At 36.4% G+C, this 72,089-nt stretch overlaps 1 protein-coding gene and 4 pseudogenes across 1 annotated transcript; 2 read left to right on the plus strand and 3 right to left on the minus strand.

Annotated features, from left to right (window-relative positions):
• Nucleotides 1-2,963: 2,963 nt before the first annotated feature.
• LOC100730992 (olfactory receptor 51A4-like) lies at nt 2,964-3,787 on the minus strand (annotated as a pseudogene).
• A 21,483-nt stretch (nt 3,788-25,270) lies between these two features.
• Nucleotides 25,271-26,249, plus strand: LOC111755526 (olfactory receptor 52D1-like; annotated as a pseudogene).
• Nucleotides 26,250-38,966: 12,717 nt separating this feature from the next.
• Nucleotides 38,967-40,247, minus strand: LOC134477500 (olfactory receptor 52E1-like; annotated as a pseudogene).
• Nucleotides 40,248-43,935: 3,688 nt separating this feature from the next.
• On the plus strand, nt 43,936-44,653 carry LOC101787913 (dnaJ homolog subfamily B member 6-like; annotated as a pseudogene).
• Nucleotides 44,654-52,227: 7,574 nt separating this feature from the next.
• Nucleotides 52,228-52,926, minus strand: LOC111755525 (olfactory receptor 51G2-like). Its single transcript, XM_023563107.1, has one exon. The coding sequence runs from the start codon at nt 52,924-52,926 to the stop codon at nt 52,228-52,230; it is 699 nt and encodes a 232-aa protein (XP_023418875.1).
• Between the last annotated feature and the right edge of the window lie 19,163 nt (nt 52,927-72,089).

The raw sequence follows: 72,089 nt of genomic DNA on the forward strand, positions 1-72,089 counted from the left end.
TCAAAAAATGTAATGTATGCAAGAGACAGTTTTATTGTTCTACTTGTTGTAATGAAGTAACTTGATTCAAACAATTTATTTTTTCTCTCCCTCCACACTTATATTTGTTCTTAAGCTGAATTAATAATTTTATAATAGATAAAATATTAGCTTATGCAACAAGAAAATCAAGTAGAATAAGTACCAATTCACTGCCCATATTATACTCAATGAGGATAACTATGAAAATTTAGGAGTTTTTCTTATTAAATAATCACTATGAAATTAGCCTTATTAACCAAATAATTACATAAAGCATTTAAGTTAATTGCTATATTTTTGGCAACTTTGGAGATATCTAAATGAAAAATGCACTTAATGTTTCAGACCAGTTTGAACAGCATTTCTTTAAGTGATTTAATTTGAGAATAACATCCAGACGTTGAAAAATATCCCATCCACATAGCATACATATATACACGCATCAAAATATAAAGATAAATAACACATTTATAGCTTTTAATTAAACATTTTCAATTACGACTTAATAAAGCACAGTCATAAAACTGATTGCTGGGCAATCTTTATTCCATGTTATACTATTTTCTAAGTCATATTTATGACAAAAATGGGAAACACTGAGGAAACTAAATGATAAAATGATCATTCTTTGAAACCAATATTTAATGAAAAGAATCTTATTTTTTTGTACGTATATGTAATCATATGGAGGTTGGGACCACATTTCCGGTGAATGTCTGAGCGACATCAAGCATTCAAGTCTCCTACAAATCCTGATGAGTGAATGGGTGCTGCTCTCACAGGTATTTTAGTGAACTAGATTGGGTCCCCTGAAGTGAGGATGGGAAATCTGGCGGGCTGCAGAATGGACAGACCAGTTGGGTTTGAAGAGATGCATAGAGGAAGTGTTTAAGGAAACAGAAGGAATAACCACATATAAAGGTAGTGGAGGAGGGAGGAGCAAAGACCGTAGGAATGGATAATTTCCTAGAGCATTCATGGCAATACCAACATTCCCAAAGTGGTCACTGAATTGTCAGGTTATCCTTCCAAGAGTGTCAGTAAGAAGACAGCAGGCAAATTTGGTGGAACATATGGTCAAAAAAATTTCAAGAGGAGAACGATGGTGCACTGAGAAGGATTTACGGGGAGAAACCACTGAATAAAGAAATCAGAACATCCCCACAAAGACCTAGGGAAAAAAAAAACTTTCAGAGCAGGCGTCATAGAAGAAACACCCCACAAAACAAGGAGCCAGGTAGAAAGACTTCCAGTCCAGCAAGTGCACTTTTCAGAAAAGGAATCCTAGGCTCCTAAGTATTCCTTTTCATGTATAGGAGTCTAGTGCAATTACTAGCGTATAGTCAAAATCTATAGAAAATATGCCATTCTAACCATAATTAAACAGACTGTAATCCAGACAGTGCTTCTGGTGTCAACTCACCTATGGAACCCCAATCAGTTAGAGAAGAGCAAAGTTAAAGCTTTAAATGGTGACCATGTGCTCTGCTGCATCCAGTGACTGATCTAATTCTGACTTACAGAACCATAACTGGTAAAAGAATGATTACTTCTGACATTTGTTAAAGGACATTAAGGACAACTATTCATGAGATGCACAGAATAGGAACAGAAGGCAACTTCACTGATGCTTTCTCTTTTTTTAAATTTTATTTAAAAGGAAAAAGAGAAAAAAAAAACAAAACAAAGCAGTATAAGGGTACAAGTAATACAGAACTACAAAAACAAAACAAAACAAAAAATAGTAAGAAATCACCAGTTAATAGATTACCATTATCATCTTAGAGCTAGTTGCTCAAGTCACAGTATCAAAGCACACAAAGTGGACATTCAAACAGTGAGACTGCAAACAGTTGTGTTCAATGATCCAACCAAAAACATTAATATGATCATCTATTTAAGACCATAAACACACTTGCAGTTGTATCCTTTAGAGCACTTTTTTTTCCTCTCTTTGGTACAACAAAATTTACACATTTTGCTTCAACTACAAATAAATGAGAAAGGATGAACAAGAATTTTTAGACAGTGAGAAGATTTCATAGGATGATTTGTGAGCATAAAATTACTAAGAGGACTTGATGGGTAAAAAGAATTTTGGCTCAATGGACCTAGTGAGATTGCTGCAGAGGGTTGTTTAAAATGATCAAGTATCACCTGAGGAATGCCAGAGATGAGGAACTCTTTGAAGTATTTAGTGCAATAAAATACAGAAAATTGTGAGTTTCTTTGTAAAAACACTTAATATGTTTCTGACTAAAATTACACAACGTAGAGATTAATACAGAAGTCCAAAAGCTGAAGTTTCCATGAGAGGAGAAGTCAAAGCAGACTGATTAGTGTTTGGTTAATATTGTCTGTAGGAAGAACTCCCAAAAAATCCTAAAGACAAGAATCTAGCTGCATGGCATTGCTTGAAACATGATATTTCAACTTCAGAAAGGAAACATTGAAGTAAATGAAATAATGTTTATGAATCTAAACTTTCCAGTATATATATATATTTTGAGTGGTTGAATGTGGAAGGGTTCCATGACCATCTTAATTTCTTTTTCTGCGTGGTGGGAATTTATACAGGGCAAAATTGTGTGTTAAAGAGAAATGTTATTGTGGAGACAGTTTGCAGTGTCTGTTAGTCACCCAAGTGTCACATAAATGTACAATATCAACTTTCAAATAAAAACAGTGAATATTCCTTTAAGCACAAAGAAAATTGTTTTCACAATTTGATTAATGCTCATATTTTAGAAGAAAATATTTTCAGTATTTATGTTGGACTCTAATCCATATTCTATATCAAAAAACTTGTGGATCTGATTCTTTATTTAACATTTTAAGAGATTACATTGTGAAGGAGTTCAGAGACAGCATGGTTCCTATGGCTTTATTGTGTTTTTTCTGGTGTCCTTTACCTGCTATGCTTTGCGTGACTTAGCTTCTTGTCAACTTTGCTTCAGACACAGTCTCTCTAAGAGCAGATTTCTTATCTGCTGACTCTTCATACAGTATACAATGGGGTTCATGAGTGGAGGCACCAGCAGGAAAATATCACCATGAGGATCCTAAGTAACACAGAACTGTGTTTGGCAAACTGGTAGATGATTGTAAGCGAGAACACAGGCACATAGAAGATAAGCACAGCACAGATGTGGGAGACACGGGTGTTGAGAACCTTGAGCCTTTCCTTCTGTGATGCTATGTTCAACACTGCTTTCAGGATCAGCACATAGGACAAGAAAATCAAGGTTATGTCCACGATACCTGTGAGAGCCACAAATAAGCCATAGATGACACTGACTTTGTTGCTAGACCAGGCCTGCTTCATGACATCCTGATGGAGGCAGTAAGAATGAGAGAGGAGGTTCTTCTTACAGTATCTCGGACGCTTCAGAGTGAAAGGGAAAGGTAAAATCAACAGAACATTCTTGAGAGAAAAAGCAACTCCAATTTGAGTGACTCTGGCCATGGCAAGGATGGAGGTATATCTCAGAGGGTTATAAATGGCAACAAAATGATCAAAGGACATGATAAGAAGTCCATAGCTGGGAATTCATGAATGAAAAACTCTTGAGCAAAAGCATTAGGGGAAACCTCTGAAGCACTAAATAAGAAAATCCTTAGCATGGTAAGCATACAAGAAAGGGACCAGTCCCAAATCTGAGACAGCCAGCATGGAGAGGAAGTAATACATGGGTTCATGCAGAGAAGGCTCAGTTTTTATGAAAAAGAGGCTGGTGCAGTTTCCCAGAATAGCCACAATGTACATGAGACATATGGGAATTGAGATCCAAATGTTGGCAAACTCCATCCCTGGGATCCCAACCAAATAGAAAATAGAGATCTCAGTTTCAGAGGTGTTTGGGAAGGGATATGTCAGTATGTGAGGAAATAAGATGAATGGTTCATGAGAGGAGCCCTTTACTAGTACAAATTAACAGATTCAAACACCTGACTTTACCCTCTCAATTACAATGTGGGCTTGTCAAAAAGTGATACGGATCCAATTCTTGCAAATATTCTGAAGGGAGAGAAATAGATGGATAAATAATTTTAAAATCAAATAAAAGCAGAAACAGAGTAAATACAACAAATTCATGCTGAACTTTAATTTTGTGTAGGCACAAATAGTAATGTACACTTAATTTACATAAGGGCTATATATATATATATATATATATATATATATGCCTATTATTCAAGTTAAAATGGAGACTTCTTTTTATGTAAATATGATAATTTATATCCTCATAGGAATTTGCTCAAATTTTCTGTAAGTTTTCAGAAAATTAAGGGAAAGTAACATATAATAATATGATTTCAGGTGCTGTTAATAGGGAGTTAGTTATTTACAGCCAGTATCCTTGAATTCCAGATTGGTTCTTACATGTGAATCAACAGGACTATTTAATGGAAAACTGAAGATATGTGGCATTGTAACAGGACAGTGACAAAGTTTGTTGCTTGCTTTGCTCATGTGGTGGAATACAGTTATTAGAAGTTCTGTGCCTCCAGGAAAGAGTAGCCATAATGTATATAAAGTCAAAATTTATTGAGGTGAGTGAACTATTTGTGAATGTACTCATTTTGCTTGAATTTGTTCTTCCACTTGGCTCATCTAGTAAAACTCACCAAGCCAGGCTTCACATCCTCTGCTCCCCTATGGGTGACTCCCTGCTCTCCCAAGGGTAACTCCTGCAGACACATGGAGATGCTGTTCTTCTTTTGATTTCCTCCCAAATTTTGTATAATAATCTCTCCCCAAACTTCAGACTTTCTCCAAATAGTGACATTACTTTGGCATATAACAACCACTCTCATAGTTTTAATAAACTTTTAAGATTCAGACTGTCAATCTTCCCATACCAGGTAAAATTAATAACTACTAGTTTGTATCAACTCTCTTAATAGAATGAAAGATTACTTATTTACTAAAACAAAGATCAAGAAATTTAGGGTCACAGAATTTTCAACTGGTGTATTATTAGTCTTCATCATGTATCTTTTATCTATTAAATTACAAAAAAGAAAAATTTATTAGAAAATTTCATGTGTCTTAGAAAAAGAAAACTTATTTTTTGCAAGTGTCACTTTTATAGAATGTAGAGGAAAACTGAGATACTTCACCGAAGATTTTCTAATATTGGGTCTTTAGCTCAGAAGAAACTATTCAACTAAATTCTCCGGTTTGCAACAATGCTAAAACATTGAGTTTCAGAAACAAGTATAGAATAGACTTTAATAATGGAATTAGCACAAATTTTAGTTTTCATATTGAAGGTAAACATCAGATTGTTTATCATACTCTTTATATTAATAATACAGTGTTGTCTAACATTTCAGGAAGGCTGTTTCAGGTCTTGAGTAAATACTGATATGAAAAGAAGAATTAATGAGTAAAATCAGGATATTTTATACAATTTCTCTAATGCTCTTGGTAGATGACATTTACAATAGGAACATCAATTAAGTTTTTCAGGTACTTACCAAGTCTGCCACCGAGTCTACAGTTAAAGGTCAAAAAAAAAAAAAAAATGAACGGAGGATGAGAGCAGCGCTCGGAAAACAGTTTTCAAGCAGACATGTAGATTCTAGTCATTCTGTGCATTCATGGAGCCTTTTTAGTAGAAAGTGTATGTCTAGGGACCAAACTCTTCTATTCAAGTGAGTCCCTAAGTGAAAGTCATTCACATAGAGCTTAGCTAATTTCCCTTATTCATAAAAATTACAATTCACTGCTTCCTTTAACAGAACTGGTTTCTCTTTCCCTGAACTTTCATATTCTTCTAGAGAAATGGTCACGCTTTATTCCCCAATGTTATTATGTTTGTGATATAATAGATATTAGATTAATATTTTGATCTTGCTAACACATGTAATTTTCACCTTATAAACTGAGAGTTTTTTTTTTTAATTTAATGTTTATAGATCTTTAAATATGTTTTTTGGAGGCCAGTATGCACACGTGATTTACCCATTTTTAAATGCCAATAGTCTGTGACGGTACTTTTCAAATTAAGTAAGCTAGAATTAAATTGTGATGTGAGAAATTTTCCCTTAGTTTCACTTTTGTCTTTAACTAGTATGTTACCACTGGTTTCACTACCTTTGAACTAAACACTGTAGTGAGCATTTGTATGAAGAGGTTTGTTGAGAAAGATCTCTCTAGGTAGCAGAGAAGTTGAACTCTAGTAATTGTAACAAAGGTTACATTCAGCCCTGTGCTGATCTCTGGAACTAATAGTGTAGCAGAAAGTACACCCCAAGCCAGAATTCATCACTTTCAGTTGCCCAGTAAACTCTAGTTTACTTTAGTTCCTGTTACAGTTTCTGTTACTACCATTTGTTAGAAAAATCTGGTCACTATGATGCATAGCTGATCACTGTGATGCATATTGTAAGAAATAATCATAAATAGCCCAGTACTCTACCTCTGTACTTCCCCTTTACAACTCTATAAAATTATCCCTCCTTGATCATTTGATGCTTGAAATATTTTTAAAGATTGATTCCTTCGCCATGATCATCAACATAAATAAATCTACCTCTTAATCCTGAATGATTTTTCAGACTTTCTGTTTGCCATTGTATCTGGTACATCAGCCATGAAGGCAGACCATGCTGACATCTTAGGTCACTGATTATGACCTTCATGAATGGAGCAACAATGTCTCTAGGTCTCAGTGGAATGTCATTTCCTCAAGATTTCTTGAGTCCTCTTGGGGGTTTGGAGATGGATTCCCAGTTCTCCACTGAAGCAGCTCACATGAGATCCCAAAGGGAGGAGGATGCAATATGCCTGCTTGATTGTCTACCTGATTCCAGTAAGATGCCTGGTGGCACCCCAGTTAGTCCATCTGTCTCTCCTGCTCATTTTGAGCAGGGAAATCTGATAAATTGTCTTTATACAAGGTCACCATCAAGGGAAGGGCTTGAATTGTTTAATCTCTGAATGTCTATTAAATGACTATGTGATTATATTGGATGGTGAAAATTATTAAGCCATTCCATCTGTGCTCCATAGTGAGGAGTTGAACATTTGGCTCCAAACTATGGAGCTTGTTTTAAGACCCAACGTTTGATTCTGTGGGTGCATATAATAAGACAAAGCAGAGAACCTATAGATGCTTCTCCTTAGTCCAAATAGTCCCAATGTTGCCAAAAGGAAACAGTAAAACAAAAAAAAAAGCCACTCAGTTAAGCACTTTTCAAAGGCTTCAAAGAGTGGAATGGACAGCCCATCAGCACATCAAGAGTTTTACTACTGTTACAAATTCACTTCAGTTCCTGTTACAGTTCCTGTTACTTTCCTGTCTTACAAAAGTTTTGTTAGTCTCTGTGACTCATAGTTTATCACTATGATGCATATTGTAAGAACCAACCAAAGACAGCCAAGTACTCTTCCTCTGTACTTCCTCTTTGCAACACTAAAAATCCTCTCGTTCTGAGCTTCAGTGCCTGGCATTATGATAAGGACTGATTGCTTGTCAGTGCCCATCAATATAAATAAATCTGCCTCCAAATCCTATGTAATGTTTTGATATTTCGGTTTGCCATTACAGTATCACCCCTACTCTCATACCCTGTCTCAAAAATTTCCCAAATTGAAGGAAATATTGGAGACTTTAAACTTCTGTTGACAGTGGACTGGATGTTGTCTTCCCACAGGAAGGGTACATGACCTTATTTTGGTGGCCCTTCCTATTCAAAAGAAAAAAAATATTCAGAAGGACTTTAAGATCAGTGTTCTCTAACACTGGGGGAATCCTATTTCTGGCCTCTCAAAATGGAAAGATCTGGGTGACACGTTAATTGCCTTTTAACAACTATTATGTACTTAGAATGAAATGTTTCAGTGGGAGATTTTGGAAGCAGTTCCTCTAGGAGTCTTACTGAAAAGAGAATGATTTCTGTGATAATGCATACATACACCACTGCTCTCCTGAGCTCCTGCTACTGCTGCTCTCAATATTATATACCACCTCTCTCTTCCCTCAGTTTTAAATTTTGTCACTTCACCTAGCACTACATCATTGACTCTTATAAATTTTGCAAAATGTGACCTTTGCATTTGTCCATTTATTATTGAAACTTTCAAGAAGTGTCAAAATATGCCCAAGAACCATCTGAAACACTTGACTAAAGTGCCATCCTGAGTGCTAGTGGTTTTAAATCAGTTTATTTATTGCAGTTGATTATTTTCATCACTTGCCTGTACTTTAAAATGACAAAGCAAGATAAAAAATCAGCGAGTTAAAAATCAATCTACAGAATGGGAGAAAAAATTGTTATACTATTCCTCTGACAGGGGACTAAATTAATCCAGAAATCAAAACAGCTATATGTATATATATATACATATCCCTAACTAAAAGCCCTTTCAAAAATATATAATTGAAATGAATGGAAACTTCACCTAGAAGAAATACTGAGGACTAGTAAAGACAGTACAAATGCTCCACATCACTGGCCATTAGAGAAATGCTAGTTAGAACAACACTGAGAGTCCATCTTACCCAAGAGTATGGTCATCATCAAGAAATCAAGTAAAAATAAATAGTGGTTGATGGGAGTTCAATGCAGTACAAATATTATGTAAATTAATATGCAGATTACTCAAGGGTTAAAGCTACAAATTCACTTTGACCAAACTATTCTCCTTCTATGTAGCTTTCCAAAATAGAGAAAGACCTCCGTTACAGTGCTACATGCATACCCATGTTTATAACAGTATAATTCATAATAACTAACTCATGGAAGAAGACTATAAGTTCACCAACAAAAGAATAGATAAAGAAAATGTGATATTGATCCACAATGCACTGTTTCTTTTTCCATAAATAAGACAAATGAGTCATTTGTAGTAAAATAGATTCAACTGGAAACTGTAGTTTTAAGTGAAATAAAATAGACACAAAAGTTTAAATGTCACATGGTTTCTCCTATACAAGCAACCCAAATCAAAAATAAAGATCAAGATAAAAGACAGATACTAGGAGATAGAAAAGATGGGTTTTATTCAAATGGGAAGTTATCAAGAGATAGAGGGTTAGTAGGAGGGGAGGGAAAGGGTGATTAAAATATTAAGATGTGTTACATCCATGCATGGACTCCACACAAGGTATATAAACATTATATACTACAAACATGTACTACTAATAATAAAGATTTACAAATAAAAAGTAAACATGGAAAAGAGCCCCCTAAGGCAGTCATTCTCACTTAGCCAAAAGCAATTACAGATATAATCACTTTATTCCTTTTCATATTATTATACTTTGGTTATTAGTCAGGAAACAAGTGTTAAATTTCTCATCATCTAAACTTTTCTGATAGCACATTTGTGTCCAGAATATACTGCAAAGTCACACAAAACTATATGAATTAGAACTGAAAACAGAACATTTTTGTTTGTGAACAATTTGCTTTGCAAACAGGAGTGTTTGACAAAACTTCATTTTGATTCTGAACTCTGCATCAGGTGATCAACATGACTGTGGCCATTTTTCCTAAGCAAGCATGAATTCAGCTATCATTTCAAAAATCATAGAAAAATTTGAATCAAGTTCATTTACTAAAGCCCCACAATAATTGCAAAAGTTATCCTTTTATCCCCTGAGTTGTTATCACTTTCAAAAACATTAAGACATGCAAATATGCTTATCTAATCTAAGGATCCTCTTTTCTGAGCCCTATGCATGAAATGTGCCACATCATAAAGAAAAAATGAGTTCCAAATCAGAAAATAGAACACTGAACCCGTCAAAAAGATATTATTAAACCTCCCTGTTAAGGCCTTTAATAATAGATTAGGAGACCAAAAAACAGAAATGGACTTAATTCCACCTACTGACACCTGTGTTGCAGAACAATCAGAAACAGGGACAAACATCTACCAGTTTATGTCAGGACCTTCTGGAGCACATTTAAAATATACCACAGAGGGACATTGCGTCAAATTGTGCATAAAGCCTCAGTTTCCACCTGGGTTGGATCCAGCACCCAGTCTGAAGGAACACTGAAAATAGGTTAGTTCCTGGGCCTCTGGAGAAAGCCCAGCTCTTCCAACCACTAGACCATCTCAAGCCTGTTTGATCCCAATATACTGTGACTTGCTGCTGATAACTGACATGGTCAGAGTTTGAAAGCTTCCTGCATCTCGATCAGCAAGCAAAGTCCAGAGTTGGTTTGACTGATAACAGATGAAATCCCACCTGCTAATTTGTATATCTCTTGGCTTCATGGCCTTTCCCAGAAAAAAACAAGTCAATGCATTTGCACTGAAAAAACCTTCTTGCAGGGCCTACAGCAAAACCTCAGTGCAATTTTTTAATTAGTTAGATTTATTTGTGCATTTAATATGCATAATGGTCACATTCATCAAAGTGAATTTGTACCTCTTCTTGATATATCTCAATCTTTTTTCCCATTCTCCTACCTTGCTTTTAGCAGTTTTTCCCCTATTTTTCATAAAACCTGTTTTTCCATTTTTTCCTCAGTGATATCTTACAGAGTTTACTCAAGTTACAGGATCATGTAGACTCCATAGCAGTAGGGAAACTACAAAATCAAAGGTGCCTATATCTACTCATCATCAAAAACAAGAGGGCTTTGCATATTTCTGGGGTGGGTGGAGGATAACTGGTGTTTCTAAAGCAAGCTGTAAAGATTGGTGCAAGATCTTGCCTCCACAATCCTTGAGGATTGGACAGGAATATTAATAACATGGAATACTTGCCTTCAAGGTACACAATGGCTCTCCTGGAACCTGCCCATGTCAACACAAGACTAATAGCTCTACGAATGGAAAGTATTAGTGTTCATCCTTTTATGATGAAAGCACTAATGCTAAATCTCTCTTTGATCCCAGTGGTTGAGGGCCTGCCCAGTTTCCAAACACACTGGACAAGACTTAGGAGGTTTCTCAGGCTGTACTAGACCAAGTCCAGCAAACTTCCTTTAATCAGGGAATATGAGGGCATGCTAGGTGAGTTTCAGCGTGTTGGCATTAGCCCAGGGAGAACTTTAGACAATCACCCACAGTGGTTAGGAGCCTGCCACCCTGGGACACCTGCGAGGCACGAAGGTCCTGCAGGCCTCACTGGACCATACTCAGCAACCTCCATTCAGTCCCAGAAGCCAAGTGCATAGGAGGTGATTTTCAGCACACCCTGAGGAAGCTTTAGAACATCCCATGAAACATGGAAATATAGGAAAATGACAAGATGAAAGACCAAAATGCAATCTCAATCCTACAGCTCATCCCAGAAACCCTAGGAGCCATACATAGAAGAAAATATGTGCCATATACATGAAATACCTGAAATAATAGCAATTGATATAAGAAGCAACTCCCAGAAGCTATAAAGGAATTCAAATTATAAATTACCTGCCAGGTAAAAGAAGAAATGATTAAAGTAATAAAATAAATGTTGAACACAGTTAAAAAAAATTAGAGGAAGAAACAATTTAAAAATTAGAAGAACAATGCAAAACCATAGAATCCTTAGATGAACAATATAAGAAACAAACAGGATACATGAAGCAGATTCAAAGAGATATACAGGAAATCACAAATTCCATTGAAAGTAGTCAAAACTGCTCCTATTCAACATAGTACTGTAAATAGAAAAGAGAAATGAAAGGAGTAAAGATAGGAAAAGAGGAAGTTAAATGATTGTTATCTGCAAAAAACATGATGCCCTACATAGAAGATCCCCAATACTCTACCGAAAGACTCCTAAATATAACACATAAATTCAGAAATGTAGCTGGATACAAAGTCAACACTCAAAAATCAGTAGCATTCCTGTACACTAAAAACAAAATCACTGCGAGAGAAATAAGAGAAGCCACACTCTTTGCAATAGCATCCAAAAAATGAAATACTTAGGAATTAATCCCGCAAAAGAAGTAAAAGTTCTATGCAAGGAAAACTGTAATATGCTGCAAAAAATAAATTGAAGAGGATTTCAGAAAAAGGATAAACACACCTTGTTCATGGATAGGAAGAATAAATATTGTGAAAATGGCCATTTTCCCAAACTGTTATAAGGATTCAATGAAATTGCAAAGAAAATGCCTTCAACAAACCTCATAAATTTAGAGAAATGACTTCTAAAATTCATCTGGAACCAGAAAAGACCTAGAATAGCAAAGGCAATTCTAATCATCAATTCAAGGCAGGAGGCACCACAATCCCTGACTTGAAGTTATACTACAAAGCTACTGTAATAAAAACAACATGGTACTGGAATAAAAACAGATATTAAGATCAATGGAATAGATTAGAAGACACAGCTACAACTACAAACACACTCACTTTATCTTTGATAAAGGGGTCACATATGTTCACTGGAAGAATGATAGTCTCTTTAATAAATGTGCTGGAAAAACTGCCTCTCCATATGCCAAAAACTAAAACTAGACTCATGCCTATCACCATGTACTAAACTAAAATCTAAATGGATCAATGATCTGAATATTCAAACAAAAACACTAAATCTCTTGGCGGATATATTAGGTAAGAATCTTGAAGACACAAGCGTAGGTAGAGAATTCATGAATAGAAATCAAATAGCATGGGAAATACTTCCCAGAATCAATAACTGGGATCACATCTTATTAAAAAATTTCTGCATGTCAGAAGAAATCTCTAGTATAGTGAAAAGAAAACCCACAAACTGGGAAAATATCTTAGTGAACTGTCCCTCAGACAAAGGACTTCTGTATGAAACATATAAAGCATTAAAAAAATCAGACCCCCAAAATTCAAAGACCCAATCCAAAAATGGGCATCCGAGATGAATACACAGTTCTCATATGAAGAAATACAAATGGTAAATAAATACATGAAAAAATGTTCAGCATCATTGGTCATCAGAGAAATGCAAATTAAAACCACACTGAGATTTCATCTCACTCCAGAAAAAATGGCCAGGATCAAGAAAACTACAAAAAACAAATGCTGCAGAGGCTGTGGGGAAAAAGGAATGCTCCTGCACTGTTGGTGGGAGTGTAAACTGGTGTAATCACTGTGGAGGTCAGTCTGCAAATTCCTCAAAAACTAGGATTGGAAGTCCTATTTGACCCAGCTATTCCACTTTTAGGCATATTCCCAGAACAACTGAAAACATCATACCACAGTGCTGCATGTGCACCCATGTTTACAGCAGCACATTTTGTAATATCTAGATCTTGGAAACAACCTAAGTGTCTGTCAGCTGAGGAATGGATAAAAATGTTGTGATATTTTTATACAATGCAGTACTACTCAGCTTATAAAAAATGATCACATTGAGAGATTTATAAATAAATGGATGCAATTTGAGACCATATTCATAAGCAAAACAAATCAAGCTCACATGTATAAAAACTGTATAGTCTCCCTTGTGTAACAAATGGTATGAGTTCATAAGATTTCATGGTAATCATGATTCCCCATTATATTGCTTTGAAACATTATAATGTTTTCATTCAATATTTGGAATGATTTTATTCTGTTTTGTGATGGTATGAACAGCTATTCTGAAGAAAACAAGACATTATGGTAGCCATTGCTGATTTAATATCATCTTGCTTTGAAGTTCTATCATGCTTTTGTTGCTCTGTTTCCACTGGTTCTGTCATGTTGTATCTTATTAGATTTTAATATGCATGATAGTATGAACAATTTTTTATGGAAAATGAGACAATATCGTAGCCATTGCTCATATTCTGTTATTTGGTTTTGAATGGCCTTTCATTCTCTTGAATGATTTATACTATTTTGTTATTTTTGATACTATTGTATGTGAAGGCATGTGCAACTATTTCAAAGAAAGAGACATTATGGTAGCTACTGTTAATATCCAGTTTTCTTGTGGTAAAGTGCTGTGTTGGTTACATTGTTCTGTTCTGATATGCTCTCTTCTGTCTTCTTTTGTCTTAATCTCTTTAAATAAAATTTAATAAATTACAAAAAGAATTATCAGTGTCCCTTGGGAGACTGAAGAAGGAAGAGTCTTAAGCTGGCCTAGACTACATAGAAAGTTCAAGATCAGCTTGAACAACAGTGCAACCAAGTCTCAAGAAAAAAAAAAAAACAGGGAAAAAATTTAAATAGCAAAGCCATGGAAATGATAGGTAACTAAAATATTGTAAAGAAAATATGAAATAATGGTACTAAATACTAAAATTTAAATAAATTAAAACACAGTTATTAAAATAAGTTTTATGGAAGTATTTGAAAGAAGGAAAATATTTTATGAATGGTGAATAATATTTAAATTTTAACACTCAAACAACATATAATGATAAAGCAATTACCAAAAGGTATTTGTATTTCAATTCTCTTGGGCATAGTATGTAGCATTGTCTGTTAGACATTCCAGTACAGAGTACACAGATGAATGTAACTCTTTGGACATTAGAGGTAACATATATTGATATTGTCAATATAAAGAGAGTGTTTTTATGTGAGGTTTTTTTCCTTTGATTTGTTAGATATACAGAGCACCAATCTTCTTTTTTTATGTATTCATAATGTACATAAATGTACAGTCACTATTCCTGACTTCCAGGTGTTATCTCATACACTAAACTTCACTTCCCACTTACTCCCTTCCTTTTCCCTAATAATTCGCATTCTAGTTTCATGGCATCATTTTTTTCTTCAAGACATTAAATGAGAGAACTCATGTCATATGTGTATTTTTATTCTGGGTTTGTTCATGTAGGTTGACTGTCTACAGTTTCATCCATTTTTCCTGTAAATGTCATAATTTCCATTCTATTTCTGGGTAAATTATGTTCCACTGTGTATATATGCTACAATTTCTTTCCCAGTTCATAAGTTGAAATGCTCTGGGATGGTTTCCATAGCATTACTGGCTACTGAACTGTGAATAAGGAAAGAGAAAAGTGGGAAAATGAAAAGATAACAAAAACAGGAAAAACCACAATGTACTAATACTCACTGAAGTACATGTGTGCTAGACAAGACTGGGATCGAGAACATGCCAGAGGTAAAAGGCAACAGCGCATGCAAGGCTGGCATAAGGAAACAAGTGTTCAAGAAATTATCCTGGGAGATGAGAACACAAGAGGTAAGAGTGAGTTATGACTGTGTCTTAGCTGTGCTCCAAGTCCCAAGAATGTGATCCCTTTGAATACTGCACATTACTCATGAATCATAAGCTTAAAAAACTTTTAAAATTCAAGAGACCAATAAGAAGGCATGAACCTCCAATCAACTGACTACAATTTGAGGCCAGAGACTACAATATTATATTGTTTTCACTTACAGAGCACTGGTTGGTATAAACTGATCCCCTGCCTGTTCACATTTGGTATACAATGGTTAGTTACTTCTGGAGAAGAATGGAGAGGAAAGGACTGTGTATAGACAGACCTATGTACTTAAAGATTTTATTGTCCATAAGATAATTTCATTTACTTAGAACAGCAAAGGCACAATGCTACCAGTTTCTTCTTGGTGACCACAATAAAGCAGCTCTGGGCAGGATTTCACATTAACTCATTTGCTTTCTATGTTTATCTATGAGTCTGTAGTAGGCCTAAGCCCCTGGCCTAGCTAATTCCTAATAAGTGAACATCTGTGAATCGTTGGTCCTTGCTGAGGCTGACAGTGGCACCTGAGGCCAGTGATACCTCAAAGGGCAAGATAAGACCACAGCTGAGGACACTTTAGCTCCAGCACTAATTAAGAAAATAGAGACGGGATCTGCAGGAATCTCGGTCCTGCAGTCACATTCTTGCCATGAATGTCCTCCTGGAGATAAGATGGTTTCCTAAATTGGCATACCTTACTGCTTGGAGAAGTCTTTGAAGTGACTCCCAGGTCCTGTTCATTGCCTGCTGCCTTAGTTTCCCTGCTCTTTGTTTGGACCTAGGAAATATGTGCAGTCCAGAAAAGTCTTCGTCTTAGCCCTCGGATTCTTGAACTCGGCTAAAGATTTTGATCTTTCTAGAGTTCCAAAATCATACCACTTGTCTCATTTTATTTAAACCTTCACTGTACACCTGTTTGGGAGATGGAGGATCTAGATCAGGACTCAATCATTTCTCTAAGTGGTTATCATGTAAATTTTGCCTCTTGGAGGTAACTGAAAGTTTAACCTCAACACTGAGCATCAATAAATAGAATCAGAAGACTGAATATAATCCATTGAGTTTAAGAATAAGAAATGAACTGGGGTGAACACAGAAGGAGTAACTGAAAGAAAAGCAAAGAAGTCAATGAAGTTGAAAGCAGAAATCACCTAATGTGGTGGTCCAGGATAATGATGACTCAGCTCCATCAACCATTTTATGCTCTTGCAGAGCCAGGTGACAGAAAGTTCACAGAGACCTGAATGGTCACCATGAAAACTCACTTTCCTCCACTTCCTTTTCTTTCAAGAAGTGGTCTCTTTTGATTCATGCCCTGAATAACAACTAGAATTCCACAAAGACTTCATGTTCTCAAAACAAAAGTCCCAGTTGGACTTTATAATGAATGTCTCTCCCAGGCAAAAAGTGATGACATCTTAAAAACAGAATAAATTGAAACAAAACAGAGGTTAGACTCTCATCTTGGTGCTCAGCCTGGTGTGTTCCCTTCTCTCAGTTCACAGATACACAGAAGGAAAGAGGGCAAGAGGAGAAGGTAGGAGACAAGTGATATATTTTGGGGGAAAAAAAGCAAGATTGAAAGTTTGGTGAACAGCATCATGTAACCATGATGCTACACAAAATCCACAGACTACAAAATCTTAATAGCAGCATTTGGATGCTAGCATGAATCTAGTTGGTGAACCACTTAAAATTTTTTACTCAATAGCTAATGAAGGATGGATAACATGATATTTGAAATATGATTCAAAGAACTTTGGAAGTATCCATTATAGAAGTAAAAACAGATTTAAATTTCTGTCTTCTAGATTAAGATATTGAGTTGTGAAAACACTAAAGTGTTTGTATTAGGTTACAGAGCAAATAAAGAATGTTTGTTGTTTCCCTTCATCCAGATTGAATGAGCATTTAAAGTAAGTTTCAACAGAATTCATCTTTTTTTGTTTGTTTGTTTTTGAGAAAAGGTCTCAGTGTAGTTCAGAATTTCCTTAAGCTCACTTTGTAGACCATGCTGGTCTCTAAATTGCAATGGTCTGCTTCAGCCTCCCAAGTGCTGGAGATTCTATCTGAAAGAGAGCTCATGCTCTTAGGTGTTAGAAAGTGTCTTACTGTGATTGTCTCAAAATATAATGATGGCTCCATTATTGTATAGTGCAGACATATACTAGAAAAATTCCTAGCAATTTATCATAGAGTAGATAACTAGTACACAAAATATGAGTTTCACTGTGTGCAATCTCAGCTAATTATTATCAATATGACCCAGAAATATAAAATAGAAACTGTCATCAATAATCTATATGTTTAAAACAAAAAGACGTAATACTGTGTTTAATAATAACATTGAGTAGATAGATCAGTGTACTTGATGTTAATTTTTATGAGAATAAATTCTGTTTTTGTTCAAATAGTTTGGGAAAGAGAAATGTGTCCTCCTGTTTTCCATTGTTCAAATCACTGATAATTATTTTCAAATATATACAATATGAAACTAAGATTAAAATTGTGCTGTGGTGAAATGTTTTGAAAAACTCATTTAAATATTTCATTTTTAGTATATACTGAAAAGTGAAAATAACTACCAAAGAAGAATTTAGTTATATGGTTCTGAAATTTAGTTATCAAAATTGAAGGCAGAAGACATTTATGTAGGAGCCTCTGTAGGAGTCTGTGTTATAAAGAAATCCATGAAAAAGATTGTCGATATTGATTACATTGGATAGGAAAGTACAGAATGACTCAGAATTACAGATACAGGGAGATACCATAAAATGAGGGCTTACTATTTGTCTCAGGATGGCCTTCGACTTGTCATCCAATATCTCATGTCCCCGGTGGTGCGGATGACAGATGTGTGCTACCACTCTCAGCTAGCCTAGCGATTTTAGACCTGCAATTTAATTCACAATGGATTTTGCTAAATGAAGAGTATTTTGTGTAACATGTAAAATGATAAGTAGCACTTATTTCTCAGCAAAATGGTATAGTATGATATGTTTTATAACTTCTAGCAATCACTAACAAAATTTTATGTACAGGAAAATTAAGCCTGAGATTGCTTTATTTATATATATATATACTTTTCACAAAAAAAAAAAAAAACTGTATGCAACTAAAGTTTTCTTGTAACCATTTCACCATTATTTTACCTGCTAAATATGTTCAGTTTTTAAAATTGCAATATAAACTTGTAATATAAACGCATGAAATAAAGTATTATCTATTTTTAAGTTAGATAATAACTCCAAAATTCTTATATTTTTCTGTTTTGTTATTTTCTTTGATTTGGGGCATGATAATTTTATTTGACACAAGTGAAGTGTTATATTAGAGACAGAGACAGAGACAGATACAGAGACAGGAAGAAAGAAAGCCTGGGAGGGAAGGAAGGAGGCAAAGAGGGAAGGGTGGAAGCTGGAAGGCTGAAAAATCTGCATTTAGGTCTTTGGGTGAAAATCATCACTATAAATGAGTTATCAGAGAAAAATGTGTTGGAAGAAGGCTGAAAAATTCAAGATGCAGGAGAAAATTACAAAATATAATACTGTAAAATTCATCTTTCTAAAGCCTATGTAATAATGCAATTCTTCAGTTATAGATGCATGCATCTGTGGCCCCCATACAGAAACAAACAGGGCAATCCTTTTGGTCATTCCATTTGTATTTTGATTTTGCAGTTGCCCTTCTGTGAGAATCATGTCATCCCCCATACCTACTGTGAGCACATAAGCATTGCTTGCCTGTCTTGCGCCAGTATCAAGATCAATATCATGTATGGTTTATGTGCCGTATGTAATCTTAGGTTGGACATCGTAACCATTGCCCTTTCATACATGCAGATACTCCAAATTGTTTTCTGCCTCCCTTGTCAGGAAGCCCGTGTCAAGTCCCTCAGCACGTGTGGGTCTCATGTGTGTGTCATCCTTGCCTTCTACACACCAGCTCTCTTTTCATTCATGACCCATCTCTTTGGCAGGAATGTCCCCTGCAACATCCACATACTGCTGGCTAATCTTTATGTTGTAGTGCCACCAATGCTCAATCCTGTCATCTATGGACTAAGAACCAAACAAATCTATGATTCTGTGAAGAAAATATTGCTGTAGAGACAAACCATGGAAAAAGAATAGCACCTAATTCATACAGCACTCCATATGCAATTGTATGAAAGGTCAACCAGAGGAATGCATTGTTATGAAAATTACTTTCTAGTGTGTGAATTTATTGGCTATCCTGGAGTATTAAAGAACACTGATTCCAAATGCTTTTCACGTCACTTCTCAGCCTCTGTTTCTGAATTCTTCTTCTGTCCCTTCAATCTCCTTAATATTTTATTTTAGTAGGTTATTAAATATTCTGTCTTTTGCAACATTTTGATGTTTTACAATCAATTTTAACATATACAGTGTTAGAATAATTCATGTTTATTGAACTATCTTCTCTCAATATTGGTAAGGACCTGCTGAGGTAAGGAGCAAACCCAAATTCTGCTGCCCATAGAAAGTCATGAATAGCCCAATGATTTCCTAATATATTGTCCTTAGTTCACTCATGTTATCATTTTTAATCTTTTTGTGCAAATATTGTAGGACTGATTTTAGTATTTTCCTATTTTTTATATTAAACATAAAAGTGAAATCCTTTAAAAATTTGGAGTTATCATTTTTCCTTTTGATACAAACTTAAGATAAACAAGAGATGCACCAGCTCTGCTGACCAACAGGCTCCAGACACAGTTGAAGAAGATTCACTTCTCTCCCAACATTCCAGATTTTCCTAACCTGTTGATTTAAAAAATACAAGTATTGTGTTCTGATCTCAACTCTCTAATTCTCACTGGTTTCTTTCACAGACACTATGGGAAAACCACCCCACTCCCTCCCCATGAGAGCCTCAGGCTCCTCAAGTCACGTTCAGAAGAGCTGTAATTCAGATAAGTGCTCCTTTAGTCCACACATGTGCTATGGTGAGGTAAGGCAGTCACACTGACTCTAGATGTTTCAGAACTGGCCGGTCTGCAGCCAAACAAAAGATTTCATGATTCTTCACAGAGCAACCAGACTCAGAAAAGTGGGCTTGTGGGAGATCTCTTGAGACAACTAATACGATTTGAGTTTGTGGCTCCTGAATGAACTGCATGTGTCTTACAAGAAATGGCATCTCTCCAGTTATGACCTGGGATAGGGCTGTAACTATTCCTAAGAATTAATTTGAGGCTTTCCTCCAAGTCTTCCTCCAAGTCTCACTATGAGAGAAAGTGACATAAATTAGATTAAATGTGAGATTTATTGGTGTCTATGCTTAAAATTTTTTATAATTCTGGTATAAATTATGTTGCACACAGCTCACAGCAATCTGAGTTATGTCATTTTGCATTTACAAAATACTATGAGGTACACATCTTGTAGGATACTGTGAAATGCAAATATTAATACTCTGTAGTTGTTCAAATATGCACTCTGTGGTGAGAGTACAACAGCTTTAGTCAAACTAATGAACATCCCTAGCTTGTTTTCTAGTCTGTATCATAATAAAATTACCTGCCCCCAAATTCTTATGAAGACAAACTGACATAATGCCAGTAATGTGACTAAGAATGGGTCAAAGACAAGTTCAATCCATGTTGGCTTATTTTATTTTGTTTTTATGAAGAGGTATATAAGGGAAGCCAGGCATGGTGGTGCACAGCTACAATCTGCAGTCAGGAGGCACAGAGAGGAGGATCACTGCCAGTTCAGGCTTGACCAGGGCTGCATAGTGAGTTTAGGGCAAAGCCTTCACTATTGAGGAAGATCCTGTCTCAAAACTATTAAAAAGATGAATAATGGAGACACAATTTATGCAAAAGATGTCATAAATCATATGTTTTCTTTTTGTCCCAAAGTGTATATATGTATGTTCTTCATCATCTTAAGTTCTCTGTCACTTCATCTGACAAGAAAGAGAGGCTAACAGACTTCAAATTTGTAGCTGACTGCTTCCTGAGTATATCTCAATATGTAATATTATCATTAGGAAAATGTTGAGGGTTCATGTGGATCATACTATATTTGAACTGATAGATATATACATATCTGTTTAAGACTGGTTATTCAAAATTATATTGAAATTAATTATGTAAAAATAATACCTTAGCTTCTCCTTTTATTGTTTGGCTTTCATTGGAACAGCAAACAAATAGATAGACAGATACAATTTCCCTCCAACAAGAATCTGCAATATAGTAAGGGTCAAATGCATGAAAATAGAAAGTACAATATTGTAGAACCAGAAATTTAAAGGTTAAAAACAAGATGCTGTTTCTCAGCTAGAAACAGCACTGGGCTCGTGACTCAGTCCTAACTCAGCCCTGCAGAAATAAAAACAACCTCTGTGGCTGTGATATGCTGGGGATGTGCTGTGCCAGGGAACTCAGAGATAGAGTCCGCCATTATGCTAATCAGGGTTGTAAAATATGTCAGACTCAAGTCTACAGAAACCAGGTGTCTTAAAGACAAGTTGTGCAGAACAAAGACAGTTAATTAGCTCTGACCTGCTGGTCACCCCTTATGAACTGACCAATAACAGATAGATAAGATGCCCACCACTCCGCACTAACTGTAATGATTGGCTTCTGTGATAAATGCTTACATTGCAGTTTTTCCCCCTTAAAAACACCAGCCCTGCCCCAACTCAGGGTTCTCCGTTTCCACCTGTTTGGAGGACCCCGTGTACACGGACAAATAAAAACCCCTTTGTTTTTACATGAGAGCGAGGCCCTTGGAGTCTTCCTTGCGACACTGATCTTACAATATGTCAAAAGATGGAAAACAGTTAAGGGAACCTACTATGGGCCACCAAGGTAGCTAGACAAATGAGGAAAAATGTCAGTTGCTAGGTGAGTAGTGTTCAACCTTAATTAAAGGTTATTACAGTTTTTTATCTGTGGAAAATAGTATAAGAACAAAGATTCAGGTACATAGCTTTCATAGACTGAGAAAATGACTAACCTGTACAGAGAGAGAGGTAGAGTAAGATATTTCTAGTGTTTAGAAAAATTTATTAGTGATTCACACAGTGAAGAGTACATGTTTTGTTACATCTTGCTTTATGCCATTTTTTTCCTGATGAATGCAGTTGAAATACTGCATTGCTTATTCACATACCATAAACAGTACAGGTAGGTAATCTTTAAATACATGAACACTGCCAAAAATTCATACCATAGTGATAAAGTAAATTATATTCTGACTATACATTTTGCTATCAATTATGTATTTTTCTGTTAATTTTCCATGAAATTGGATACACACATATATCTGTTTTTGGAAAAAATATTTGTTTGCTTAATTAAAAGTAAATTATGAGGGTCTGGGGGTTTAGCTCAGCGGCAGAAGCACCTGCCTTACAAGCAGGCAGTCATGAGTTCGATCCCTGGTACTGATAAAAATGAAAAAAGACCAAAAAAACCAAAAAAAGTAAATTATGAATATTCCTATAATACTATAAAAATCAAGTTGATATTCTTTTTAATTTCAATATGTGTTTGTGATATTACTTCATGGAAACACATTGTATGTTTTATAAAACAGTCTAAATGTATCATAAAGTTTTGAACTTAACTGTCAGTTCACTGATGTACATTGAGATGATTCAACTTTCATTTAATTAGAGATAAGTTTATAATGACAATAATTTTATATAATCACATGCATATGTGTGAAACTAATTCTCTGGGATGAGAAATAATTAAATTATTTTTCCAATAATATTATTTTAATGATTAGTGTAAAATATTATTCTAAAAGTTGTATCATTTCACAAAATCCTACCAATTACTCTTAAGTGTTGCTTTTTAATCCATGCCTCACTAGCATCATTAACCATGGTATTCCATTGGATTATAGTACACAATCTGTACTATATTTATTTAAGATTCTATTTTCTCATTGTAGTAATGACAAAGCCAATTTCAAGGTATTTGGTGTTTTCATCCATTTCATTGTGAATTTTTCTCTTGCAAACTATACACTTACTTTCTACCTGGAACATGGAGAAAGAAGGAATGTTAAAGTAAATGAGAAATTTAAGAATGCTGAGAGAATCACAAATACAGATGCATGATATACGTGTTCCTTTGTAGACAAGTAAGACTGTGAGATTCTCATTAGATTAATTTTCTCAGGTAAGAGTTAGTTGTCAAGTAAGTGCATCGAAAGACCTTTAATAGAGGATATAGTCCTAGATATCATTAAGTCCACAGCTTCATTATGAAATTTGAATATGAGGCTTTGAAACAGTATTCATAATCAAATATTTCTGTCAAACTTGCATAAGTTGTCACATAATTAATGTAATTTACCAGTATAATTAACTCTTATGTATCTGGAAAAAGCATGTCAGTTAGAAACTAGATATAACACTTTCCACTTGCTTAACTACATATAAATTATTTAAACTGTCCTAATGCAAAATAGAGATAAAATTTATGGGAGTTTATATGTAAAGTATTGTTAGGAAATCAGTGAAATCATAATCAATGAATGATACATTTGGAAATGTTAGCTATTATTTTATCACATAATTTTCAAGCAATCTGGCTCCTTTTATACATCTTCTGTCCTATGGGGCAATGATAGTCCCCATTGGTCTCAATGGTCCTGTTGCTCCTTCAGATCACGATTCAGAAAATGACATTTCTTAGACTTTTCTAAGTTGCCCTGGCACATGTATTCAACTCTTTTCATGTTCACATGGTAATATCCATCCACAGGGACTTTGAAGTTCACATAACAAATTTAAGCAGATACTTCAGATGTGAATTTTGGAAGATAGATTGAGTCTATACCATTTAATGGCATTACAATTGAATATTGGAGTCACGTGTGCTATACACAGTTCAACACTTGCTTTTCATGATTACAAATACTTTTATTTATGAAAGTCTATAATAGTGAGGAAATTACCACAAGATCCACATCAATTGTGTTTCTAGGGAAAAAATTAAAAGGAACTGTAAGGCAATTGTATGATTTTCAAAATGCTGTGATAATATTCTTTGGAAAGGAAAGAAGTAGGATGAGTAAATTACAGTATAGAGCTCAGGTAGGGGAATCTATGTAGATGACTGCAGAGTAAAGAGAATATCATGAACTCGACTTGAATAGAGTAAACTGCCCAGGAATTGAATTTAAACAAGAGTTATTGGTTTGACTTATTAGATAAGTAAAAGGAAGAGATGGGCAATAAGATTATGGGTTATAGTGGCATCACTGTAAATGGCCTGCTAAGGTAAGTAAACCCCAATACTGCTGCCCATTGAGTTATGAATTGACTAGTGATTTGTTTATTTCTTGATACACTGTCCTCAGCTCACTCATGTTATCATCCCTAATTTTTCTTGCAAAAATATGTATAAATCTCCTGATCATCCCACCTCAAACAGATACCTTGTCCACTTTTTTAGTTTTGCATCCCAAAATCACAACCTGTTGCTTGGTATGACTTTAACAAGTATAGCTAATTTTTTTTTAAAAACCCTCATATTCAAAACCTCCCATCATCTCTCTTATTGCAATACTTTCTTATAACTGCTCTACTTCTTACTCTATCATTGCATGACTCCTACACATTTTTAATTTTTAATTATTACCACTTCCTTTTCAATCTACAAGGATATATTTTTAATATTTTTATATCTGGATTTGTGTATATAAATATCTCCTTGGCTAGCATTTATATCTATGATGTATTACAAACCCCAAACTCATCTATCAGTGAAAATTATCAATACTGACATTGTGACATAAGTTACTAAAGCTGCTCCTGTGTAGTTAAGGTGATTGACACATCTCAGTGCATCTTAATGAGAAAAACAAAATATTCTTTCAGATCTCAGTGTATATACCATCCACAGATTTAGATGCTATGCATTTCAAGACATTGTAATCAAAATAATACCAGATACTGTTGAATGATGTGATAATTTTTAACTATTATATCTGGATCTTTTATATTTTGTAATTATTTCGTGGTCCTACAGTTCCCTGCATTTGCTTTCCATTCAGCGATTTGAAAGCACACAAATTATCATTTTGTTGGCTTTAGGGGAAGCATCCATGAAGAGTAGGCTACAGCATCAGGACCCTGCTATATCAGCATGAAAACGTATGTGCTTCCATCAACCTTCATTCTCATTAGCATTCCTGGTTTGGAGGCTGCCCACTGTTAGATCTCCACCCCATTTTGCATGATCTACCTTTTGGCACTAGGTGGGAAATTGTTCACTTGTGTTTATCATCAAGACAGACCCCAGCTTCCACAAGCAAATGTATCTGTTCCTCTGCATGCTGGCAGTGGCTGACCTTGTTGTGTGCACTACAGCTGTCCCCAAACTTCCCAGCCTCTTCTGGTTTCATAATGGAAAGATTAGCTTGGAAGCCTGCCTCAGTCAAGTGTTCCCGATTCACTCTTGCTGCACCATGGAGTCTGGTTTCTTCTTGTCCATGATGTTTGGTCATTATATAGCCATTTATAACCCACCGACACTCAGGTATTCTCACACATCCTGTAGTTGGAGGAATGGGACTTGCTATTGTACTCTGGGACATAGCACTTCTTAGTCCTCATCCTTTCCTGCTGTGCTGGCTTCCCTACTGCAGAACCAACATAATTTCCCACACCTGCTGTGAGTTCATGGGCCTTATCAAGGTTTGCCAGTGCTGATACAAGAATTTGCAGAGCCTGCAGCCTCATTGTTGTCTTCATCACTGGAGGGTGAACTTCATACTGATCCTTTGTTCCTATGTCCTCATTCTCCACACTGACTTCCACCTCCCCTCCAAGGATGCCAGGCTCAAGACCTTGGGCACCTGTGTCTCCCATGTCTGTGTCATCTTAGTATCCTACACTCCAGCCTTCTTCTCTTTTCTCACATATAGGTTTGGGCACAAAGTGGCTCCCCATACCCACATTTTGTGGCTAGTATCTATTTTCTTGTTCCACCCATAGTAAGCCCTATTATTTATGGAGTAAGGACCAAGAGAATACGAAAGAGGTTCCTCAGATTGTTAAATTTTTTAAAGCCTCTAAATTGAGTAATGTAAATTGTGATAGCTCGGACCCCGGAATAAAATCCAAGGAAGCAAGAAATTAAAATTTAGGGGGCAAAGGCTTTATTATAGGCAGGCCCTGTGACACAGCCTCCAGGAGCCAATTTGGAGACTGTGCCCCTGACAGCTAAAAGTCAGGGCTTTTATCTTGTAAATCCACAAACAGCTGCTGTTCACACAATGTAAGGAGGGGGATGGAGGTGTGGCACACTACAGAGCAGGAACACGGAACAGGGAAAGATTACATTTCATGGGAAAAGCAAGATTCAGGTAACAAGCAAGTTTTCCTGCAAACAAGCAAGTTTAGATAAGAAGAAATCCTGTTTTCCTCAGCAAAGAATAGAAAAGTCTAACAGCAATTCACAACCTTAGTTACCTTATCTTAGCATCACCTCTGTTATTTGTAGAGGGCAGCAATAGTTAACATATCAATTAGGTAAGATTTTACAATTCTTTGCAGAGGAGAGCATTGATTAACATATCAATTAGGTCACCCAGAGGGGAAAGGGAAACATATAAGGAAGCTATTTTTCCTAGAGTACAACTGTAATGACTTGGAATAGTTAAAGAAAGTGTTATATTTTTTGGCCTAGAATATATAGTTTCTTCATTAAGTTCTACTTTTAATGATCCAATGACCAGGTTTTTCTTTTACTTTTTTTTTTTTTTTTGGAAAGTAATTTTTTTCCAAGACAAGATATATGGCTAAGAAATTGTAACAATAGACTACCTATACATTCTATAAATGTTTTTCAAAGAATAGTGGAATTACTCTAAAATGCAGTTTTCATTATTCTGGTCTTAAGTAATCATTTGAACTTATCATGCGTGATTGTCATGCTCTGTATTTGAAAGTTCTAATTTTATGTTTCTCAGATTTTATTTTTTTTTTCATTTTTCATTAGTATGTATTTGCAATTCATTCATCATAGTAGATGGGTGGGTATGCATTTCAAATGTTATTTTCATTAAAGTCATCTTGCTTCTGAACTGTTTTGGAGATCAAGTATATGGAAAAGCACTAGAATACGTGAAAAATCTCGCCATGAACTGTTTTTTACTAGATCATTTTGATAATACTGTGTAGTGCTCTATAGTAGTTCTGATTATTATGAAATAATAGCTCAAATAACATCTTTAATATAAGCCAGGTACACTGACTCCCATTACCAAAAAAATAAATAAAATAAAATAAAAATTCCTAGATACTTCAGTATAAAAGAAATGAGAAAATGAAATGAGAAATGAGAAACTTCAGAGGAATATATTGGTCACCCACGCATGGAATGGGGGTGCTCAAAGAAATGAAGCATGGTACAGTTAGGAACCAGGGATCTTTTATTTGTTTCATTAGGCAGAAATTTGTTGAATTGCATAATCCATATTCCTTAGTCTTAGTTTTACTGAATGGGAGAGAATGCCCACCCCTGGGGGGGGATAATGATCTGTTCCAAATGCCAAAAGAATGGTCTTTTCATGGGCTAAAAAGGACCACCTGAAAGTAAAAGAGACAGGCAGATCCATTTGCAGCTAAAAGGAATTGCCCAGGTTTGCTGTTTATGAAGAGAAAAAACAGTAAATAAGTCAGTCTTCTGTTTGAGTCTCTAGTTTTCTTTATATAGTTTTTTATTTAAAGTCTGAAAAATTTTAGGGGAACAGGAAAGAAGAATAGAAATGAGAAATATGAAAACCTCTTGAGATACAGGAGGGTTCCTAAATAGATTGGCCTGAAGTACAATTTTTAATATCATGATTTTCTTGTCTCCTTAGATGTAACATTATTTCTTCTATCCTATATCACCTTTCATTTTTTGAGTGAATCTAATATTTTTATGCAATGTTTCTGGTATACAAAATTAGGGAACAATTAAATTTGCCCTACATATTTTTTCCTGCTTCAAGAGTAATGGCTTAATATTTGAAAGTAATGTTAAAAACATTTTATATCTCTTAAATCTTAATTTTTGCTAATGTTATACTCATATTTTTTTCTAATGGATAATATCCAGTATGAACAAACATCGATTTTCATTTGGCCATTTGAATTATGACATTGCCTATTTTATATGCTTTTACATAAAAAGATCTCTTGACAACTAAATTTTATGTGTGTGTGCATTGAAAGGTTTGGCCCAGACAGGACACTGTAGCCAGGAAAGCCACAACCGGAAGCAGGAAGCCCCATCTTGCCCTGCCCCTAGGAAGTTACCTGTGACGCCATCTTCCCGCCCCTGGGAATTTACATATGGCACCAAACCTAGGACCAATGGGCTACCTGTGCATCCCTAATGCCCGCCTTAGGTTCCACCCCAAACGAAGGCTATTTACAGGCCCCCAAGCCATGTGTCCACCAGAGAGATCGCCGGACGCCAGCAGTGGGGTGCCGGTCATCTCTCTCCGTGTTCTCAGAATAAAGGCCGCTTTTTATTTTATATTTCTCATCTTTTGTTAATATTTTTCATCTTTTGGAAATAACTCTATCATTTGGTGCCGTGACTCGATCGGCAGGCAACTGACTCTTGGGCCACATACCCAAAGTCTTCTAGCCGATAACCAGATAACATCCTGGATTAATCCCAAGCTTTTTCCTCTCCCAAGACGTTCCTGTCACCAGCCACCTGCACTCTGCATCGGCCAGACTGATTTCAGGTGAGCACTCCCCGGGGAACTTTTCGCACTGGGCAGCCCCAGTGGAATGTTCTCCCCGTCTGCGTGGGTCTGTGCATTTTCACGTCCTTAGGACCGCCCAGGGCAGGGTTCTTTCTGGGCAAACCTGCGTCCACAAAATCTCTCACGTTCTTTGGGTTCGGATAGCCCAAAGCAGGGATCTTTGGGACCGCCCACACTGAAAGAACTCCTCACTTCCCTTAAAGCCTTGCGCTTTCATGGGCAAAACTGTTACTGACCCCACGTAGACTCCATTCGTAAATCTCTCAGTGACGACTGGAGTTTACCAGTTTTTGGAACCGTAGCTGCCGCGTGGTACCACAAATAAGTGACGACTTTTTCTGGACCTCCGGTTTTTTTTCTTGCCTGAATCACTCACGGGGAACGTATTTTCTAACTCCCAAAAGACACCTTTACAATGTCTAATTTCCAATTTACGTACTCTAAAAATTAAAGGTACCATAAAAACTAAACAACTAACTTTTTACTGCCAGGAGGTCTGGCCAACCTACCCACTTATCGGCAAGCCTTGGCCCAAAAAAGGAACATTTGACCCCTGCATTCTCAGGAACTTGTACGATTTTTGTCAAGCTGGCAACAAGTTATTAGAATTCCCTTATGTCCAAGCTTTTCTTATTCTGAGAACACGCCCATCTCTCATTAAGTCTTGTGCTCCCGCTGAGATACTTTTAGCTAAGTCTACTGCGCCGCAAACTTTTCTGCTCTGCCCTCCGGTGTTTTCACAGCCACCGCCTGCCTACCACCAAACTCGTTCCCTGCCGTTACCTCCCGCTGGACCACTCTCTCCTTCCCCTATGCCTGATTCTCTCAGCAGCTCTAATCCCTCTCCATTGCAGATACCTCCTGCTGTGTGATCGTCTCCCTCTCCACCTTCCAGGACCCATAATTCTCCCAGCAGCTCTAATCCCTCTGTGTTGCAGTTATCTCCCGATGTTGGATCCTCTCTCCCTCTGTCTCCAGGGACCCATATCTCTCCCAGCGGCTCTGATCCCTCTGTTAGTGCTTCCTCGCAGTCTCCGACTTCTCCTGAGAATTCTCTATCCCCTACAGCATTCTCACCGCCTGCCCACCATACTAGGTCTCGGTCGCTATGTCCTTCCAGCAGGTCGCGTGATTGTTCCAGCTTGCACGGGGAACAGTTGCCATGTTGCAACCCTCTGCCACGTGGCATGGCGCCGCCATGTTCAGGAGGGCCTCATGGCGACAGGGCGCCACCATGTTCCCAGGCGCCGCCATGTTTTGGGTCAAGTGACAGGGTGCCGCCATGTTTCCAGGGCCCTCACTGTCAACAGGCGTCTCCTTGTGGCTCCTCTTGTGAACTACAACATCCGCCCTGTTGCAGTGCACATGATGCTTCATTGTGCTGCTGACAGCAGTCCTCTAGCTGCAAGGCACACAGTGAGACGCCATCTGCTCGTGTTTCCCAGAGTGACCAGCAGCAGCTCTGTAGCCGCTCTACAGACGATTGCTCACATGCACCTACTGGACGGATAGCTGCTCAATGGCCCTCTGCTCTGGAATCTTCTCCTCAGGCTCTGCTTCCACTTCGGGAGCAAGCTGGCCCCAAGGAACTTGCTAACATCCATGTGCCTTTTTCCCTTTCTGATCTATCCCAGATTGCCCATAAATTAGGTAGCTTCTCTGTTGACCCACAGAATTATATCAGGCAATTTAAATTTATTACTAATTGTTATGATTTACATTTTAAGGACGTTTATAATGACTCTGGGCCTATAGCTGTGCCAGAGCAGGACAAGCATACTAACTATAACAAACTTTTAAAACAGTTCCAGGAGGCTAATCAAAACCCAGCTGTGTTCCTAAATTGGCTTTCTAATCCTTGCGCCCTGCAAGCAGTTCCAGCTTCACGCACTGTGTCGGGCCGCCTCCCAGCCCCTCCCCCATGCGCCGTCCCAGCCCCTCCCTCCCCTGTCTGCCGTCCTCGTCGCCGCTGCCACCTTACACTTTTACGGGGGCAGTCTGAGCCCACCCCTGCGCGCTACATCCCAGCGCTTGCCCCACCCACTGGGCGTGCTCTGCCAGAGCGCCGCAAAACAGCAGTTCAGCGGCTCTGCTCAGGCATGCTTTTTTTTACAATTTGGCTCCGCTCAAAAGATGCTTTTTTATTACAATTCTCAAACCATTTAATCAAGGTTATTGGCCACCTGATAATTTTACCAGCCTTGTTTATCAATCAAAGCCTTCACCAATCTCCTGTTTAAAAACTAAGGTTATAAATTCCTTTTTGCTGGGAACCACTAGCTCTATTTCAAGACAAGGGTTTTCTTCAAAGTTTTATTTTGTTTGTCTTGGTTCATACTACTGCAAATAACAACTTTAAAAGTAAATTAGATCACTTTTGATAGATTTATTCATAAGATTGCTAAACCTTTACTGCAAAATGTTTCCATTAAAGCCTTGTTTGGCAGACTAAAGCCTTTTTGGTTAATTCCATGTGTCACCCTATAAAAAAAGCCTGGATAAAAAAGCCGGATAAAGCCTGCTCTCTAATCCAAAATGCCAATATTAAATTCCTGCACACTTACTTAATTCTACTATAGTCCAAATCCCAAACAAAAAGGCAAAACTTGACCTTCAAACCTTATAGAGATCTTAATATGGTTTTTATATTTTTAACACTTGTGACACTTGGAGTTCTGAGACAGGTAAACCTACACAAGGTGGAGCTGCCTGCCCCCTCCATGGACCACGCTCAAATGCAGCAGAAGATACTGGGCAAGAAAATGCCCCACCCTGTCATTCTTTGAGACCTTACTCCAGGGCTACTGGACTGTCCTAGCCACCAGAGAGTGGGTAAGTCATCCTAAGTTCTAGCCCTGACAGGAAATGTCGACACTGCCAGATTCGTCACCAACAGAAAATCGCTGCTGGAGGCTGAGGGGATTCAGGGCAACAACAGCCCCCTTTAAGGTGTCCGTCTCAGATTCCAAGTCGCACTAAAGTCTCAGGTAAGACATTCTCTATATTTGTGGACATAGAGGCCATATATACAGAGTTCTTCCTGAGTATTCAGGCTGCTATATTAAGTCATCAATCTCTATGACAGGGTATTGGTGGTCAACCTATGCCATTTACATTACAAACAGGGCCTATTTTGTGCAGGTCTCAGTCCTAAATCTTAAAATGCCTTTTATACAGGCTGACTTAGACATACTGAGGCCTCAACAGCTTCCACCTGTTGTCACTGGTGGACCTCTCCTCAGTGATATAGACCACCCCCTTCCTTTCTTATTCACCAATTTCTCAGGAACCCTAGTCAAGACTCAGATACATTTTTGTCTTCTCACTTGGTTTATACTTTTTCAGGATACATATAAGCCTTTCTCATACTTGCTAAAGTTCTGTTACAGCAAATCATTCCAAGGACTACAACCAGGTTACAGCGACCCATGCCTAAATCAAAGTTGCTGGACTTCCATCCTAGTTTCACATCGCTCAGGCTAAGAGGTGCCCTCCCAGCCCTAAATCTGATCGTTCTGAGTGGTCATCTCATCTTCTGTCGCCTACCCTTCTCCGCCTCACAAAGGTCGCGCAGCCACAGTTAACAGGCTAAGTCATGTTTTGTTATCCACTTTGGTTCCTAATTTCTTACGTTCTATTAATGATCATTTTTACAGCAGGACTTTTTAACAGTATTGCCTACAGACTCCAACGTCATGCATACCAGAGACAAGCCTTACCAACCTACCGTCTTAACTTTTATGCTTTCAGATGGGGGAGTAATCACCTCTCATAACTCCACTCCTCCTAACCCCATGTTTAATTTTCAGAATTCTGCCTCACCGTGGAAATGTTTATACCTCAACATGGTCCTGATAGAATGATATGTCTAAATCAAAGGCACCTTTCCTTCTACCTCACCTGGGTCCTTAAATATGACAGTGCCATGTCTCCTCATAACATTTTGTCTCTTTGTTTTTCCGGTCTGACATATGTGCATTCACCAGTGAAGTTGTCCTGGCTAAAACACCTGGCAGCAGCATCTACCTGGGCATCAACCTTCATCCCGTCGACTCCCCTAGGCTCCAGTACAGCGCCCTTTGCCAGCAGGAAGTAGTTAAAGAGAGAAATCTTCGCCCCTTTTCATAATAATAATCATAAGACGGGATATGAAAGGTTTGGCCCAGACAGGACACTGTAGCCAGGAAACCCACAACTGGAAGCAGGAAGCCCCATCTTGCCCTGCCCCTAGGAAGTTACCTGTGATGCCATCTTCCCGCCCCTGGGAATTTACATATGGCACCAAACCTAGGACCAATGGGCTACCTGTGTATCCCTAATGCCCGCCTTAGGTTCCACCCCAAACCAAGGCTATTTACAGGCCCCCATGCCATGTATCCGCCGGAGAGACCGCCGGACGCCAGCGGTGGGGTGCCGGTCATCTCTCTCCGTGTTCTCAGAATAAAGGCCGCTTTTTATTTTATATTTCTCATCTTTTGTTAATATTTTTCATCTTTTGGAAATAACTCTATCATGCATGTGACTTTTTGAGACAGGGCTTCACTGTGCAATTTAGGCTGGCCTTGAACTCACTTTGTAATGCAGATCAGCCTTGAGCTTGAAGTGATCCTCCTACCTCAGCCTTCAGAGTGCTGGGATTACAGGCATGCACCACCAGGCCTGGTCATAAATGTTTTAAAAAATAGAATAAATATTTGGGCATGGATATTCAAGATTATCAAAGGACAGAATACTTCAGTATGTGGCTATTATAGTCATATAATTTACAATATATTTCATTTCAACTTTAGCCATTTCTTTAGGTATGTTAAATATCAGTGACAATTTTTATGCAAAGATAATATATCATCAAGTAAAAATTTTTATCAAAATGTTATTTTCTCAAAACCGTATGTACAAAAGAAAAAAATTTGTAAAAACTCATGGGAAATCCTTGGAAGCAAAGATACAAGTGAAATGCAAAGCCAAAATAAAATATAATGAAAATAATATAAATTCACAATAATATATTTCCTTGACTTTCATAATTCACCACCATATGTATAGTTGTCCATTTACTCACCACACTTCTTTCTGCTTAACTATGCTTCCTCCTTTCTCAAGTACATAGTGCAACACACATTTTAGTGAGAGTCTCTAAGTGTTATCTCTTCCTCAAGTCTTTGTTATTTTACCCTTTTTCTGATTCTTTTGAAGGCATTGTCCTACTCCTCTGGAATATATTACTGATGGAATGCAGATTGCTGTTGTCCAAATTACCATGAATTTGTAGTTCATTATTTTTTCAGACTACTAATAAATCTTATGATTTTCTTTGCATAAATTTCACAATGGTTAAGTCACAAAAATCAGACAGAATCTGATTTGAATCTGTTCAAATGTTACTCTAGAGAGGCAAAGCTATGGTGGCAGTGATGATCTGTCACTCATGTTTCTGAACTTTCCCTCCTGACCGTCACAGGCACACAAAATTGAGCCACAGGTGTACAGATGAAGGCACAGAGAAATTACTTGATAAAAACAAATTATAGGTCTGGGGATTTAGCTCAACACATAAGTGCCTGCCTGACAAGTGTGAGGTCCTGAGTTTGAACCCTGATACAAAAAAAAAAAAAAAAAAAAAAAAATCAAAAAACAAAAACACCAAAATCCTCTCCCCAAAACTCAAATTGTACCTAATAACTTCATGCTCAAGCTAAAAACGTAAGCAGTCAATATCTTCTATCATTTACTGGATTCTAGTAAATGCATTATTGTATGTTTGTGAATATTCACTTATTTCACAATTTTTTTAGAACTCATTATCATAAAAACCCAATCGATCAATAGTTTAGCACACAAATACAAATAATTGGCTGATGATCAGATGTACAATGATTTGAAATATAGTTACTTTGAAGTTGTAGTTTTCCCATAATTTCACAGTTTTTTCATATATTTCAATTATATCTTAGAAACAACTCTTCACAGATTCAGATACCAAAATGGTTAGTGTCACTCTTCTTATCTTTTACAACAAATTTGTATTAGCCAAAACTCATGTGGGATATTGAGACTCCTAAGGCAAGATTTATAATTACAACAGAGACTTTGTGTTCCATACAATGAATCTATTTGTTTTCATATAAGTGCTGGAAAGATTTTAGTAAAACAGAAAGGTAGAGTAGTAACTTTCAAATATTATCTTTCTACTTATTTACCTACCACATTTTATACTATCTTATTGTGGGAGATGATCACAGAGTGCCTTTCTGGTTTGATAATAAACATATAGGGAAACATGAGATAGACAATTATACTTTTCCTTTTAATGTTTGTATTGCTACATGTTTGCAATACATGCATTTTACAGTCATCTTGGGGAGTAGGTATATGTGCATAACACAGATTGTTTCTTTTTTTAATTCCTTCTCTCCCCACCTCCCACCTTATCTCCTTTTTCCTTTTTTCATTCTTGTTTATATTTTTAAAGTTAGTACATATGTATGGCATGTCATATTTTCAGTCATTGTGATTATTGGAGATCATATGTAAAATACTTAAAGCTATACATGCAGGAAATGATTTTTTTTATTCTTGTTTTTATTTTTTAAATAGAACCTCTATTGGGTAAGAAATAGGTTCATATTCTAAATTGGAATAGCAAAACATGGGGCATGGAAGAACATAGAACTTCTTCAGAAACCTTCATTTACTTGGAGCAGCTGTGCTCAGTGTGTTCAGAGGAAACGTGCTTAGTTAAATTCACTTATGTATCCCTATAGAGTTTTCAAATCTCTAACCCCTTTTTCTTGCCTTCGCTGCTTAAAGTGTGGAGAAAGGATGAACTTTATAATTCTTGCGCACCAAGAGTGAAGAAAATAGATGTGTATGTGCTTGTACCAGTTAACACAAGGAATAGTACAAACTTAAACTAATTAAAAAGATGCAAAAAGATAAAATACACATGTGGAGGCAGAAGAGTATAAAATGTTATTAAATTGCAATCATTGACACTGCATTACTGACAAATCAGTAAAAAAAGAGCACAGAAAAATAATTTGCTCCACTAGTTTTAAAAAATTAATTTGACCACGTGAAAATTCATTGTCAGATTCAAACTATAATGATACAAGGAATGCATCTTACATTTACACACTATTTAATTCTACCAGTTACCTCCTGATCAATTCTTTACATATTTTAATTTAATAATTCTTTATGCAGACTTGAGGAGACTTATAATATCAATACCCTTATTTTATAAGTGAGGGAAACTGAAGCAGAGTAATTAGTTGGCTTTCCCATATTCATAGAGATAATTAAAGTGAAACCTACATTTGAATCTAGGATGTCTAACACTACATTTACATGCTAAACTACTAAGCTATGTGTCCGTACTCTATGCTACGATATATTAATGTGACAAGCACCACCTAAACGCACAAAAGATGTGAGAAGGAAGATATTGTGTGGAGGTATCTTGTTTTGGTTTACGCAGTTCTACCTGAAACCACTTTACTCCCTAGGATCTCCTAGGATTACCAAGTAAACACACATCTGATTATGTCAAACATCTTTTAGCCTTCTTGAAGATACTTGCCAAAGCTTAGAATATCTGAAAAATATTAAAAATACAGGATGTTCAGGTCTACTCTAAAACATTGGATTCAAAATTTCTGTGGAGGATCCTATTTGCCATCCAATACTCTTCCTTGGTTTTCATGATTCCAGGTCCATGGTCCATGCTTGAAGAAGCAACAAACTCAGGGAATTCTCTATGCTCAGCTACTATAGAATTCTTAAAGCTTTACTAGGACTTCTAATTTTTAGTTTAATCTATGACAAAGGCATCTGACTAATCAAAAACTCAAAATTTTCTTGAACTTCAAATAGGCTTGAGATTGTCTCTAATGTAAAAAGTAAGGAGAGACAGGCACGTATAAAAAAAGATAGAACATGACCCCTTAATTACTAGGGAAAGATGCCAACCTAGCTAAAAGGATCTGCTTAAACTTTAAAACAAAACCTTTAAATCAAGTGTGGGCTTGCACGAGAATGCAGAATCCCTGTGACACATGAATTACAGATACATGGCACAAGTTTTTCTCCTACACATCTACCAATGTGAGTTACTGGGGACAAGACAAGAGTGTGCAGAAAGCATCCATCCTTCTTCCACCTGACTGGAAAAACAGGAAGAGCAGCCACTGTAGAATGGGAACTCCCCTCACAAAGTCATTTCTCCCTTTTCTTCCTTTCCTCTCGTGCTGGAGAAGAGTCTAGGTGAAGATCCACTGCTGCTGAAAGAAAGCAGCAGAGATCAACCCCACAACCATGATATAAGGCAGGATCAGCAGAAGCACACAGAGCTGGAGAAGGGCTGTACTACTAGGAAGGCTCCACCTTTAAAATACAAAACACTGCACATGAAAAAGGCAGCCCCTGAGTCAGCACAATAAAAGAAGGACCAGCCCCAGCTTCCAGTCCATGACAAGCTGGAAGTATGAGTCCGTGGTAATTCATTTTTGCTTATAATTAATGGATTAGGCTCCCATTGAAATCCAAGTTCATGAGTCAGTGTTAATTGACACAAATTCCTTCTAAGAACTTGCATCATCCTATTTTCTATTTTAATAACAAAAATTAGAAAATTTTCTTAGTGTGCAGTCTGTGGATGTGACTTCCATGGGTGCAATAAAGAGAGTACCCTGAAGCTAATCTCTTCTTACAGTTTTAAATACATGTTTACAACTTAAGATCTATGAGAAGTCCTACAATGCCAGTTTTGTTAGAATGCTACATTTCTCTGGAAGTACACAAATACTCTTTCCTTTGAATCTTTTCCTAATATAGTGTCAAAAAGGACCTTGATAATTCTGAGTGGTATAGTGCAGAGCTAGGGATCCATTAAAGTGACAAACAATAAACCAAAAATGTCCCTCTAGATTTCGCATATTATACAGACTTCTCACATTCTTACACTTCATCTAGAGATGATTTCTTTAAAGATGTATAGAAAACACTGGAACTTAAGTAACAGCAAGTTTGACTTCTTTAAGTCATTATGAAGTAAACAGCAGAGCAAACCTTTTATTTATTTGTTTTGGGACCAAGAATCAAACTCATGACCTTGCATTTGCCAGGCAGGCTCTTGGGCTGCTGAGATAAATCTCCAGCCTGAGCATAGTTTTACAATAAAGAAGAAAAACCTACCTATCTTGACAAGTTGGTTTTTTCCCAACTTTTTCATGAGGAATTTTTTGTATACAATAATGATTGCAATGTACTGATTTTATATATTTTTCTATTAACAAACTCAAAGGTGATACTCTCTTTGATGATGCAGCTAGGCAAATGAAAATGCTCTGGTGTTGATTATTTGGATTAGCACAGTCTTGACCTGAAATATTTGTTTAAACTTAAAGTATTTAAGAATTTACAGTTTTTATTTGTTTGGTATTCTCTGGATTTAGCTGGATTTTGTGCTAAGTTATGTACAACCACAATGTGCTCAGTCAAAATGGAAATAAGTACTATTGTTCTTGCACATTAGAGAGCTGCATACCAGTGCTTCCATCTGCACAGGAGATTGAGTCAGGAGGGTCACACATTCCAGAATAGCATGAACAGTTTAGTAAACTCTGTTTCAAAAGAAAATATTTTTATAACATTAGAGATGCAACTTAGTGGTGGTACAATTCCCTACCAAGTTTTAGATCCTGGGATCAATCTCAAGTACAAAAAATAAAACTAAATGATTGCAAATCAATGAAAAAATATAAAATAATTTGTATATTATGTAGACCTATCTTTTCATTTCTTTCTTTCTTTCTTTCTTTCTTTTTTTAATTTGTTTTGATTGCTTGTTTGTTTGGTCCCAGCGACCAAACTTACAACTTTGCTCTTACAACCAGGCAGGTGTTAGTGCCACTGAGCTAAGTCTCTGGCTATTTTTTCATTCCTGAGTCCAAAAAAAAAAACAAAAAACACTAAATCAAACAATAATGACTGATGTACTTCCCCAAAGACAGGCCTCATTCCTTCCAAATGTTCTTTCCATTTTGCACACAGAAAATTTTCACCTCTTCTCTCTTAAATATTATTTTTCAAATTTATGAAGTTATGTTTCTTTAATACTTGTTGTCTAATATGTTTATTTCTCATACCATAAATCACAAGACTCAGAGCAGGTGGACTTGCTAGATAAAAACTGGCAAGAAAGATGTGAAATATTTTGGCCAACCCTATGAGTCAGGAAGCAGAAAATCCCAGGAGTGTAAAATGTCAACACAACACAGACATGAGATCCACAAGTGCTGAGTGCTTTCAGATGGACATTGTCTTAGTTACTTTATGCTCATTGCTGAGACAAAATACCTGATGCCCAAGTTGGGAAAGGAAAGGTTTATTTCTTACAGTTTTTGGAGGTTTCAGTCCACACTCAGTTGGCTCCAAGACAGGTGGGCATGGCTGGACCACCATTCATGGCCGCTGCAAACAGCTAGCTCAAACCCACAAAGAGAAAGACACACCTTCTTCCTGCAGTAACATCACATCCTGGCTCCACCCCTATGTGGGTGGAACACTGACACCATCAATCCAAGCACTATACAATGAGCCATCACAAATGAACAATGCAAACTCATGAGTCCCGGGGGATACAAACATAAACCATGACAGATATCAACAGAAGAGAGCTGCAACACAGCACAGAGAGTCTGGACTCAGGAAATGATAAGGGTTATTATGCTAAGCATCAGTGCATTAATGGCACCTAAGCCATGCACGATATTCACCTTAATGCTCACACAAGATAGCAAGCAGTGCCCATATGCTCTCTGTATGTGTGGCATAATTTAATGTCCACAAAATGGTTATCATAGGATAAGTAGGAAAAATTTCATGTGAAAAGACAAGAGTCTAAATAGGAGCACACGTGCAGTAACAAATGCAACCTCGTTTGTCAACCCCCATGTGTGACAAAGAGAGTTACGTTTGGCCACATAGCGGTCATAAGCCATGGTTAGAAGCCCAGCTGACTTCATGCCAGTGCACAGGTAGGTAAAGAACATTTGGATGAGGCATCGCTCAAAGGAGATTTGTCTCAGGTCAAGGCAAATGATGCTGTGCATCTTGGCAATGGTGGGTGTGGACAGACCCAAGTCAGTACGTGACAAAATGTACAGGAACTAGAACATGCTGTGATGGACAGCACGTTTAGTGTGTATCACATACAGGAGACTTGTATTTCCAAGTACAGCTCTCAGAATCACAGCAAAGAGAAGAAAATCAGAGATGCATATTATCCAGTCCAGGGATCCCCAGATGAAGGACTGAGTGAGGGTGAGGTAGGGTGGTGTTAAGTGAGGCCATTCTTCCCAGATCTCTTTATACCAAAGTAAATCATGGATGAGAAAACACTCATTCCTCAAGTGGTGTCATCCTTGTTTAGTGTACAGAGAAAAATGCAAGAATTGGAGGAGCTTCTGTCATATTTTCACACTGCTTCTCCATCGAGATATGGAAACACATAAAATTAAATCATAAAATATTCCATAATGATTTCAATGTATTGCATCACATTCTTTCAATTAGAATCAATATTATTTTTCAATGAACATTTTAATATTTAACACTTGTTTGGCAAGAGCTATGCTGAGATTGCTTATAAAAGATGATCCAGAGAATGATTCTTTCCTGATGAAAGCTTTAAATTACTTGTGTATTTTTAGCATTGATGTTTGTACTAATTGTGTTTGTCAGTGTTTTGAATTAATATTACTAATATTAATTATTTGTGTGCTACTTTAGACTGGAAAATATTGAGAAAATTTTGTATTATTTTATAAAAAATAATTTTGTTTATGGGCATATATGTTACAAAGGAAATTATTTTAGTGTGATAAAATCACTGTAAATATACATGAGCTACATAGCTGACATAAGCATATAAAATTACCTTTTCAGGAAAAACTCATTACTACATGCAATTAGAATTTTCAAAACCAATTTTGTATGTGTGTGGACAATCATGTACTCCTGGTGACTTTTCTAAAACTCATTCGAGAAAAACACATAGTATGTGTATTGATAATTTGCATATAATGAAATTCATTAGCTTATAAATTCAGTGATTTTTATGTTATTCCTAGGGTTGTGAGTCATTAAAATATATGATTTCATATTGTCATTATCTTTAAAAGAAATCCTATTTTCATTGGCAATAATTTCTATCCACAGATCCAATGACAACCTTCAGTAGGTATTTGGTCCCCATGGACTACCCTCTTCTGGATATTTCATACAAATGAAATCATATAGTATGTGGCTTTGGAATCTCAGTCTGCTGTGGTCTATATCATATCCCCATCCTGTTGCCATGACTGACTATAAGCTGGTGCTGATCTGGCATGGAGAGAACACATTGTTATTTTTGTTGTTGTTGTTTTTATATTGTATATCCAAGCATTATTTATTTGATCAAAATAAAATACACATTACATTGTTTACACATCTGTATTTTTATGATGTGCCAGCATTTTGCATGCTGTGTGAGACATTTGTTTCAAATGAATCTGAAAAATTCTCTATTTTGTTCCCTATCTTCTCTCTTGTAATCTCCCATCCTATGAGGACATTTTTACTTGTTGCTGTAAAGTTTGTTTCTCAGACACTTATTTGTATGGAAAAAATCTGGGAATAACATGAGATCGTCATGCATAGGGGGAGATGGCAAAGCAGAATTTGACTAATGTCATAGCGAACAGCATAGAAGTGAGAGCAGAGATGTTCCAGGAGATGGCAGTGAATCTATGTCCCCACTTACCAGAAGTAAACTTAGAAGCTGACATATGTAATAAATTATCAGAGTTTAAAGACATCCAACACAATCACAAGCTAAAATTACCATACAGGATGACAATCAGTTGGCTATGTATTTTACATGTATCTGAGACTCAAAGACCCGTGTGTACTTTCTTACTCTGTTCTTGCTATAGGGCTATTCGCATAGTCATCCAACGGGGATTAGTAAATACCAAAATCACAAAGTTGACACAAATAGGGAGGGAGGAAAAGTCATAGCTGTGCTAGGTTTCCCAGAGTTTTAAACTGGGGGTAATGATAAGGGAGGTTCTGAAAAGAAGTTCAAATGTAACTTGGAGATATCACTTGCTGGTTGGCTATTCAGCTATCTTTCTAAAGAAAGGAGTGTTCAAAGGTACCCTCAACTAGCACCATCTTCTTAATTTTCCATTGTTTACCTTAATGTTTTCATGGAAAATTAACATTATATTTTGTAACAGCATTTAATGGCTTTTTAGGATGAAATAGCATTCTGTCATATGAACAAAAATCATTTTGTTTATCCATTTATGAGTAAATAGACATCTGAGTTTTCCCTCACCTTTATAGTATTCTAAGTAAGTTCCATTTGTGTAACATGTTTTAAATTTTGTTGGTGTGTAACTCAAATTACAAATACTAGGCTAGAAGGTATTTAACTTTACATTTTCCATAGTGGATAAACCATTTCACAATCACATCATCACTGAAGATTCCAGTTCTCTGCATTGCCAACAATGCTAATTATTACCTATTATTTTAAAAATATCACTGATTTGAAATAATACTACAAAGCTAATGTGATAAAATCAGCATAGTGCTAGCAAAAAAAAAAGACAGAATTGGGGATCAGCAGAGCAGAAAATGCAGATGAAACTACAAAGACACTCAGCCATCTTATCCTTGACAAAGGTGCCAAACATATCTACAGGAAGAAAGACAGTCTCCTTGAATATATACTGTTGGAAAAACTGGCTTTCACCATACTAAAGACTGAAACTAAACCCACCCATGCCTATCATCATGTACTAACCTAAAAGCCAAAATTTACCACAGATCTAAATATTAAAACACAAACACTAAATCTATTGGAAAAGAAAAAAAAAGTAGAAATTTTTAATACATAAATGTAGATAGAGACATTAAGAACAAAACCCAGACCACAATAGGAAATACTATGAAGAATCAACAAATGGGCTCTCATTGTGCTAGAAAGCTTTTGTACAACAAAAGAAATCATCAACATAGGGAAAAGACAACCCACAGGGTGAGAAAAATTGCACTCAGCCATCGCTCTGACAAAGGACTTATGTCTAAAGCATGTAAAGAATTGAAAAAAAGTTAGGCATCTCAAATTTAAAGACTGAATCAAAAAATGAGAACCTGAGATGAATATATACTTTTCAGATGAAGAAATACAAATGGTAAATAAATATATGAAAAATGTTCAGCATCATTGGTCATTTGAAAGATGCAAATTAAAATAACCTGAGATTACATCTCACTTCAGAAAGAATGGCTACCATCAAGAAATCAACCAATAACAAATGTTGTAAGTAGGGCTGCAGGGAAAAAGGAACACTACCCTACTGTTGGTGGGAGCCTAGACTGGTGCAACCACTGTGGATAGCAGTATGGAGATTCCTTTTTTAAAAAATCTATGGTTAGAAGGCCAGTTAACCCAGCTGTTCACCTCTTGGGTATCTCCCCAGAATAGTTAAAAATATCGTATCATAGTGATATATGTGCACCTATGTTTATAGCAGCACAATTTATAACAGGAAAATCTTAGAAACAACCCAAATGCTCATCAACTGAGGAATGGATAAAAAGATATGCTTAAAATATATATAATGGAGTACTACTCTGCTGTAAAGAAGAATGGAGACTTTAATAGGTACATGGATGCAATTTGAGGCCTTATTCATAAGTGAAATAAATCAGACCCATATGTGTAAATACTGCATTGTCTCACTACTGTGAGAAGCTTAACAAAGTAAATAAAATCCAAAATGTATGATAGATATTATAAATTAGGAGGAAAGTGTTTAAAAGAGAAAGTAAAGGAAAGTGTGAGGAACCATCACAGACTCCAACAGCATAGAGTCCTGGGACCATAAGGTGACCCGCTGTACACCTCCTCCCTTTTTACTACTGTGTATCCTTGTCAAGGTTGGTTGCTTTTGTCCTGGGACTTGTTCCAGCAAACTGTTAAAACATGTTGGATTACTATGGAGTTCTGGGAGTGCAGACCATGCCTCCTTGAGGGCAACAAGAAGCATACCGGATATTTGCACTATTGTGGCACCCAGATAGAAATACTGAGAATAAAGTGGCAGAAAGAAAATTCTAACAAGTGGCTGAGGCTCGTGAGGTATCATCAGATGCTAAAAGAATGGGCCATCTATGCAAATATGGCAAAGAAGGTGTAAATGGTGGTGGAGGAGGTAAAAGTCACTTCCGCATCCATTGAACTCTGGGTTCAAATTCTGGATCCCAGATGAAGTCTTCAGGGAGTTGTTTAGTGGATGGGACCCATTTTTATTAATTTTCTTTGAAGACCCATTTGAAGAAGTTTTGGGAACCAAAGAAGACCCCGAGGAAGCAGAAGTCTTGATACAGGCTCTTTTTTCTCTGTCTTCAGTGGATTTCCATCCTTTGGAGCTGAATTTTATTCATTTGATGCAGGATTTACTTCATTTGGGTCCCTAGGTCATGGGGGCCTCACTTCTTTTTCATCCACATGATTTGGCAGCAAGGAGATGGGTAACCTCAAATTTATATCAACTTCTACTAAAGTCATTAATGGTACAAAAATTACCACAAAAAGAATTGTTACAAACAATCAAGAAAGAACAGAGGTTGACAGAGATGGACAGTCAAGGTCCTTAACAGGAAATTGTAAGGAGTAGCTGCTATGCTTGGATAGCAGGTAATTCAACGAACGTATTTAACAGAAATGTTAGACTGGAGCACCATTTGAAGATTAAACAGGAACATTTTTTAAATATTTCAGTTAACTCAACTTTCAATATAACTACACTTAAAGTATTTATAAACATCTCAGAAGGAGCCCCTCTTTATCATAGACATTTGAGTTTATTGTTGGGATCACACAAACAGGATCATTTTTTGTCTTGAAAATTGTTGTAATCTCTATCTATATGCACTTTGATTTCTTATTAAACATGATCTAAGGTCAGTCTCGACATTTGAGTAGAATTAGGACAAAATTGCACTGTAACACCAGTATGGCTGTGCTGCGCATAGTTTTTGAAACATCAGTGGAGAAGTGTCAATCTACTGTGAAGCTGACACTGCCAGAATGAGTCTTCCACAGAATTTTTTTTCAATATATGGTAATGAAAGATATTAATGCATCAATACTAACACATTTCTGGTTTGACATGTTAGGGATATTTGCTTGTTGTACATGGAAAGTTCTGACATTTGTTTAAATGCGTAATGTTAAACTGAGGTTTACAAAGCTGTAAACTAGATCTTTGTCTGTTGCTTTAAAAAAGAAAAGAAAAAGCTAGTAAGGTATCTCCATCATCTCATGTAAGCAGAAGCCACACAAGTGTGGGGATTTAGGAGAGCAGAATCATCTTTGAATTTGACATGAAATGATGATTCTTTAGTTTCTAAATCAGTTAGTAACTTGAATTGAACATTGGCGGTAATAAGACAAAGAGTTAGGACGATATAGAGAAGGTTTTTAAGGCAAGCATATGAGTTTTTCTAGGGAAGTCAAACACCTTAGAAACAGAACACAAGAGTTTTATCTGATACTAAGCACACTGAGCACTTGCTCTCTTAACTGTTTGGTCCTCACTCCATAAATGATGGGGTTCAATGAAGGTGGAATAACCACATAGAGGTTTGCAATAAGAATATGAATGTAGAATGGAATGCTAGGCCCAAATCGGTGAGTGAGGAAGGAGAAGACTGACAGGATATAAAAACACAGAGAACGGCGATGTGAGAGCCATCTGTGCGGAGGGCTTTTCCCTGTGCATCCTGGGATGGCAGGTGGAAGACAGCACAGAGAATGGTGGTGGCAATAAGGACAAGAATCAGGTGGCAATAAGGACAAGATTCAGAAGAAACAGTGAGAGCATAACGAGTCCATAGATAGCATTTTCTGTGGATTGGCAACTGGTGTTCAACTTAAACATTAGCTGAACTGAATCAGCATGGTGCTGAGCATGGGTGGCAGAACCATTGCCAACATAAAAAGGAGACATGGACAGGAAGAGTAGTGCTGCGGGTTCTCCTAAGTGCCTAAGTGTTGTTGTTCATCGCCATTTGTTCTCCTGGAAGAGCTTGTCATGCTGGCTCCCCTGAGATGAACTCAACTGTTATCATCAGAGGAGCTTGGAACCTTGTTGCTGAGAATGGCTGCAGTTTACTTTGGTTGAGCTCTGGTGCTTACTTTGAGCATTGCTTCCTGTTTCAGGAGGGGAAAATGTGTCCTGTTAAATCTCCAGGAGAAGTTTGTCATGCTAGCTTCCTGATATGTACTTGGCAATTCTCATCTTCAGAGGAGCTTGTGACTTTATTGTTGCTGAGGATGGTTGTGGTACTTTTCAGGGAAGCCCTGAACATTATTTTGAGTGTTGCTTCTTGGCTCCAGTACAGAACATTCAGCCTGGTGACAAAAATACTTTGCCTTGCTGGTACAGACTTTCTAGCTTTCACCACTGTCATCTGGGCCTTCCCAGCACAGATCCATGAAATAGACTTGCATTGCTCAGTGTTGTGGGCTCTGGGTTTTCAGCCAAACTCATGCAAGTTATTGCCATGGAACCCAGACCCTTGGCTGGATTTTCTAGGTCTTTAGTGTTGTGGACAGATTTCTTGTACTTTATTTGTATTTGACTCCTTGGGTAACCATTGTAAATAATACTATAAATTTTGTGTCCTGTATTGTTTTGTTTTCCTTGCATCCCTGACTACAAATCATTGATACACATATTTCCACAGTATCACATTGCTATGCACATATGCTCACCATAGGAATGGACTATGGTATGAGCATGGCAAAAATATAGGCAGTAGATGAAATAGTTGTGGAAAATATGCACAAAACTGGACCAATTGTACTCGAGAATCCAATGCCTACCAGCACTCAAGATATCAAGATGATTGTATACTGTGGTGGAGCACAGATGGCCACATACCAGTGAAAATCAAGGCCATCAGGACTTCAGCCTCCATGACAGTGAAGGTATGGATCAAAAACATCTGAGCCACACAACCTCTGAAAGGTAACCTCAGGAGCTTCAAACCAGAAGATACCCATACTGTCATGCAGAAAGGTGGTAGAATGGGCGAAGCCATTTGTTGAAAGGATGGCCAGAAAGTAGAACACGGGCTCTCAGAGGGACTGCTCTGTCTTAAGGACTATCAAAATCGTGGCATTCTCCATTAAAGCCACAGGTAAATGGAACAGAAAGGCAGGGAGATCCAGTCATGGATCTTTTCCAGACCTGGGATTCCAAGGAGGAAAAATGCGGCTGGGTGAAATATGCTCCTTTTATCACAATACAACATTACCTGGTTATAGGGAAAATGAAATTCTTCCTGTCCTTGGGAAGTGCTCAATGAGGGAAAGAGACAGAGAGAGAGACACAGAGATAGACAGAAAGACACAGAGAGACAGAGACAGATCAGAGGAGGAGAGAGGAGTTACATAAGTTGCTACCTGGGAGTTTCAGCAGTGCTGGAGTCACTTTACTATGAAAATAAGTCTAATAATGAAGCTCATCACTTGAATGTTCCTTGTAATCATCTGAACTGTTTAGGACATGATTGGATCTCGAGTTTTCATTCTTCATGCTGATTGTCTTCTAATCCTGAAATGGAGGCTTGCAACAAAATTAATGCACATTTCTAATATTTAAACTTACCCATTAGTTTGGAAGGCAATGGAATTTGATTGAAATCTGGGACTCCAGTATTGTGAGAAACTCTGTAAGCACTAACAGAGTTGATGGAGCAAAGTGAATAGACCAGGAAGGAAGTTTAAAATGCTTTGTAGCAATTCATAATTAAAATACCTCACAAACCCTAGATACAGGCACTCCCATACTCAGAAATGTAAATTCTTCTAAGTCCTCATTGATCTACATAAACACATTGATAAAATCCCTGGGCCTGGTCCAATAGCTTCTCGCAACACTGAAGCACAAAATCATCAACAAGGCTGGATGCTCCCAGACAAGCACTGGTTCTTTGAGAATCCTGCCCTGGAGTGGAAATAGCGGTTGCTCCTGACAGATCAACTGCACAGAGGATCAGCTGGAAAGGGGTAAGATGAGCTAGTGATACAGTTCTGTTCACTAACCACATCACAAGAACATTCTCAGAATGTGTGCTACCTAAGCCAGGAAGCTGGTACTTAATTTTTCACTTCTCCAATCACTTCAATGTACTAGAAATGTAGGAATAACATAAACCTGAAGCCTCTGTTTGTTTTATATCTAGGAGATTCCTTTTGTAGTTCTGTTGGATAGCAGTGCTTTGATAGAGAAAGAATTAATATGTGTAGTAGTCTGAAGGAACAGAGAGTGATAATGAAAATAGCCTTCAAAGGGCTTCAAATGAGCCACGCTACTTAGAATGATAGAGAATTTTCCTATAGGCTGGAGCATAGACATTTTCAAAATAAAGCCTAAAGATTTATATTCATTCTTGGTAGTAGCTATAATTTCTAACCACATTTTTAAGTATCTCATTTTTCTTATCAGTAAGAAAATAAGACAATAACAATTAAATTTCCCATTTTTGAATGTGTTTGAGCACAGATAACAAAAATACTGCCAAGTCTGACTTGTTTCTACAAAACCACAGACAATCTGACCAATTAAAATATCATTCTCCATCAGAAAAATAGGGGTAATACCAATGGTGTGGAGTCCCTGTTCCTTACTTTGGGCTTAATTTAGGAGCCTGTCTCAACACTATGTGTCTACCAGGCTCATTAATTCTTCTTCCTATGGAAATTGAATTTATCACATGGAATTAACAAGACTTTATGTCTGAATCTTCATGAGAAGTTTTGTATATAACATTTAATTGAATTTATGTTATTTATGAATAATACATATTCACTACTTTTCAGTATTGTGATTTAATAGAAAGGTGCTATGATTTAACACTTACCTTTTGCTGCTGGGTGAATGTTGGTCACAAAGACCTGATCTCAGCCTGCACTGCCCATGCTTCTTTCCATATGGGTGACCACATCACTCTCCAGAAACCACAGCCATTTCACTTCATCCTTCACAGAGCACCAAGAAGCACACTACCTGGTCTCTTTTATGGGTAGCACTGGCAAAATAACTTTGTGATTGGTTTCTATCACCAGAGGCCCCGTTTTAACTCTCAGCTTTAGGTAGAGATCAGAGACTGAGTCCTCAGAGACTGCTCATGGCCTCTAGATCTGCTCCTGCAAAATAAGAAAAGACATTGAGAGCACAAGCAAAGCTGGATGGATTTGTGTACAGAGGAAATATAGTGTAGACTAAACACATAACTATTGCCATTTGTTTTGATAATATAAAGAAATAAATAATTAGGGAGACAGATCCTTTGCAGGAGGGGAGGGAACCAAGAGCTGGAGGGAAGGCGGAGTAAGGGGGAGAGGAAATGAAAGATTTAAGGTTTGTTATGTGCATGTACCAATTCCCCACAGCAATACAATTGTTCCGTACATCAAACATGTTCTAATACAAATGGGGAACAACTAAAATAAAGGATTAAAAAATACAACTCTAGCTTTACATAAGTGTAAAACTCCTGGTACTTCTATACATACAAGAAACTGGCCAACTTAATTTTGGACATTTTAGGTAGTAAAAGTTTTTTTTTTTCCTAGTTCTTAATAATAATGTTTTTGGGCCAGTAATTTAGCTCAGTGGCATAAATGCCTGCCTGGCAAGCATGAGGTAGTGAATTTCATCCCTGAACCTAATAATAATAATACTAACAGTAATAATAATATTAACACTGCTTCTCCTCAATGATAGTTTTTTCTTAAGTACTTAAGTGCTTAGATTTTTTTCCTTAATTGACATAAAAACAAAGAACCATAATATTTCACATAAACTGACCTAGACATGAATTTCTCATTACCACTGACTATTTGAAAAAATACTATTGATAAGTAACTAAAATTTTAGGCCCTAAATTTCTACTAAGTATCTTGCTGCTAATGCACAAATCTTGGCTTTATCATATGCAAGTTCTGGAACTTTAGATGACTTAAGACAGTGTTCGTACATCTAAACTTCTTTATGTACAAAATGGGAATAATAATATTTCCTTTGTTAGATAAATGAGACATAAGTAAAACTTCCCTGAGGCACCTAGAATAATGTCTTGCATATTTATTAAGCCTTAAAATGTAGTATTTTTATAATTACTTGTTTTATTTTAGATTTCTGCTCACAAGGATCACTCCATAGGTATGATTTATGAAAAAAAAATGTTGAGGAATCACTCATACTACCAACTCTTGGTACAAGTTTTTTCTGAATTCTTGAAGATTTCTTCTACAATCATCTACAATTCTACAATTTATTTCTACACAATCATGTATGGATTGTGTGATTTTTATGAGAATGTGATTATTTTGAGTGAAAACTTAGATCATTTTATTATATAATTGAGGTTTCTGAGAAGTGTTGACTGCAATCATAACAATATATTACATCTGATTTTGAATGTCTTCTCCAAGATTCTACACAAATATTTAAAACAGCTTCACTTTCACAGATTTTGTTTTTCTATACATATAGAATTACAGAATCTGGATACAGAACCTACTTTTCATTAAATTTAATAAAAAACATGTGTGATAAATCTAAAAATGAAAAATTTAAACCTAAAAATAAAATAAAGTGCTACAACACTTATAAAGTTAATGTAGGATAAAATAATTGTGTCCTTGATTCTGACAAGAAAAGCACAATTCCTGAAGATAAAATGGACATTCTTAATTTATCAAAATTAAAATATTCCTGAGACTTGTTACAAGGATGACAATCAATCTGCAATATAGGGGAAACTGTTCCCAACTCACATAAATCACAAATGACTTTCCTCCAAGATACAGTGCTGATACTGCTATATTTATATACTAGACATGGAAAAATTTGGACCTAAATGGTAGATGATTGGAACATGAGTTCCTACTTTTAGTGTAGGAGATATAAGCAAGAGAAGACAGTAGAATTTCTATATATGTTAATATCAATATAAATTCATATTTTGCTTAAGTGAAACCACATATAGAAATAGTCATAGATAATGGCTCATGAACACTTTATGATACACAAGTATCTTCCTATTTTGACTGATGAGAAAGGCTGGCAGCACAAAAACCCTATTAGCAAGTAGAAATTTAGCATTCATGACTGCAGTTCCAATACTGTTTTTATTTCGCTAAATTTTATTTCCAAAATATTTATTAGTATATATTCATGGTACACAATAAATTCATTCATCTTTGGGAACTGTTACATGTAGAACATGAAGGAAAGGAAATTATGGAGAACCATGTCATCTTAGACAAATTAAGATTCTAGAATATAAATATTCAAAATAATATTTATTGATTTTATATAAGCTCTGTTGTTAATGAAGTGAAATATGAGTTCCCACTGTTTCAGTATAAACTGTGTATATTTCAAAAAGTGGTGCATGGAAGTAGCATTTTCATTCATGTTTTTTATTCGATGTTTTGTTGTTATCAGAGACAAAACATGGTCTGCCATGCACTGGAAAAGTGCTGTATCACCATGCCATGTACTAGCTATCTAGAAAGAGAGGTTTTTTAAAGAAGATCAACTTCATAAAGGAGAAACAATATGGACACTACCCTAATCACATGATACAGGCACACTACAAAAGTGATATTCAACGTTTTCCACCTCTGCTGTCTTTCTCTTCAGAACACATAATTCTAATGCACTTGTGAGATAAGCAAAGAGAAATCTCAGGAAAGTGACATTTCACAAAACTCCTAACTAACCTTGAAAACTTCCAAAAATTCAAAAGTAGAAAAGTCTGAGAGTCTCATAGCATTAAGAGGAAGCTAAGAAGCTGAACTGGTGACTCACACCAGTAATCTCAGCAAGCTCAGCACTCTGTTCAGATTTCAACAGATTTAAAATGTATTTCACATATTTTCACAGTAATGTAAATACATTAGAAGAGTATCCAGATCATAGAGTCTATATTATATTTATCATGACATTTAAATATTAAAGACTTGATGGTATTCAAAACACATAATAAATAATCTCATTATAAAATAAAATCAGGCTTTTACTCTCCATTTAAAAATACTAGCATTCATTGAGGTTTAGATACAGGTCTTCAGGACCTGTATCTTTTAGATACAGGTTTTTGGAACCAATTACATTCTCAAGACAACACTGATAAATACTCTTGTACTTATAGAGGAGATGGGAGGAAATTTGTAGTTTAGAGTCTCTTTCATTTAAACTTCATGGTTCTTGAATTTCTTGAGGATTCTGTCATGAATCTGCTTGGTCTTTACACTATAGACAATAGGGTTCATGAGAGGTGGCACCAGCAAGTATACATTGGCCATGAGCACATGGACAACCGGAGACACACTCTGCCCATAGTGGTGGATCATAGAGAGCACAATTATGGGTGTGTAGAAGCTGAGCACTGCACAGAGGTGGGAAATGCAAGTACTGTGTGCTCTCACTCTCTCTGCTTTGGAGACTATACTCAACACTGTGCTTAGGATGAGGAGATAGGACAGGAGGAGAAGCACTGAATCAAGTCCCATGGAGCAGATGACCACCATGTGGCCATAGATACTGCTCACATGATGGCTGGACACTTTTGTCTTTATGAGGTCCTGATGAAGGCAGAAGGGGTAGGAAAGAACACTGACTGTATGATATTGGAGTCTCTTCAAAAGGAAGGAAGCCGGAAATACCAGGGCTAAGGCTCTTCCAGCTATTGACAACCCAATCCCAGTGATCACATCAGTAGTTAAAATGGTCACATAGCACAGGGGTTCTCGGATTGCTACAAAGCAGTCAAGGGCCATGGCTAACAGAACAACTGACTCAATTATTGAGAAATCATGGATGAAGTATATCAGCCTGTTAAGCTTGTGGAAAGGAAGCGAGGATACAGGGCAGAACCCGAAGACAGACATTGTGCTGATGGAGTCACCTTATGGGTTATTTATAGATGATGATTATTAATTTCAAATGACAAATATGAGTGGAACCAAAGGACTGTAATGTGCATCTTGTACTGACTGATGCCCATGTAAATTAAGAAGTACCTTAGAGAGCACAGCAGATGGCCCTTTTGCTTAGCGATATATTCCAAGACCCAATTGGAAGCTTGAGACCGTAGATTGACAAATCTTGGATGTAACAACTTTTTCTACACCTATATAACAATGATCAAGTTTAATTCATGAATTAGGTGCAGTGATAGTAACAACTAAAAACAAAATTCAATAATAATATTTTTAAATTATGAGTTGAGTATATCTAGAGTTTTACATTTAGAGTTTTAGATCAAGGTTGATGGCAAATGAACAAAACAGTAAAAAGCAAAGCTGTGAAAAGTCAGAGCAACTGTATTATGAATGTAAGCAAATAAAATTGAACAAACTTAAAGGCAATGAGTAACTCTTCATGGTCGGAGCCAAGTTTAAATAGAACAATAAATAAATGAGAGTTTCTACAAGAAGTGATACTTGAATATAAAGAACTTCCTCTTAATCTAAGAGGGTCTAGTATACTGATTACAATTTAAAAATCATCTTGACCAGTTATACACATTACATTTATCAATCTAGGATTGTTGTTAAAAAAACATTTGGCAGCGACCAAACAGGGAAACGTTTTACGAATTATGATAATTTAAAAAATGGTTCCACTGAAATCTACAGTAAATAGTACAATGGATAACTAAGCATGAATGTTATATACAGAGGAAAAATGGCATGGATAATGTGGATCATTATATGCTAAGTTCTAGAAGAAGATAAAATCTAGAATGAATTCATTTACTTTGTAACATATTAAAACAAGGAGAAAAAAGTCATACGTAGGAATTTGAGGAATGTCCTGTACAAGATAAATCCAATCAGATTATGTTGAATTGGAGGGATATGTGTTCAGCAAATAGTGATATATTTTCAAATGCACTGCTGTAAACGGAGAAATTATGCCTACTCCTAGAAAAGGTGTAATGGTAGAGCATCAAGAGGGAAAAAATTAATTGATAAATGAAATGTCTTGTAGGCATATAAAAATCACTGAATATGGACATAAGGGAAGTATAAAAGGGATAGAGTATTCTAAAGCAAATGGTTCTTCAGGGAAGCATAGATGTCCTAAGCAAGGCATCTATCTCTTCTTTAGTGACTTCAAAGCTAAGACATGATAAGTTTGCCTTCGGTTTTTAAGAATCTGCCAAGATTTATGCTGTACCACCACCAAATTTCTTTCCTTTAATGACTCTTAAATGCTAACCCCTCTTTTATTTATTTATTTAAATTTTTATTTAACAGAGAGTAAAACAGAACTGTAAAATGAAATGAAGCATCATAATAATAGGACATTAGGAAATCCACCATTGTTACTATATTGCACAGTGGTATCCTCTAAAGAGTTACCCAGACTGCTAGCCCAGGCCTGCAAAGTCAATCAAAGAACATATATGTCAGATTATTTCCCTACTTCAGTTATTGTCATCTCAGCCTGTGTCACATCAGGCTGCTTAGGGATGTGGGAGGAGATACAGGCGGCTTCCTTGCTGTTTCTCTCCAGCTGAAGGACCTCTTACAGCACACTGAGAGGCTGTGTGGCTTTCTTGCTGCTTCTTCCTGGCCAGTAGGACCTCTGCTGGCCATGGAGCTTAGGAACCACATTGTTTCCATGCCATTTCTCCCAAGCAGCAGGCCAGGCCTCCCAGTGCAGGCAGGTTGGGGGCCACATTGCTTCCTTACTGTTCCTCCCCAGTGGCTGAAAGGACCTTGTCTTAGTTACTTTGTACTTGTTGCTGAGTCAAAGTACCTGAAACCCAAAGTTAGGGAAAAAAAGATTTATTTCTTACAGATCTGGAGGTTTCAGTCCATACTCAGTTGGCTTCAAGATAGGGTGGCATGACGGAGCTGCAGTTCATGGTGGCTGCAAACAGCAAGCACAAACCCTGCAAGAGAGAGACACACACACACCTTCCCACCATTACTTCATATCCTGGTTCCACACCTAGGAGAGTGTAGCACTCACACCACCAATCTGAGTGCTAGACAATGAACCAATCACAAATGCACAATTGCATGACTCTTGGGGCCACTGACACAAACCATGACAGGTCTCCACTCAGTGCACTGAGGGTGGGGGTCAGATTGCTTCTCTGTTGCTTCTCCCATTTGGCTAGCAGGAGTCTGCAGTTTCACAGGAGGTGAGGGTTGCTTTGTTTCTTTGCCACTTTTCCCTAGCAGCCTGCAGGACCTTGAGGCTGCCAACAGGACTTTGTCAGTGTGGGGCAGATGAAGTGCGGGGATTCCTCTTGACAAGGTCATCCACATAGGATCACAGTACCCACCAAGAGAGGAAAATGTTCACGAATTAATTCTTCTGCTCACCAACAGGAAGTGGCCTTGACAGTCTAGACTCCCAGATTGGAAAGTAAATGAGTTCATGAAGTAAATGAGTTCATGAAGGCCTCTGAGGGAGAATAACAATGGGCTTAGTGTATGTTTACAACCCTATAACAGATAATGACGTTCAACCAGTTAATCTAATGTGAACAGTGCAAATAAATATATAATATGCTAATTAAAGGAGTACCTTTACAATAGCAACTTTAAATAATTAAAAATAGGGGGTACATATACAACTGATCCATAATACTCAAAGATTTTACCATTCATTTGATAAAAGGGTGAGTTTTTGTCTATATGCAACAACAACTTTTATTTATAGGTACTCACAGAGCTATCCCCGAGCAATCCTGGGCTCTTATGTTAGGGATAAAAGAAGCAGGTTTGGTGGGCTTTAATAAGACATAGCCCCGTTTCCTTACTATGCAGCTAAAAGTGAGTTCTTCCAAAGTACATTTGTAGAGCACATCTTATCTGTTAGCTCACAAGATACACAGGTGATAAATATGACAGCAGGGACTGAGCTTGGCAAATCAGTTCTGCTTTGGTTAGAACACAGTGTTCTTCTTATCTTCTTTGTCCACTTCTCTTCCCAATTCACAGATAATTTAGGTTATTTTTGTTGTTTCTCAGAGTCCATTTCTTTTTTCTTCTTTTTATATTGTCATGATGTAAATATTCAAAATATTTTGATCCACATAGTAGATTACCTCTCACATCCATCATTTGGTTGCTATTCTCTTCAATGCCAGATCAACTGAAAATATTTCCAGTAAAATCTTGATTAAAAAAAAAATTATTTCATGGTGAATTTCAGGTATACCATAGCTACTATGTACAATACATAATTCTTATTATTTTACTAAATTTCAGCTGTTTAACAATTTGGCATTGTATTTTTATCTTAAATTGCTTAATGCCTGAGTATTATTTTATTACTTTTTCTTAAATATCAACAGATTACTATTTTATTTGAATTAAGGACTAAAGTATTGAGCTCAGTGGTGTAAGCGCCTGTGTGACAAGGGCAAGGACATGAGTTTGATGTCCAGTACCAAGAAAAAAATGCTAAAATATATAAAGTAGATCAATCAAGCAATCAATTGTTAAGTGACATTTTCAAGAAGCTTCATGTGGCAAGCCTATTGTGCATAAACTCCACACTGTCCGTTAGATACTATAATTTCAGAGAAACCAGAAATTGAGAAATATGTATTATGTAAGAAGTGTTTGGGATATATGATGAATACTTAAATTACAAAAATATAGATGCATTGCATTGTACATGAAGCAAGGGAGAGTATTTTAAATATTTTGAAGTTGGTGAATGACCATATAACCTCTACTGTAATGAATACTTTGATCATTCATCAAAGTTTTTAATTACTTCTTGCTGATTCAGTATTTATAGAAATATTTGTCAAATAGTAGCATCACTCTGTGATCTCATCCACCCTGTGGATTCTGGCTCTTCTATAAAATCAAAGTTACTATTAAAGATAACAGGTTTCAAAAAATCAGAGCAGTCACAGTAGCATAATTAAAAGCACTCAAGATAGATGACTTCAAACTTCTTTAAAAAGTGGCCACATTGGTGGGATGTCATTTCTATACAACTCATTTTATTTCTGTCTTGTCCATAAACAATAGCATTTTTACATGGAAAAGATAATGAATGGTGGAGTAACCATGTTTCAAGTAAAGGAAAATATTTCAAAGAGGAATCATGGCATTGTGGCTTTTACTGTAATAAAGATTTTAAAATTTAAAGATTCATCATATTATTTGAGCATGTCATGGAATTTAAACTTCATGTCCCATACACATGTTTCTTCAAACGCCATTCAATAAAATGACAAAATTCTGGATTTTAGGTTGCAATTCTCAACTAAAAGAATTTTTATGCTACCCAGAATATATGTGACTGTCACAGCTGGGGGACTATTCCTGGCATAAATTATCAGCTGCTTAGTTTGCTTGTAAACATCCTATAAATATGACAAAAAACCACTCACAACAAAGGCTCAGACAGTCCAAAGTGGTTACTGCCAATAGTGGAAAACTCTATTTTAAGGAGAAAACTGCTCTAAAATTCAAAGTCATCTGTTTTAAGTCTAAGGATAATGTAAGGTAAAATATAAGATGTGTAGACCTACGGCAGCACAGATTATGGGTTGTAGGTCCTTAAATATTATCTGTGAGCCCCAATTCTATTATTAACTTTGAAACCTAAAATGATAAGTGAGCATTTTTGCCTTTTTATATTTTTCTATGAAATGAGTTCATAACAAAGTCAACTGGCACAATCTCTCACACACATTCAATTAGTTAAGTATATGTAACACAGAAGACTGCATTACATGCTTTGTAAGAGATATTCAAATTGACTCCTGTTCCTTCAATGCCAAGTTGTTATTATTTGCTCTTAGTATCAGTGCTGTGACTCTGTATATGGTGTCCTGAAAAGAAACTTCTTTCAAGACCCCTAACCATTAAATTAAGCAAATACATAAAATTTATAAGCATTTATTAATACAATCAGAATAGTTTCTGTGACTCCAAACTCATGAGCCTCAGACAATACTTTAATCATGAATTGAATTGCCATATATATTTCTTTTTATAAAGAAAGTCTTTCTCCTCATAAATGTGTATAATGTTGTAGAAAATTAATTCACAAGCTAACATTCTGAAATTACAGTTATATTGAATAGGTTGGGGATTGGAGAATTCAGAGAATTTTGGGTTGGAGATTTAGCTTAGTGACCTAAGTGCCTGCCTGGCAAATGCAAGGTTGTGAGTTCGATACTTGGTACCAAAAAAAAAAAAAAGCAATTTGCATAATTTCATATCTTCTTAGTCATGAAGAAAAATGTATATTCTTATTCTTAATGTGTATTCTAGTGAAGAAGTACTTCCACATATCTCATTAAGAGAGTCTAAAAAGTTGATCATTCTTTTAATTCTCAATGACTGTTTCCATACTCATTGTTTTCCAGGACACTGTTACCATCCAAAATTCTATTCAATATCATGAATTTCACAAACATTTGCCATATAATTTCATAAGCATAGTGGTTTAACCTATTTAGAACTTTTATAGGCCTGGTTTGGCTGATGGGACAAATAAAGGAATGTCATATTTCACAGGGAAGTTTTGTTTTCTCTTAAATAAATCTACCTACACAAAGAGAAGATATTTATTTCTACTTTAATATCATACCCACTGAAGAATATATTCTTATTAGATCAAATATAAAACAGTTCATGAAAATGCAAACGTATGCATGAATCAGTGAATGAGAGATACAGTAAATGCCAACATTTAAATGTGGTGTGTTAACAGAAAAACAATTTCAAAATTGGGCCTTAGAGATCATATGGGGAATGCATGAAAGTTAGCTTGAAAAAAGAGAATGGCATGGTTTATTTATTTTTTTTAATTTTATTTAAATGGAAAAAGAGAAAAACACAAAACAAAACAAAGTGGTGTAAGGGTGCAAGTAATACAGAACTACAAAAACAAAACAAAACGAAACAAAACAAAAACAGCAAGAAATCACCAGTTAATAGATTACATATTATTGTCTTAGAGATAGTTCCTCAAATCACAGTATCAAAGCATACAAAGTGGACATTCAAACAGTGAGACTGCAAACAGTTGTGTTCAATGATCCAACAAAAACATTAATATGGTCAACTATTTAACACCCCTAAACACACTTGCTGTAGTATCCTTTAGAGCTCTTTTTTTCGCTCTCTTTTACAACAAAATTTACACATTTTGGGTTTTATTACTCCTTAGTTCTTATTACTTTTTGGGGGGAGAGAGAATAAAGTCAAATATGGCAAACCAGAGCTGTCAGTCAAAACCAAGGATAGACATAGCTCATGATGTAAAACAGAGTACAAGGTTATCTCAATGGTTATCAACAATGTCTCTTGTTTCCTTAAAAAGAATTGTCTATCTCATTACATATTATAAAGTTTAACAAAACAGTAGAGAACAAGACCAATAAAACTTAAGCATTGTAAACATTACAGGATTTCCAAAGGAGACAATAGTCAAACCAGAATGGGCATCTTAGTGAATCTTATTGCCTTCAAAGTAGTTGCCTATACCCTCAAACTTGATACTATCATACAGAATGGGACAGAGTCTAATCAGTCAAAACAAGATCATGGGAGTATTACAGGACTTCAAAACAAGTTAATAGGAAATCAAAAAGAGTTACTATGATGTATCCTGCTAATTTTTTTTTAATTTTTCCCCTTAATTAAAACAAACATAAGAAATAACTAAATATTTTTTTAAAGAATAAGGGAGAGATTGAGATAAAACAGGACATAACAATATAACAATACAGGTCAAAGCATGACTGTTTCAGCAACCTAGTGCTTCACCACCAAATAACCCAACTTAATAGTAGTTACCATAGTGTAAGTCTTTTTCCTTGAAATATTTGAATAAAACTTCATATACTATGGCTTCAAATATTTCCATATCAAGAAGCCCAGAACATAGCCTTTCCAATTAATAAGTGAAAACTTTATAAGGCTTCAAGGCCACATAATGGGGAATCATGATTGCCACATATTTTTATATATTTGAATCATTACTTAAATTAGGGAAACTATTCGGTATTCACACATGCGTGATTGGTTTATTTCACTTCTGAGTATGGACTCAAGCTGGGCCCATTTATTGATAAATATCTCAATGTGATCCTTCTTTATAGCTGAATAATACTCCATTGTATAGAAATACCACAACATTTTTTTATCCATTCCTCAGTTGATGGACACTTGGGATGTTTCCAAGATCTGGCGATTGCAAATTGTGCTGCTATAAACATAGGTGCGCATATATCACTGTGGTATGAGGCTTTCAGTTCTTCTGGGAATATGCCTAGAAGTGGAATACCTGGAATAAATGGGACTTTCAATCCCAGCTTTTTGAGAAATCTCCAGACTGACCTCCACAAAGGCTGCACCAGTCTACACTCCACCCCACAGTGTTCCTTTTTCCCCACAGCCTCTCCAGCATTTGTTGTTGTTGGTTTTCTTGATCCTGGCCATTCTTTCAAGAGTGAGATGGTATCTCAGTGTGGTTTTAATTTGCATTTCTCTAATGACCAATGATGATGAACATTTTTTCATGTATTTATTTCTTCATCTGAGAAGTGCGTATTCATCTCAGATGCCCATTTTTGGATTGGATCTTTGAATTATGGGGGTCTGAGTTTTTTTAATTCTTTATATGTTTTAGACAAGAATCCCTTGTTTGAGAGAGAGTTCACTAAAATCTAATTCCCAGTTTGTGGGTTTTCTTTTCACTATGCTGGAGATTTCTTTTGACATGCAGAAACTTTTTAATAAGAAGTGGTCCCAGTTTTTGATTCTGGGAAGTATTTCCCGTGCGGTTTGTGTCTTGTTCATGAATTCTCTACCTATTCCCATGTCTTCAAAGTTTCTACCCAATTTGTCTTCCAAAAGATTTAGTGTTTTTCTTATGATATTCAGATCTTTGACCCCATTAGATATTAATTTAGTACATGGTGATAGACATGGGTCTAGCTTTAGTTTTTGGCAAATGGAGAACCAGTTTTTTCAGCACCATTTATTAAAGAGACTGTCGTTCTTCCAGTGAACCTGCTTGGCTTCTTTATCAAAGATAAGGTGGTTGAGTGTGTTTGTAGTTGTGGTTGTATCTTCTAATCTATTCCATTGATCTTCGGCTCTGCTTTGATTCCAATACCATGATGATTTTACTACTGTTGCTTTGTAGTATAACTTCAAGTCAGGGATTGTGATGCCTCCTCCTTTGTCTTTGCTGCTTAGAATTGCCTTTGATATTCTAGGTCTCTTCTGGTTCCAGATGAAATATGGAGCCATTTCTCTAAATCTATAAGGTATGTTGACAGTATTTTTATTGGGATTGCATTGAATCTGTACAACCGTTTTGGGAGAATGTCCATTTTCACAATGTTTGTTCTTCCTATCCATGAGCAAGGAATGTCTTTCCATTTTCTGAGATCATCTTCAATTTCTTTTTTCAGTGTATTATAATTTTCACTGTATAAGTCTTTCACTTCTTTCATAAGAGTAATTCCTAAATATTTCATTTTTTGCTTGCTAATGTGAAGAGTGTAGTTTCTCTTCTTTCCCTCTCTGTGCTTTTGTTGTTCGTGTATAGGAATGCTATTGATTTATGAGTATTGATTTTGTATCCAGCCACATTACTGAATTTATTTATTGTATCTAAGAGTCTTTCCATGGAGTTTAGGGGGTCGTCTATGTAGAGTATCATGTCATCTGCAAACAATGATCATTTAACTTCTTCTTTTCCTATCTTTACCCCTTTTATTTCTCTCTCTTGCCTAAGTGCTCTGGCTAGTACTTCCAGTACTATATTAAATAGGAGTGGTGATAAAGGACATCTTTGTCTTGCACCTGATTTTAAAGTAAAGGCTTTCAAACTTTGGCCATTTAGTATGATGCTGGCTGTTGGTTTGTAATAAATGGCCTTTATTATATTGAGGTAAAAACCATCTATTCCAATTTTCTGTAAAGTTCTTATCATGAATGAATGGTGGACCTTATTGAAGGCTTTTTCTGCATCTATAGAAATGATCATGTGTTTCATATTTTTGGCTTTATTGATATGGTGGATTACATTTACTGATTTACATATGTTGAACCATCCTTGCATTCCTGGGATGATTCCCACTTGGTCATGGTGTATAATCTTCTTGATGATTTGCTGCATCCTATTTGCCAGTATTTTATTGAGGATTTTTGAATCTGTGTTCATTAGAGAGATTGGTCTATAGTTTTCTTTTTTAGTTGGGTCTTTCTCAGGTTTTGGTACTAGAGTAATATTTGCTTCCAGGAATGACTTAGGAAGGATTGCTTCCCTTTCAATTTCATTGAATAGTTTGAGGAGTTTCGGCATTAGGTCTTCTTTGTATTTCTTGTATAATTCTGCAGTGAATCCATCTGGGCATGGGCTCTTCTTGGTGGGTAAGGACTTAATTGCATTTTCAATTTCATTAATGGAAATTGGGTTATTCAACAGTTTTACATCCTCTTGATCTAGCTTTGGTACTTCATATGTTTATAAGAATCTGTCTATTTCTTCTGTGTTATCAAACTTTTGAGAGTAAAGGTTTTTGAAATTGGTGTTGATGATCTTCTGTATTTCTATTGGGTCTGTAGTGACTTCTCTTTTTTCATTTCTTATTGCATGAATTTGAGCTTTTTCTTCCCTTTTTTAAATAAGGTTGGCTAGGGGCTTATCGATTTTATTTATTCTTTCAAAGAACCAACTCTTTGATTTGTTGATCCTTTGGATTGTTTTCTTAGTCTCTATTGCATTGATTTCTGCTCTGATTTTTATAATTTCCTCTCTTCTTTTGGCTTTGGGCTTGACTTGCTCTTCTTTTTCTAGCTGTTTGAGGTGTAGCATCAAGTTAGTTATTTGTATTCATTCTGTTTTCCTGATGTGGGAACTCAGTGCAATAAATTTTCCTCTGAGGTTGGGTTTCATTGCATCCCACAAATTCCGGTAAGTTGTATCTGCATTTTCATTTTCTTTTAGGTATTGTTTGATTTCTTCTTTAATTTCTTCTGTGACCCACTGATTACTCAAGAGTGTGTTATTCAGTTTCCATGTGTTTGTGGGATTTTTGCAGTATCTTTTATCATTAATTTCTAATTTCAGAGTGCTATGATCCAATAACATGCAAGGGATGATTTCAACTCTTTTGCATTTTTTTAAAAATATGTTCTGTGAGCTAATATATGGTCTATTTTAGAGAATGATCCATGTACTCCTGAGAAGAATGTGTATTCTGATGTTGTTGGGTGGAACATTCTGTATATGTCTATCAAATCCCTTTGTTCACAGTTGTAATTCAGTTCTGTTATTTCTTTGCTCATTTTCTGTCTGGTTGATCTGTCCCTTGGTGTCAATGGAGTATTAAGGTCTCCTGTTACAATTATGTTACTGATAATTTGAGTTTTCATTTCTGTTAATAGTAGTTTTTTTATAGCTGGGTACTCTGGAGTTTGGTGCATATATATTTAAGATAGTTATCTCTTCTTCTTGGAGTTTTCCCCTTAGGAGTATGTAGTGACCTTCTTTTTTTATGGTCATTGTTGGTTTAAAATTCACGTTGTCTGCAAACAGAATGGCTACTCCTGGCTTTTTTTTTTGGATTCCTGCTGCATGAAGTATTGTTTTCCATCCTTTGACTTTCAGGCTGTGAGTATCCTTCTGGGTTAGATGGGTTTCCTGTAAACAGCATATGGTTGGATTTTGTTTCTTGATCCATTCTGCTAGTCTGTTTCTTTTGATTGGTGCATGGAGACCATTTACATTAATGATTATCACTGTTAAATGCTGGTTTATTGTTGACATGTTATCTCTCTGCTGTTGCATCTTTATCTTTCTGTTCTGTTTAATTATCTGCTTTGCTTAGTGGTTTTTTCTTTGTGTATCTAAAATGTCTTTCAATATTTTTTGCATGATTGGTTTGGTGTTCATGAAGTTCTTCAGCTGTTCTTTGTCATGGAAGTATTGTATTTCACCATCAATTTTGAATGATAGTTTTTCAGGATACATCAGTCTAGGTTGGAAATCATTTTGCTTTAGGATCTGGAATACTTCACTCCATGCTCTTTTTGACTTTATTGTTTGTGCTGAGAAGTCTGCTGTGATTCTGATAGGTTTTCCTTTATAAGTGATCTGTCTTTTCTCTCTCACAGCTTTTAATAATCTATTCTTGTGTTGGATTTCTGGGATGGTGATTATTATATGTCTGGGTGTAGTTTTATTTTGGTTATGACTATTTGGAATTCTATATGCTTCACTCATCCTGATGTCAGTTTCTGATCTCATGCTTGGGAAATTTTCAGCTATTACTTCTCTAAATATCCTCTTGACATCCTTTATGTTGTCTCCCTCTTTTTCATTAAGCCCTATCATTCTTATGTTATTTTTTTTTGCATCATCTTGCAGTTGTCGAATTGTTGTTTCCTAATTCCTTGTTATTTTTAAAAGATCTTTCCTTTCCTGTTCACTAGCTGCAATCCTGTCTTCAAGGTCTGAAATTCTATCTTCACTTTCATTAAGGGGGTTTTTACAACTTTCAGTGGAGTTTTTTATTTCCTGTATATCTCTGTGCATCTGCATTTTGTATTCTGTTTTTTTCTTATATTGCTCGTCTGGGGATTCTATCTTTTTGTTTAGTTCCTCCAATTTTTTATCTGTGTTTTCTTTAGATATATTCAGGATCTCTTTCATTTCTTTTATCATTTCTTCTTTTACCTGGGAGATTAGTTTGATTTTGAATTTCTTTAAAGCTTCCTGGAGTTGCTTGTTAATTTCAGTAGCTATTGTGTCCAATATTTGAGGTGAATGGCATATATTTTCTTTTATATACATTGCTCCTAGGGTTTCTTGAGATGGGGTGGAGGTTTGAGGTTGTAATTTGGTCTTTTGTTTTGTCATTTTCCTATATTTCTCTGTTTCAAGTGTTATTTGAAAGCTTACTCAGGATCTGTTGGAAATCCCCTTCTATGTTTGCAGCTACTGAGACTCTGGCACCACGTTACCCCAAGCCACTGGGCCTGCAGAACCAATGGCCCTCCTCTGCCTGTTCAGAACTCTGTAGTTCCAGATAAACTGGGCCTCAGGGACGCTGTGCACCCACCTGCCCGTTGGAAGGTCCACAGCTCTCCAATCTCAGCTGGGTTGTGGAGGTGGATGTAGATGCCTCAAACCCACCTCTCCACTTCACTGCACCAGGAAGCCTGGAGTGTCCCAAACAGTCTGGGCTTTGGGCAGAGTGCCCTGAAAACTCACCGCAGGCTGCAGGGCCTCTGGAATCTGTGATGCTCCACTACCTGCTGAGACATCCATTGTCCTCCAGACACACTGGGAGGCTGATGCAGGGGCCCCAGATCCGCCCAGCCCCTCCTCTGCACACCTATGGCTAGGTGTGGGAGTCCCAAACAGGCTGGGCTCCGGGGATAGCATGGGCCTGCCTACCTGTTGGAAGCTCCGCAGTTTTTCAAGTGCAGCCGGGATGGAAAGGCGGATGTACAGGCCTCAAACCCACTTCTCCATTTCACTGCACCTGGAAGCCTGGAGGGTCCCAAACAGTCTGGGATTTGGGCAGAGTGCGCTGAGCACTCACCACAGGCCACAGTGCCTCTGGAACCTGCAATCCTTCCCTGCTTGCTGAGATATCCACAGTCCTCCAGACCCCGGGGGAGGCTTTTGCCTCCAGGTGAAATTAATACAATGATCATCTCCTTCCATGATGATTAAAAAAATTACAACAAAAAAGAGTAAAACCAAATTTAACAAATGCTTATTAACTTATATTTAAAAATATTAATTCATGGCACACTACATAAATTTACCTTCAGAACGCTAGCTAATTGAATATGACATGTTCTTAAAAAGTTCACAAATTTTTTTAAATGGATAGTGATTTTTAATCTGGTTGTGTTATAATGAATTGTTTCAATTCAACATCCATGGTAATAACATGTTGACACTCATTTTGGCAAAGTAATTAGTTTGTGATCAAATTTCCTAAGAAGCATAAACAGTGAAAAATATCATCCATTTGAATATGTGATTAACACTGAACAGTTGGTGTTAATTTCCTGCAAAACTTCTGATTCCTTAGTTAATAGTCTCCTACTGATGGAAGACTACAGGAAGACTTTTAGTTTCATTTATATCACAGGTTTTGCTCAAGAAATAACACAAGCAGTTGATTTTTTTTAAGTATCTAAAAGAACCAGGATAGCGAAATACATTTACCACCATTAACTGAAGCTGAAAAGGGTTAATTTATTCTGTGCATTTGTACCCCATACATTCCATTTTGTAGGAGAACATCCTGCCTGTTTTAGTAATTCAGTGCTGCATTGAAAATGGATGAGGAAAATAGATAGACCATCTCTGGTTTTCTTTCAGATGTAGAAATGTGTTGAAGTGAGAATTATAATCACTGCACATGCACCTAACATGCCCTAAGATGAGGCCACAGCAGAATCTTGAAGCATGAAGTGGAAGCCTAGCAACCCCTCATGGCCAGCTTTAATGAAATCCTCTATAATGATTTTAAAAAATGGAAATGCTGATACAGATTCCAAACTCTTTGGGAAGCCAAGGCTTTATGATAAATTAGGCTTAGGTAGAAAACTAGAGTTATGTTCATTTTACTAATTATTTCACTAATAGTGTTTAATGAGTAGCTGTTGGAGACCACCAAGAAGCAGTTCTGAGCAGGATTTTAAAATTAACTAACTGGCTTTCTATGTTTATGTGTGAGTCTGTCCTAGGCCTTGGCCACCAGCCTGCACTGGAAGCTGAACCATTAAGTGAACCTCTATGAATCACTGGTCCTGGCTGAGGCCTGTAGAGGCCTGTGAAGCCAGAGATAACTCAAAGGGCAAGATAAGGCCACAAATGTGGACACTTGGCTCAAACCTCGATTAAGTAGATAGAGACTGCAGCTCCAGGAATTCCTCCTACTGCCTCACTTCTACCATGTCTTCATGATAAGACAGTTCTACTTAATTGACTTGACTCACTATTTGGAGACATCCTTGAAGGGACTCCCAAGGTCCTGCTCATTGCCTGCACTTTCCTCAGTTTCCCCACTGTTTGTTATTGGACCTATTAAAAATGGGTGTTCCAGAGAAGTCTTTGTTTTAGCCCTCAGATTCTTGAGATCAAATAAAGGATTTTTACCCTTCTGAAGCCCTAAAATCATACCATTTGTCTCATTTTATTTAAACCTCCACTATACACTCATTTGAGAGATCGGGGATCTAGGTGAGGATCCAATAAGTAGCCACAAAATATCAGCTCTTTTATTCAGCTACTCAGCTGTTCTGTTCAACCCTGTATTCTAATCATTTAGGTAGATCCTGGAGGTCTAGATATATAGCTCAGCTGCACAGCATCTGCCTGGCAAGTACAAGGTCATAATTTCAATCCATAGTACCAAAAAAAGAAGTCTACATTGATCCTGGAAATATTCTTGATTCAGATATTGGTAGCTAAAATGAAATTAATCATTCAATGGCATTTAATACTATTTGGAGTATAAATTTATGAATTGTGATTGAAACCACCTTGCAGCAGGAAAAAAACACAGGAAATCATTAACAGTAACAAAGAAAGCCATAATTTAAGAGCAAAGACAAGGAAAGTTCTTTCTCTCCCTAGGAGTAAACCAAAACATTCCAGCAGCTGACTCTAAAACAAATGAGAATGTCTGAGGTTAACAAAATCTATGTGAATAATAAGGGACAAGGGAGATGCTCCCTGCTGAGAATGTGAGGAACAGATCTCAGAGAGATTAAGTAATTTGTCCTAAATCACACAATTACATGTGAGAATCAGAGACAAGGTATGAATCAGCCTTTTCTTTTATCTTAAACCAAAACAAATCTTCTCTTCTCTCCCTGTTTCCCACTCAACTCCTCCCTTTCTTTCCTTTCCTTTGTCCTCCCCTCCCACCCCCTTCTCTTTCCAACGTTTGCTCTTCACAGTCTTTCATATCCAGGTTCAGAGTATGAAACCCATAAACATCCTAGCATCTTGAAGATAACCCTTGCCCACAGACAAGAGACATTTTTACACTTCACACCTGACTTTCTTTTTTTTTTTTTTTTTTTTTTTTTTTTTTTTTTTAATTTTATTTAAGGAGAAAAGAAAAAAAGCAGAGAAAGGGTACAAGTTATACAGATTTGCAGAAAAAAAAACGAACAGTAGGAAATTACTAGTTAATGGATTACATATTGTCATCTTAGAAATAATTGTTCAAGTCACAAAATTAAAGCTTGTAAAGTGGACATTCCATCAATGATACTGCAAACAGTTCTGTTCAATGATCCAATAAAACTCTGTGATATCATTTTCTATCTTATACACTTAAATATACATGCAGTTATATAGTACAGAGCACTTTCTTTTCCTCTCTTTTGTACAATGACTATTACACATTTTGGGTTTCATTGCTCCCATGGTTCTTATTACTTTTTTGGAAGAGAGTAAAACCAAATGTGACATAACAGAACAGAATCGGTCAAGTCAAAAGGGTGGACATAATAGATAATGTGAAAACATAATACAAGGTGATCAACAATGGTTACCATAATGCCTCCCGCTATCTCTAATAGAATTGCCTATATTGTTAGTTACAATACAATTGAACAAAACTGTAAAGAATAAAACCGACAAAACCAAAACATTGGAGACATTGTAGGTCTTCAAAAATAGATAAAAGTCAATGAGAATGGGCGTCATAATGAATCTCATTATCTTCACAGCTGATGCCTAAATTTTCGAACCTGATACTATCCAGCAAAACAGAATGGGGGAACATCAGTTAAAAACCAGATGGTGAGAGTAATACAGGGCTTTAAATCGAGGTAATGGAAAGTCAAAGTGGGTTACTATAATATATCCTGCTATTTTTTTCCTTTAATTAAAAGGATAAAAATAAAAAAGTAAATAATGGAGTGGAGATTGAGATAAAAGAGGGCATAACAACGAAACAGCACAGATCAAAACATAACCATTTAAGCAGAATAGTGTTTCACCACCAGATAATCCTGACCTAAAAGTAGCCACCATATTATCTCTTTCCCTGAAATCCTTGAGTACAACTTCGTATACTGTAGCATTAAGTATATCAAAACAATGTAAAACCATTCAAGAGAATGACAGCATTACAGAGCATTTAGAATCGACTAACAGAAAATGAACAATGGTTTCTGTATAATCTCCTTGTCTTTAAAAGGTTTTTGCTTATACTATCATACATAATAAAATCCAGTAAGATACAACCTATTTGGACCATTGGAGACAGAAGGACAAAAGCTAGATGAGACTTCAAAACAAGACGACACCAAATCAGCATCACCTATTAAGATGTCATTTTCTCCAAAATAGCTGTTCCTATCATCCAATCTTCTCTGCCTCATTTCTGTTGAGCTCTTATTCTGTCAGTAGCTGTCAGTTTGTCTTCTTCACTTTGTTCTCTGCTCCATTCGTTGTGGCCTCCATTATTTCTGGATTCTTTGTATTTTTCTTTTTTTTAGAATATCCTGCAATACTCTCTGTAGAGTTGAATTGGTGGTTGCAAATTCCCCCAGACTTTCTTCTTGATGGTGGAGCATTGGGTTTCTCAGCCTCTCATAGCTGCCTCTTCTCAGCCAAGAGACTTGAAGAAGTCTCCATGGAATTCTCAGTCTCAGCAGTGGTCCCTCTGGAGAAGCTCCCCAACATTTCAAAAAGACTTTGCATTTTCAGTAGGAAATATTCTTGTAGCACAGCTACCATCTGATCTGAGTTCTGGATTGCAGTATGCGGTATGAGCCCCTTTCTTTTCAGCTGTTGGGGGTCAGGTATGTATTGCAAGTAGAATCACACAGAATAGGCAGCAATTCAGAGATGTGGAACCAGGCTGTCCACTCAACTCTCAAACCTACATACTTGGGGAATCCTCACAGCAGGTCCGTCCAGGAAATTTTGAATGGCAGATGGACTTGGGAGAGACCTACAGTCGCCGTCAAGATTTGTGTGTATAGATTCTGTAACTGGGACTATGACTGTGTGTGAAATAGGAATCTGTTTAATTCCTGTCTCTTCTCATCTATAAAACTGGAACTGCTATCTCTATCTTTCTTACCTTAAATTGGTATTATCATAATCCAAATACTAATGCAGATTTTATAGTGCTTTGAAACACTCAACAACTATTCTAATGTAAAGTTGTGTTTGTCCATGGGTGAAATTTTATGGGTCACTGTCAACACAAATATTCATACCAGTAAGCAACTCTATATTAAACTATGCAAAAAATACAAGTCACAGGATGTCAGAATGCAAACAGGATCATTGCTTAGTCCATTTCTTAGTTTCTTTCATAGACACTAAGTTGGCATCCTTTCATTCTAATAAGTTAGCGATAACAGATGGTTTAGGGAATATCACAGAGTCTAGTGAAAGAATTAGGTGGCTTTTCTCTGATCCATTAATCTGGAGCTGTGTGACATTGAGAAAGAAATGTAGAGGAGTTGCACTGAAAATTATTCAGTTAATTTTCTATTGCATTTAATCTGTTTTTTTTTTTTTTGTCTTTTTCCTTTTTATCAGTACCAGAGATCGCACTCACGACCACCTACTTGCAAGGCAGGTTCTTATGCCGCTGAGCTAAATCCCCAGCCCCTATTTCATCTATTTTCTTAGCATTCATTTGTACATATATTCAATAAATTTTATTAGATTTCAATGCATGACAGGGTTATGAGCTTCAGTGCTGCAACTGATTAATCTCTCTGGTGCTAATTATAGCTTTCTTTTATACTTGTGTTTGTTTCCTCATACATTGCATACTTGTCTATTCATATAACACCCAAGCAACATATTTCATAAGTGACATAGTAGCTACACATGAATATTATGGGTACAAGTACTCACTCAACAGACAGAGTAACCCTTCCCCTTCTGGAGATATAGAGTTTATAAGGATGACTTCTCAATATTTTTCTTTGTTTCTTAATGTCAGTGAAACGGCTCAGAGTAAGATGCATGGAAACTCTGAGTGCTGGCTGAATATTAGCATGAATACTTAAACTTTTGTTTATGTGTTCCCTTAAGGTATAGGAATTTTCCATATGTTTATGTTTTTTCTTTGAAAATTCTGTTGCCAATCTCTCTCTCAATTAGTTTTCTCAGTTTCAGAAGTAGATAAACTGCTCTAAAAATCCTGATAGTCACTTTATTGTTCCTAGCTCATCTCCTCTCTGAGTCTCTAGGTCTTATGCCAATTCTTCATCTTCCTTTGGTATTCCTTTTTGTATCTTTTTCTTCATTGTCTTTTGGAAGCAAAAGGCACAGAGTATCATATTTTCAAATCAATCAATACATATTATTTCCATTTTGAAATATAAATGACAAATATCTACTAGAAATTTCTTTTTTATGCTTAACTGTTTAATACCTCTCTACCTTAACAAAATGAAAATCTTTTCATAGAATATCTTTGAGACAAATCTTTTTCTTTTAAAAATCTTATTTTAATAATATGTAGTTTTCTTAAAGTAAAATTATACAAATATAGACCTTTCACTTATCCCTACTCATCTCTCTATAATGTAAGCCTGAAAATTTTCTTCAGTTTATTAAAGCAGTCTCTGAAGAATAAGCAATAATCTCACCATTACACACAGTATCATTTTAAAAAAACATTTACTTCATCAGTTTTGTAGTCAACACAGTAATTTGATTTTATTGGCATAAAAGTTTGTCGTCTTATTTTCCTGATTCACCATTTTCTCTTTCTACTTCTTCTTTATCTTCATTTAAACTGTTTCCAGAGTTATAATTTAACCCCCTGACATTCCACTTTGTGTCTTCTAATAATTTTCCCTACACTCCTGGAAGATGTACTTTAATTCCATTCTCACCCAAACCAAAGATCAGTACAATAATAATAATAATATTCAATACTCTCCCCAAGTATTTCTGTTTAACTTGTATTTACCCTGTCCTAACACATTTCATTTTTATTGTTATCATCATCATTGTTTATTGTTATTCTTATTATAGAGCTGGCAATCCACTGGCTTGTCTGAGATAAGAAACTCATTGT

Source organism: Cavia porcellus, unplaced genomic scaffold, assembly GCF_034190915.1.
Source record: "Cavia porcellus strain 051 isolate PalLab524CR breed Dunkin Hartley unplaced genomic scaffold, mCavPor4.1 scaffold_9, whole genome shotgun sequence".
NCBI lineage: Eukaryota > Metazoa > Chordata > Mammalia > Rodentia > Caviidae > Cavia > Cavia porcellus.

Coding starts and splice junctions, on each gene's coding strand:
- LOC111755525 (XM_023563107.1), bottom strand. CDS start 52,926: ATGTCTGTCTTCGGGTTCTGCCCTGTATCCTCGCTTCCTTTCCACAAG.